General features: G+C 40.0%; 1 protein-coding gene across 1 annotated transcript; it reads left to right on the plus strand.

Annotated features, from left to right (window-relative positions):
* The first annotated feature begins 26,750 nt into the window (after positions 1–26,750).
* On the plus strand, positions 26,751–45,800 carry LOC128545503 (uncharacterized). The gene is made up of 9 exons (XM_053515815.1): positions 26,751–26,874; positions 27,023–27,074; positions 29,307–29,410; positions 29,914–29,962; positions 30,085–30,234; positions 37,400–37,573; positions 38,310–38,444; positions 42,675–42,839; positions 45,610–45,800. Exons 2-9 carry the CDS (start codon positions 27,053–27,055, stop codon positions 45,798–45,800), a joined length of 990 nt encoding a protein of 329 aa, XP_053371790.1. The 5' UTR covers positions 26,751–26,874; positions 27,023–27,052.
* Positions 45,801–72,089: the final 26,289 nt, after the last annotated feature.

Genomic DNA, 72,089 nt, shown 5'->3' on the forward strand with positions numbered 1-72,089 from the left:
CACCAGAGACAACAATATATAACCAAAATGCATTTACATTTAATATCGTGCTATACAAAAACACCATCCAATCTCACCTCTCTCGCACCACACACTCACTCAGTCCGTGTTTGCAAATCGCATAGAGTCCTTTCTTCTTGTCAACAAAGTCCATATACATATATAAAGAGAAATAGTATAACCAGGAAACGTCCTGCTCCAAGTCTGATGACCTCAGCAAGAGCGACGTCCCTTTGATGGCGGCGCAGGAGTAGCCGAGCCCTCGGCACCGCGCGTGTACCGCCGCTGACATGTCCGATCCCAAGGGACAGCTGACATGTCCCGGAGAACTCACAGACACAAAACAACAGCAAAGACGAAGACATGAACAAAAAACCCTCCTGCATATCCACAGCAGGAGGGATGCCATCAATACACAGTAAGCAGACATGAATTCGTTCCAATTGCCTCGGCGGGCTACAAATAAATGCCCAAAAAAATATTTTAACCTTTGTACTTACATGCGCACACGGACAAGAATATCTCGGATTCCGGTTAATGCAAACATAGAGCTTTTTAGCATTAGCATCGTTTTTAGCTTTTAGCATCAATATTAGCCTTCAGCATCAGTATTAGCTTCGGGCTGTGGTATGGTTGCCATTACCTAGCCAAACCTCTCTTTCTCTTTTATTTAAAACACATAATTGGCGGCTGCAGCGCTGGCCGGGAGCCCGTATTCAGGAACCGCCTGTTACACCCCCTTCCCCTCGGAAAAAGGCATGACTTCGCCATAAAAAGACAAGGTTGGCTACGTGGACCGTAAACGATCCTGCTTGATCGACCAGTTCCACCTGGTAGTTGACCCTGGTAAGGACCTTTATAATTTTGGCAGGTCCCTTCCATTTTGGGGTTAGCTTAGCCATGTGGGAGTCCTCTGCCCGAGACTGAGGATAAGTACGAACCCACGCAAGGTCGCCGTCATTATATGTGACGGCTCGTCGTCTGAGGTTGTAGTACTTTGCTTGGCGCTCCTGGGCCTGGGCTACGTTGCTCCGGACGATGCGGAACAGGGCTTCCTGACGCTCTACTGTGAAATAGGCAAGATGATCAGGTGGAATGGCTTGATGCAGCATTCGCTCCAGTGGTCCTTTCAGCTTGCGTCCCAGTGCTATCTTCGCTGGGGTATAACCGGTGCTTTCCTGCCAGGCTGTATTGATAGCAAACCGGAACTCTGGAAGCCATTGGTCCCACTGCTTGTGGTTTTCTTTGACGAACGCTGCGATCATAAATTTTAGCGTCCGGTTAGTCATTTCGGTGATATTGGTTTGGGGATGATATGCGGTGGTAAGCTTCCCAGTGTCGACAGATGGTGTTAAGGAGTAGAGATGTGAACTGCGGGCCCCTGTCAGAGACTAGGTAAGCTGGCGTGCCCCAGCGAATAAAAAACTCTCTATGTTGAGAGCCTTAGCCTTAATGGGAACATTTCGACCCACTTGCAGCAATAAACCACGACCACCAGCAGATGTTCGCTGAGCCGGGATGACCGTGGAAACGGTCCCATAAGGTCCCACATGTGACCAGATTCCACTACGGGCGTGCTTTGTAGTAGACCTGCCAGCTTACTTATGCAGGGTTTGTATTTCTGACAGATCAATCCAAGATGGTGCCGGTGAGGTCGGCTGCTGTCATTGCTCCGACCACCTTTTCTTTGTTTTTGTTCGTGTAAAGTTAGTTTACAGCGTTTTAAAACCAGTTAAATTACCACCATGGAGTACATTAGTTATGATAGAGACACTCTTGTTTCTATTGGTATACAATGTACTCACAATTCGACGTTTTTAACTCCGGATCCGAGCTGGCCGAGTGAGATCCTGAGGGACAACAAAGGACGTGACGCGAAGCAGCGGCCTCGAGGGAAACGAGCCGGCGTCAGGAACAGGCTGAGAGCCCGTGCACACTGCACACCTCTGCCTAGCATCCTGCTCGCCAACGTCCAGTCACTGGAAAACAAGCTCGATGACCTCAGGGCCAGGATAAAGTTCCAGAGAGACATTCAGGACTGCAATCTCCTCTGCTTCACCGAGACATGGCTAAACCCAGCGGTACCAGACCACGCCATCCAGCCGGCCAAGTTCTTCTCGGTTCACCGCATGGACAGGACACAGGACTCGGGGAAGTCAAGGGGAGGCGGCGTGTGCTTAATGGTGAACAGCAGCTGGTGCAACAGCGCGAGCGTTGTTCCTCTCACACGCTTCTGCACACCAAATCTGGAACTACTGTCCATCATGTGTCGTCCTTTTTATTTACCTCCGAAGTTCACATCGGTCATAATCAGTGCTGTTTATATTCCACCACAAGCGAACACGGACACTGCCTTATGCGAGCTGCATGAGGCACTCACACAGCACCAAACACAAAACCGGGACGCGGCGCTTATTGTGGCGAGGGACTTTAATAGTGCCAACCTCAAACGCGCAGCGCCGAACTTTTATCAGCACATCACCTGTCCCACCAGGGGCGAAAGGACACTGGATCATTGTTATACAACTGTCAAGAAGGGTTACAAGGCACAATCTTTTCCACCGTTTGGTAAATCCAACCACGCCGCCATCTTCCTCATGCCAAAATACAAACAAAGGATGAAACAGGCTACCTCATCCTGCTTTCCTCAATGACTATCGCCCTGTAGCCCTCACCTTAGTAGTGATGAAGTGCTTTAAACGCCTGGTCAGAGACTTCATCATTTCTTCACTACCAGACACACTGGACCCACAGTTCACTTATCGTCCAAACCGTTCCACGGACGATGCAATCTCTTATTTCCTCCATACATCTCTCACTCACCTGGACACTCGGAGGGGGAATTATGTGAAAATGCTCTTCATCGACTACAGCTCTGCATTTAATACCATAATTCCCTTCACACTTACCACCAAGCTGGAGCACCTGGGACTCAGCTCATCCATGTGTCAGTGGATCTCTAATTTTCTGACTGGCAGACCATAGGCAGTAAAGATGGGCAGACATGTCTCAGCCTCCCTCACTCTTAGCACTGGAGCCCCCCAGGGTTGTGTTCTGAGCCCCCTGCTGTACTCTCTGTACACCTATGACTGCGTGGCCACTACCAACTCCACCACCGTCATCAAGTTTGCTCACGACACTGTTGTCGTGGGCCTGATCACGAACAACGATGAGACAGCCTACCTGGAGGAGGTTGGAAATCTGGAGAACTGGTGCCAGAGGAACAATCTCCTCCTGAACGTCAGTAAGACAAAGAAGCTGATAGTGGACTTCAGTACAAAGCAGGTGAGGAAATACCAGACCCCTGTCATCAACAGGAGCCCAGTAGGGAGAGTGGACAGCTTCAGATACCTCGGTGTTCACATCACGCAGGACCTGGCATGGTCCTGTCACATCAACACCGTGGTAAAAAAGGCCCGGCAGCATTTCTACCACCTCAGACGCTTGAGAGACTTTAGACTGCCCTCCAAGGTGCTCAGGAATTTCTACTCCTGCACCATAGAGAGCATCCTGATGGGAAACATCACGACCTGGTTCGGGAACAGCACCATGCAGGACAGACGAGCTCTAAAAAGGGTGGTGCGATCAGCTGAGCGCATCATCCGCACCGAGCTCCCTGACCTGCACCCGATCTACAGCAAGCAGTGCTTGACCAAGGCCAGGAAGATCGTGAAGGACCTCAGCCACCCCAACAACGGACTGTTTACTCTGTTGCGGTCTGGGAAGCGATTCTGCTCCCTGAAGGCCAACACAGAGAGACTGAGGAGGAGCTTCTTCCCGCAGGCGATAAGGTCTCTCAACTACACCACTATGCAGAACTAACACAATCTTTTCACAATTGATCAATCAATTAATCTTTTTACATCCATGGACACTATGGACAATTCCACGCACACCTACCTTCATATCTACACTACATGTTTACGTTTACATCCTGGACCATTGCACAAAGACACTTTAATAACTTTGCACACCGACCTTGACATCTACATTACATGGTTACGTTTACATCCTGGACCAGTGCACAAAGACACTTTAATAACCTTTGCACAAAGTCACTTTGTTCTATGCATATTTGCACACCATCTTTCTTACAAAATATCAATATTTCTAAATTCCTTAAATGCTCTTGTACAGTACAGTATATTTCAATTTGTACAGTATATTTCTATTTTTCATGTAAAGCATATTTCTATTTTTATTTTTAGTTCTATTTTTTCTAGTTTAATTTAATTTTTCTATCTTATTTCTTTTATTCATATTTTTTTCTTATTATAAGCTTTAATTCTCTTTTAGGGTCACTGGCAGTCGTATAAGCATTTCACTACATGTCGTACTGTGTATGACTGTGTATGTGACAAATAAAATTTGAATTTGAATTTGAGATCACACAGTTTCTGCAATACTCCCAGACATCACGGCGTATCTCCGGCCAGTAGGCGACCTCCAGCAGCCTCCGCAGGGTCTTCATCCGCCCCAGATGACCACTGAAAGGGTTGTCGTGGGCGTACTGCAGATATTGAGGCCGGAGTGTAATTGGAATGACCATCTAAAGGATACTACACCCATCTTGCTTAGGAATCTGACAATACAGGAACTGGTTTATTATGCAATAGTGTATTTTCTTCACATCAGGATCTAACTTTGCCTCTCTCCACAGTGCGTGAAGTGCCTCATCCTCCTTCTGAGCCTTCTGCAACTCCCCCCAATCGTATTGCAGACCCCACTGCAGATCATTACCTTGGTGTACCGCCAGATAGGCGTCCGTGGTCTCTTCCTGCCAGCATCCTGATAGAGAATCAGGAACGGTGTTGCACTGCCCCTTGCGGTACTGGACTACAAAGTCAAGAGCCTGCAGTCTAAGCACCCATCGAGTTACGCGTGAGGAAGGGTTCGGTTGATTAAAATCCGAAGTCAAGGCGGCATGATCGGTAATGATAGTAAAAGCTTTTCCTTCCAAGTACTGACGCCACCTCTTTACTGCCCATACTACTGCCAGACATTCTTTCTCTGACGCTGAATAGCTGGTTTCAGCTCTGTGCAGCAGTCGGGAGGCGTAAGCAATCACGTGTTTTCCATCCTCGTGATCCTGGGTGAGTACCGCACCTAGACCAACGTTGCTGGCGTCTGTCTGTACCTTAAAGGGGCGGTTGAAGTCTGGAGCTGTTAAAACCGGAGTGTTTTTCAGAGCAGCTCTCAGATCTTCCAAGGCTGACTGGCATTTGGATGTCCACACCCACTTGGCTCCTTTCTTCTTCAGGGCGTGCGAAGAAGCAGCACGCTCTGAGAAGTGGGGGATGAATCGATGTACCAACCAGCAGGGAACGGGGTAAGTTTTGATTGCCGCAACTTTGGCCTTTTCTGTCTTTATGCCTTCTGCTGATATTATGTGTACCAGAAAGGAGAGAGATGACTGACAGAATTTGCATTTTTTTAGATTGAGTGTAAGACCAGCAGCTTTGAGGAGAGAGAATATCTGTCGGAGATGGTCAAGGTGAGAAATAGCATCCTTTGCATTTCCACCTGCCATTAGCTGCGCAGATCCAGAGAGCTGAATATAGTGGCCTCATAGAGCGCTTCCAGGATTTGGACCTGGGGCATAGGGAAGCCGTCCAGCGGTGTTTTGCTGTTGGGGGCCCTAAAGTCCACACAGAAACGGGTCCCACTGCCCTTTTTACCCACCAGCACGACCGGAGCGGCCCATGGCGAGGTGGATGGCCTGATGATTCCAGCCTCCAGCATCTTGGCAACCTCTTCCTCCACGATCTGCTGTTTGTGGATGGGTACCAGGTAAGCCCTTTTCCTGACTGGTCTCTCATCGGTGGTGTATATATGATGAGTTAAAACCTTGGTATGGCCAATTTTGTCGGTACATACAGTTGGCCATTCTAATAATAATTCCTGTACCGGATGTTTATGCTCTCCTGACAGGGCGGCGTTGCTGACCAGGTCTGAGATGATGGCCTTGGAGGTCTCCGACAATTGAGGCAATGGATTAGCTACATACAGTGAGACTTGGCCGTGAGTGGGTGCATAAAGCGGGAAGTATTCCCCGTCTCTACCCAAGATAGTGTAGGAGCGTTGGCTAAAATAGTTTAGTTTGGGAGCTAAAATGGGATTTTGCCTCTGTCTAAAAGCTTTAGCGGCGTTAAAATTTCTCTCCACCAGCATTCCGATTCGTACCAGCTCACTGATGGTAATGACTGTGCTCCACAGCAGCCTGGCGATGCGAGGGTTGCAATTCCTTAGCGTCGCTTGCACAATTTCTCTCTCCGTCATCCCCGGTTTCCACCTCAGGCAGAGAGCTCAATATTGTCAGGCGAAGTCCCTTATGCTCTCGTCGGGGCGCTGGATTTGCTCTCTCAGACGCTTCTCAGCCTCGACCTCATGATCCTCGGTGAGGAACGCCTTCAGCAACGCAGCTTTGAATGACCTCCAGCTCTTGATACCGTGTCTTTCTGCGGTCCACCAGTCTTTAGCAGTGTGATTGAGTATAGAGGGGAGTGTAGCTAATACGTCACTATCAGAAATTGGATGTCAAGCTAAGTACTCCTTACACCTTACCAAAAAACTAATGGAATCTTCCCCTTCAGTACCGCCAAACCTAGGGAACTCCAGTTTTATAGTGCCTTGAAAGTAGAAGCATGCGTGCAGCTACTGGGAAAGGGAGGATGAGAACTGGACTCTGGTTGAGGGAACGGAGTGGAGGTAGCGACTGGCTGCGCTTCCATCATGGCCTTTAGTTGTGAGTCCCGCCTCTTCATGCATTCCATCATGGAACGGCCTACGTCGTTCAAATAACTTTCGCATTGTTTTTTCTGGCGCATTCGTTGCATCTCTTCCTGTACACTCTCCAGCTTGTGCTGGCTTACCAGAATATCTGTGTCACGATTGCGTTGCAGTTCTGCCCCAGAAACTCCTTAATCCTCATTGTCTAGGTAAAGATCGCTAAGAGTAGTAATTAACTCCTGGATGGGCTCACGACACATCACGTAAGGGCCTGCAGTGAAGTCGTGGGCTACTAATCCTTCTTTAGCTTGTGCTTCAAATTCGGCCATGGTTTGTCCCTATTTGCCTCTAATTAACAAAATGGTTATCCAAACCCTTGAGTGAGAGTATTGCAAGGTGTAAAACGGTATGAGAAAGGGCTGGCTAGGTAACCGCTAACATGCAACAGCTCACGGAGAACTCACAGACACAAAACAACAGCAAAGACGAGGACATGAACAAAAAACCCTCCTGCATAGCCACAGCAGGAGGAATGCCATCAATACACAGTAAGCACACATAAATTCATTCTAATTGTCTCGGCGGGCTACAAATAAATGCCCAAACAAATATTTTAACTTTTGTACTTACATGCGCACACGGACAAGAATATCCCGCATTTGGGTTTATGCAAACATAGAGCTATTTAGCATTAGCATCGGTTTTTAGCTTTTAGCATCAATATTAGCCTTTAGCATCAGTATTAGCTTCGGGCTGTGGAATGGTTGCCATTACCTAGCCAAACCTCTCTTCCTTTTTTATTTAAAAAACATAATTAGCGGCCGCAGCGCCCCCTGCTGCCCGGGAGCCCGTAACCAGGAACCGCCTGTTACAACTAGGGTACTACTTTTTTGCGCAGTACTAGGGTACTACTTTTTTTGTGGGCAGGTCTGCGCCGGGCGCACAATCACACAGACAGGGAGCAGTGCAGACAGGGATCAGTGCAGACAGGGATCAGAGCAGAGAGCGGAGCAGTATAGCAGGGAAAATTAAAATTTCCCACATCCCGTCCCGGTCGGGACAAGTGGGAGGCGGAGTGCACCGTGTGCAAAGCCGGTACATATGTCTCGGTATCCAATAAAGTTGCTGGGGATCTGAAAGCCCACATGGACACAGAGAAACATAACAAAGCTGTCGAGGTGAGAGTTTTTCTGCAAAGTTGGCAGCGTTTTTTGTCAGATCAGGACAATCAGAGAATGATGTAAATGCAGCAGAAGGTCATAACGTCATTTTCCCTTAAATGCACAAGGAGGATGAACCGTCATCAGCACTCAAAAGAGAAGACCCGAAGCTGACACAGCCGCTGAATCCAACAGTGAACTTTGGGAAAGGGGCCAACCAAACTTCAACCCAGCAGCTGGGTTACACAAAAACTACTCAATTCTCTGTAAATAACCCAGAAAAATGACCCAACAGAGGCAACCCAGCATTTGGGTAAAAAAAACAACAGTATTTTTTTGTGTGTAGGTCTGTTATCTGACAATGGCACCGTTTTTTCATAAATGCTTAATTGTCCCTGATTGATTTCACGACAGAGTATTAGGGCCAAGATGGGATAAAAAAAATTTTTTATCCCAGAGGGAGGGGCAGTAAATTTCCGAATTTAAAATTCCAAAGTTTCGAGACTAAAACTCGAAAGTTTCGAGATGAAAATATTTTAAAATTTTTAGAAAAATATCTTAAAATTTTTAAGAACAAAACTCGAAACTTTTAAGAAAAAAAACTTTAAATTTTCAAGAAAGAAAAAAACAAAAAAAATGTCAGAAGAAAAAAAAATTAACTTTATCAAGGAAGGATACCCATCTCTACACAAGGGTAAAAGAGCACACACCAGAGTGCAAGGGAAAGGCGGCTACATCAGTTAAGTTTGCATGGTAAAATGAATAAAATTGATAGGTAACCTCGGAAGTGGAGCGCTAGTTAGATAACCTCATGGCAAAGCATACTGCTCACCGGCAAGGTAAAGCTAGTGAAAAGCTTGAATGTTAACAACCCTGCAAACTTACTCGAGTGTCAGTAGCTTTCAGTCTCAGTGAGTATGACTGATATAGTGGTATATTGGTTCCGTAACCCATGCTAAAGAACAGGTGACTTTTGGATTCACTTTTAAGTGTGTATTTGTGCATGTGTTGTGCACGTATTCTGCTTGGTAGTTGCAATGCTTGTGTGTTTGTAACCCTTGGTTAAGTTTTATGTGGCCTGTTTGTATAAGCATGGCTAATACGAAAAAAATAATAAAAAAAAATAAAAAACTGATGAGCTGAGATGTGTTTGATCAACTTTTGTTTTAGAACCATAGACAGCGCGCACGGATGCATGCACGCACACACAGAAATGCATGCCGTAAACAGTATTTTTTACTTGCCTTCTCTATTGATGTAGATGATAATTCGATTATCTTAATTTATTATCTGATTATCTTTGTTTTTTACATTGTTTAAGCATTGTCCAGCGTGCTTCAGGTACGTAGTTTTTACATAGTCCCTAATTTTTTCGTCTCACGCTGACCCACTTGATCAGTTCCCATTCTGTGCTTTGGGACTTCCTTGGACTTAATGTGACATGCCAATAGTGCACCACAAGTGATTTTCCAAATCAGGTATCCCACTGTAGTGGGGAAGTCGTTGCAAACTGTACATAGTATTAAATATCAAGGGGATTTATAGAGTTGTGTTATTTTAATGTAAGCAGAACTGGTTTATGAAACTAATTAAAACCTATGATTTGATGAACGCTTTGTAAAGATTTCTTCATAGAAGAGGATGAAAGCAGATCTGTTTTATACAATTTACTGAAAGCTTTTTGTTTTTTTCTAAAAGGATATTCATCAGCAATGTATTGCAGTGCAAAGCTTCTCAATAATAAAAGCCATGGCGTCTAGTAGCTCTCCATATCCTGCCAGATGATGTTTACATAGGACTAGTAATAGTGAATGATTTTATAAGAAAAAAACCAAGCCATATTTAATCATTAGCATATATTATATTGTGCTAACTTTACAAACGCAACTCTTTCAGATGTTGGATATTGATAACTGTATTTGTTCACAGCACTGCCAATGTATAGAGTCATCACAGTCTCTGATTTTTTACGTCAACGCAATTTCACTGAAGATGTAATCAGCCGTCTGGAGGAGGAAAAGGTACTAATATTTTAAATAAATGTTTGGTTTAACAGGATAGACTGAATAGATAGATTGAATATTAAATATTACATAATTGCCCAGGTCCGTATTTAAATTAAATTCAATTAATTTATTTATTTTTGTGATTAATTGTGCAGCACTAGTTATTCTGAGTATATTGTGCATATGTTAATCATACACAAGGTAAAATATCAACCCACCAAATTTTTCTCTTTACTTTTACACATAAAAACTAAACTAGTAAGATGAGAAATGAGATATCCCTTGTCCCACAGCGGGAAAATTTCTTACAGGTTTTTTTTAGGAGAAATTAAGGGTTTAGATAAAGTTTTGATCTATGCCACACATTTTCCATTTTTACCCCTTGTTTCAGTGAGTTATTCATGTTAAATTTTAAGGAACAAAAACTATTTCTTAAAATTGTTTTATTTATTTAACAGATTGACAAAGATGTCATCCCTCTTTTGAAAGACAGGGATCTGGCTAAATACATTTACTCATATGGAGATCGGCTGGCATCGATAAACTTCTGCAAAAATCAAACACCACTTCAGAAAAAAAGATTGGTCTTTCCAAACAGCTCAGGACAAAGCTCCAGAAGAGAAAGGAAGTTGATGCAAATAAAACTAATGATCAAGTTCAAAACATTGAATCTTCAGGTCCTGCAATAAAGAAAGGGAAAGCTACCCATCGCAAAATTGAAATAGGGTGGTTGCACAGTGAGAGTGGACAATTAAAGCAAATGAAAGTAAAACAAAGTTCAAAACCAGTTCCCCAGACCATGAAGCCAAACATCTCTCTCCATAATTGACTAGGAGAGAGTAAAAGACTTCAAGTCTGACTAATCTACCTGTACATCAGATGTAACATGTGCCAATCATAACTTAATACAATCTATAATGTGTGTAAAATTCTGCCATGTGTGTTTTCAGACTATTAGTACACACAGTAGTGTGTACTGTATGTGTATGAGGTAAGGTGAGGAAAATCAGTGTCCAAAACATCCAAGTCATCTTCCAAGCTGATCTCTTCTTCGACCCAGATACTTTACGTATAGTAGAGAGTCAGTTGGAGCCCAGAAGAGAGGTAACTAGCACTTCATTATGCTTCAATCCTTCAATCTTTACTACAGAAGATATGCATCAGCATACTGTATGAATCAGGAAAATCTCAGATTAGAGTTACATATGGATGATTTAGGAATATCTCTGATTCCACCTTGTCTGATGTTGCTATGAGAAAGCCTTTGGTTAGACATAAACAACATTCATAAATTTTATTGGACGCAATAAAATCAACCATCAGCTGATCTAATGAAATTTCTGTACATTGTCACAATTTGTTATGCGGCCTGCTTCCTTCCAGTGTTCTGTTGAGGAAATTAGGATTAAATCATGCTGCTTTTTTTGTAAAAGCAATATAGTTGTGTGAACAGGAGTATAGTCACATACAACATGGAAGACATCAATCTTTGTCACATAGAATCTGTACAAATGTTTGTCATGTTAGGTGTGTTAGTTTGAATATTAGTTGAAGTCAGTCAGTTAGTTCTTTGTCTGTGTCAGGAGTGCATGCCGCTCTGTCATGAGCTCCCAAGCCGAGCTATGTGCTTAATTTCGAGCAGCGGAGCTCAACGCTGCATAATTTGGTTTCCAACTTGTGCCAATAGTTGGTTATTTCTCAATCATGAATTAATCTATTTACTTACTTATTTTTGTTACTGCAGTCAGTATATCGTGTGCACAAATGTAATAATTTTATAAGCATGCTTTGATTGTTGGTGAATTGTAGTGTATCAAAGTTAGGTGGACACCTCGAGGTGGTCAGTTTAATTACGGACACTTTAAGTTCGTTTCATTGACTTATTCCAGAATACAGTATATATATATCCAAAACTAATATTGCAGTTTAGAATGCAACTACCGTGAATTAACGAGGCATTCGGCAGTCCCTAACCATTCTGCCTTGTTCCTAAGAACACCCGCTCAGTGAAATGAGCCTTGGTTGCGCCTGGCCGATCCCGCACGTAACTACGACAAGGAGAGCAATACCCAAAAAAAGCTAAATTATGCACATTGTAGGTGTATAACTGCAACTGCACCCCGCTCCCTGTTCCAAAGTCCGCACTCTAAGGAATATGGATATTTTAATCAATTAATTAATTTTATTTGTTACCCACGCGCCGCTACGCCAGGGCCAGCTTATACACTAATGCACATCACAAATGCCTCACTAAATTACAGAAATTTTTCCCAAAATTACAAATTGCTTTGAACGGTATGAATACATTCGCCACATATGCCCCCTTAAATTATAAATGCAACTTCTTAAATTTCAGGTATAGCAGGTGAACAAAAACAGTTATCTATTATTATTAGTAAGTTATTATTATTATTATTATTATTATCATTATTTTTATTAATGTATTTATTCATTTTTTAGGATCAGAATCTATTGAACCTAAAAACAAATTGAAATGTCATGTGGCTAGACTTTGTGTCTAGTGGTGTCCAATTTAGATGGAGAACTTTTTTAAAAACTGTTGAAATGTACACAAAACTGTTCAAAATCTTCTTTCTGCCCATGCTCCATCTCTAACAGTCACTTCTGTAAATCCCTTCTATGCACATGTCCACAGCATCTTAATCTGGCCTCTCTAACTTTGTTTCCAAACTGCCCTACTTGCACTGTTCCTCCAATATACACATGCCAAATTCTGTCCATTCTTGTCACTCTCAAAGCAAATTGCACCATCTTTAGCTCCGCCCCTACAGCCCTGTTTCCTTTCTTTTTATCAGCAGTGATGTCTACAAACCATACAAGACCGCTGGTTTCACAACAATTCTACAAACTTTTCTTTTCATATTTGCATATACCTAGTTGTTTCTTGTTGTGTCCGCCGTACCTTGATACACTTACCGGTCCGGGCCCGATCGACCGGGAGAGACAAACACACACACACACACGCAGGCATGATGTCTAAAGATCTTTGTTTATTCTCAGCAAAGAATGCACATTTAAACAGTGCTACGTCCCCAACATCAAAAGAACCAGTCATTAACATGTCAGTCATAGAGGGACCTGGAGACAGACAGGTGAGAGGAGATACATTTGCATTCTCCTGATTAAACAAAAGGATTCTAGCAGACAGGAGCCATTTGGATGTATCCTCGTCTGGATACAGGATATAGAAGGTATTACCACAAAAGGCATGAGAAAGCACAGTGAGGGGTCTGTTCTCAGAGCACAGGAATCTTCTTATTAGATTACATTGTCTTACTATATTATAAAACCTTACAGATACTGTCCTACAAAAAGGAAAGAATCTCTTCTTCCCAAATGGAATGTCAACCAAAGGGCATTGTAGGATTACAAATTTATAAAATGTTAAATTTAGCTTCCAACATAATAGTATATAAACTAAACAAGTTATGTACATTGGGTTTTACATTTTAGGGTAAAGATGGTGACATTCTAAGAAGATCAAGTCTGGTACCCCAGGTGTCAGAGACATTAACCTTTTGTCTCTATGTACTTCCTGACCACTGGCTAGGGTCCCAAAGTCAATGTGAATGCTTGTCTCAATGAGATGTAAAGGTTTGGGTGATACTGTCAGGCTGATTAGATTAGCACCTATGCATTTGAAAGTCACTGTTATGCTGATGAGATCAGGGCTGAGGAATTTCCGTTACCAGGCTGATTCCTGTACTACACTATGCTTTGTTTAGATTGTCTCCACCTCTTTGTATCCCTCCCTCTTGTAAAATATAAACTCTCCAGAGCTAAGTTTTCAGTCAGACTTGGATGACTACAGCGACGCTCAGCGAGTTCTCAATAAAGAGTAACTTCTGCTTGAATGATATCCCAACGTCTCCTGGTCTCTGAAAAACTTCCCAACAGCATGAAACAGATTTCAACTTCAAAGTGTGGGATTATAAACAAAATCGAGTCACTGAGGATGTAACCATTGGATTAATTTATAATACTCTCTGCATGGCCAGGCTACGTTTCTATATTGCTACTTTTCCCAAGGAGCATGTAAGGGCCATATTTTATTCTTGTGATTTGTTGTTGTGTTTATTTTATTTCAGTCTATTAGTTAAGCATTAAGCATAAGTATCATACTCATAATTTGTATTGTGACATCATTTCATGAGTTGTTCTGTGACATCATCTCACAGTTATGTAGCTGCATGTCTATCACGCACGTTAGTTGTTCAGTTGTTGTTAAGACACGGAAGGATACAGAAAGGTGTGGAGAACACAAGCTTTTGACCGTGAGACCGTAAGCTAAAAGATACAGTAAAATGAGTTGTTGTAACTGTAATCTATCGAAGCTACAGAACACAGCAAATGACTTGTCGTGACTACAGTGGATTTATGCAAGAAACTGTAACAACTGTTTTACTTTGATGTTGAAAATAAAACAAGAGACAAAGAAATCAACGAAACGTCTGGAGTCGTGAGTGACACTGTGTAACAAAAGACACGTGTCAAACCTTGTGAATAACATGCACGTACAGAGCAGTTACAAAGTGATAGTGACAGAGATGAAACAGAAGTCAATGATGAGGTAGATGGATGCTGATGATATGGAGAAAGAGGATGATGTTGGTCAACAAACTGGTGATGATTTTCAGGAACAGCATAACCTCCTGCTATATAAGCAAAATGATGTATCCCCAAATATTGTCATGGAAGGTGGTAAACTGGACAGCCCCTTATTATTAGTCACTGATTCTCATGGTATCACAGGTCCTCAATACAGATGTTGCCATTAAGACTGCGCGTGTTTTCCCGCGAGATGCCGCAATTTAATGCGCGCATGCCGCGACTTGCTGCAAGCAACATTCGGGAATTTAAATAAATGTTTTGTGCTTCACTGAATATCCGCCAGATGGTGCATGGAAGGACTTTATCTAAAGGCCGGACCAAGTACAACAATGAATTGTGCATAAAGTTAGCCTAAAACAATATTGTTTCCAATGCAGAAGCAAACATGAATTTTATTTTACAACAGAAATTTCATAATGAACATGTGTATATGTGCTTCATATTATTTTCATAATGATGAAATGAGATGCCCAAATTCGTGCTTTAAAAGTTTCTTATATAGTTTTTGTAATGTCTTAACAGGGACAAAACAATGAAAGACATGGCAATGCCTCGATTTAAATGGTATTGAAATTAATTTAATTTCCTGATAGTACGCTATCTGATAGTGTTAACTATGCAAATGTCCTGATTCGTGAATATGCCAACATATCTTATTTAAAACGTAAAAATGTGTCGCAATCATCAGAAGACATGAATGAACTATATATATATATATATATATATATATATATATATATATATATATATTTATTAAGTAAATATTATTTTATGAACACAAAAGTGCTTATGTTGATATACAGGTTGATATACAGGTCAATCTGCATTTGAAAATTTAACCAGAATCTCTCTCTATATATATATATCGGCCCTATATCAAGAGAGAGAGAGAGAGAGAGAGAGGTGTTTTGCTGGTGAAAAACATTTTAGGCAGAGACGTCTGCTCTGTCTTTGTTTTAAAACCCCCAATTCTGCGAATTCCCCCATCAGCAAAACCGGTTTGATAACTTTACACCTCTCATGAATGAAAGGTGAGAGGAGGCATAACTGGGGGTTCTGTGGGTGCGCTTCACCTCGGAGTGTGCTGTCGCGTTGTATTCAAAGAATAGACTAAAACAAAATCATGTTTTTGTTCAGCATTGGAAACAATATTGTATTAGGCTAACTTTATTAAAGATTATACACTTTTGTATTCTTTGTAAAATGTCTATTTGCCCACAAACGCGCCATCTTTAAATTTGAACAGAAAATAATAGTGGGCTGGTAGGAATGTTATTTTTCCTATAACTTAAACGGCTGAATAAGGTTAAATATACACAATAAATTAATAATTGCGTTTGCTTTACATTTGAGCACTCATGTGTAAATAGCTTTTTCATTGCATATATACTACCAGATCATATATTTGTGTCTAATACTGTTTAATTCATATTTTACAACATTACATGCTGTTTGTAATTTACTTGCGATTGTACTTTTAAACTGTAACCTACGTATCTACAATATAAGCATATTTAACTACTTCAGCATTGAATGAGAAATTTGGTCGGTCTGGCTTTAAGATAACGTCCTTTTTGATATAATTTTATTATTTAATTGATTATCTTATTATAAACATGATTCTTATTCTCTATATTCTTTTCGAGTATAGTCCTATATGTCTGCATTTTTCCACACACGTTTATCATCCCTTTGATCAAAACGCTGCCTTTTGTTAAGGCTGCGGGTTTATACACGCTGATGAATGAATTTTAAATGAATTTTAAAGCATCTTTTTAGGCCTAAATATTTATTTTTATTTATGGCCAGGTGTGTGTGTGTTTGTGTGTGTGCACGTAGAGTTTGTGTGTGTGTTTGTGACGTTATCCTCTCCTTCGAACGTGCTTGCAATCAACCAACCCAGGCCTCCAAACTCAGAAGGCTACGTGTCATAGTCGATAACTGCTCCTTTGATCTGCTGGTTACAGCGGGGTGCCGACTGCTGATCAGCATATAGTAAACTGTACAAGCCAAGCTCTTCCCCAAAAAATAGTGTGACTCTTACTACGCTGAAGTACCATTTAAAGCTATTTATTCATTTATCTTTTATTTGCTTACTTACTTACTAATTAGGGAATGCTTTTTTAGGGTTTTAAAACTACGGCAGTATGAATGACAATGGAATATCGCAGAAAGTGCGAGTTGACGCCCTTGCACCAGTCACTAACCATAAAAATGTTGGATTTGAATTACAATGGCACTTATATTCGTGTTTATTTAAATTCTTAAATCATTATGTTTACCCATGGGTTTACTGCATAAACACCAGAACAAAAGGTCCAGGGACAAAATGGAGATGTTTCTTTTTCGTTTTTTTTTTTTTTCATTCGCGCAAAGCCGCGGCAAGTCGCGGGATCCCTTTACTCGAAACGTGCGTTTTTAATGCATCTGTACATCACCGATCACTTCTACAGTGTAACAGATAAAATGCAGCCTATTATTCCAAACATTGACCTCACATCTGATCTGTCTGATCAGGAAGTTACATTCGGCCCACATGATACTGGAAAGAAAAGTGACAACAATGACCCCATATGATTTGAGCCATATGATTTTGATGTCATGCATGTCACATGTGTCTGGTGAGAGACTTCCACAACATGTGCTTCACTTGTCACTCGTTTCCAGTGAAGCACTTCCACAACAGCCACTCTCCACCACTAGACTGCCGAAGATAGTAACCATATATCATGGAAACTGCCTAACTCAAATGATAAAGAAATTCTTTGATCTAGCAGTGCTTAAACAACCCTTGATTATAAAAAGATTACTTCCTGACAATACAGAGGAAAATGATGCTGGTTTAGGTGCTGTTAGAGATGTGTATTGTTCTTTTTGGCAGGAATTTTATGATCGGTGTACAGAAGGCACAACAGTAATAGTCCCTTTCATTAGGGGACCAGAGAATCCTGGTGAAAGGTTACCAACATGTCAATACCTACCAATCAAGTTAGCTCTTCCCCTTATGGAAGCAATCTTGTATGGATCAGTGTTCAGTAACTTACTTGAAACCTTCATGCATTTCGTAAATTGCCAAGATCATGATATCCTTTGGAGGGCTCTCAAAGATTTTTGCACTGTTGATACTGATGAGCTACTATAGGTCTTAGACAACTATAAATGCCGAAAAAGAATTGCAGCTAAAACACTCAAAGACATCCTGATGGAGATTGCACACAACGAGCTTGTGCAAAAGCCAATGTATGTGATAGACTGCTGGAAGGGGGTAATGCAGCCAAATATCACCATTACCCACTATGAGCTTTTAAAGATGTATGACAACCTTAAACCATCTCCTAAGAAAGTACTGGGACTCCTTCAGTTTCCTGTGATTTCGCCAAAGCAAAGAGAGGTTCAGAACCACCTTAAAAGGTACATCAGGAAGTCAGATGAGGAGAAACTTGGCAAGTTTCTAAGGTTTACCACAGGAAGTGATGTGGTCACTTCTGACAGAATTGAGATCATGATTACAAACATGTCTGAATTCACAAGAAGGCCTGTTGGACACACATGTGGAAGGGTTCTAGAGATGGCTGACTGCTATGAGAGCTTCCCAGACTTCCGGTCTGAATTCAATTCAGTGTTGGAAAGCAACATATGTATTATGGACATTGTGTAGCTCATGTTTAGCTCTTGTGCGCTCTCATTTGCCCTTGTTTGTTTTAGAGATAATTTTATAGGCAATTACATTTAGTTTGAACTTTTAATCTGTGTAATTTTTTTGGTGGTGTTTATAAACAGCACATATTTTTCTTTCAAACAAACCAAAAGTTGAAACTGCCACAACAAAAAAAGTTTTGTTATACTGTGAAAATAATTGACCAATTTAGTTTTAAGTTTTACTTCTTTAAATATTTAGTTTTTCTAGCGTCTGAATGTACTTATGTACTGCACTGTTTTCTCTTGCAGAACTGTATTCATGGAAATAGGTTTATGTATTGTTTATAGTACATTTACTTTTCAGCCCGAACAATTATTACTTACCCAGACTGCTGTATATATGCTTTTATTAGCATAAAAAAGGCACACTTTTCATTAGGTTCAATAAATGCTTATTGGAAATTAGCTGCAGTAAAATATGTTTTGTTAAATGAAAACTATTTTGTATAATGCAGGTCACTTAAAACAACACTATACATAAACTTATAGTTATACCTGATCTGTCGTGAAGGGTAGGTGTGTTACATTTTGTGACAAGGCTGGGCAATACCTCACTTATACTTGCGGGTGTGTTTTAATAACAGTTTTTGAGGTGGAATTAGACCAAACTACATGAGATTTGAATAATGTCTCTGCTATATAATCAGAATTTTGCAATAATTTCATAACCATTGTTAGGTCTACTTTATTATTTATAAATGTATTAGGCTAAAGAAACCAGTTTGAATTATTATTATACATTAAGACACCAGTAACACCATGTACTAATGAGTACACAGCAGAGCAACTGATAAATGTGGACAACTACAGCCTATCTTTAGATATTTTCAAGTATCAGTGTTCTTAGTGAGGTGTATAGCTCTGCAGCTTCAAAAGCATCTGTCGGATCATCCCATCCATTCTCCTGCATTAGTAAGACACAGACATCGACAGTCTCATCACAAGGTTGCTGACTCTTGGGTGTACACTCTCCCTTGCACACATCCACTTCCTCAAGGTCCACTGTTTTGAGCTTGTCCTCTGCATCATATAATGGGGGACTGTATATATGAGGACTGGACGACCTCTGTGCACATGTTGGCCTGGTCTAGGTCGGATCTTGTGGGTATTTCATGTCCGCACCATTTCATCCAGTTCCTCCTGCAAAAATGTACATTACAGGACAAACATTATTTAACTTTAAGTAAGTTAGAAAGCTAGCCCATAAAGAATTGATATTTTATGTCACTTTTTTATTCTATCACATGACTCAAACTAGAGCGGAGCCAATGAGCATTCAGTCCGGTCCGAAAACGGACATCTTCTTCCTGTCTGTGAAGCACTGTGTGCCTATCGCGAAACGCACACAGCACAGACGACACAAGAAACGTGGGCACTCAATCCAGCTTTCTCTGTTGACCCTGTTAATTTAAAACTACTAGAATATAATAGAGGTAACACTACCTGACCCTGGTGATGCATTATAGTATGTTTTTAAACATTTAGAAGAAAATTTGCAGAAAAAAGTACAAACTAAATACATAAAAGTTTAATGATTTCTGTGGCTTCCAAATAAAAAGCAGGTACTCTGTTATCTGCGCAAAATTATTTACAGTGGTGTGAAAAACTATTTGCCCCTTCCTGATTTCTTATTCTTTTGCATGTTTGTCACACAAAATGTTTTTGATCATCAAACACATTTAACTATTATTTAAAGATAACACAAGTAAACACATAATGCAGTTTTTAAATGATGTTTTTTATTATTTAGGGAAAAAAACAAAAACAAACCTACATGGCCCTGTGTAAAAAAGTAATTGCCCCCTGAACCTAATAACTGGTTGGGCCCCCCTTAGCAGCAATAACTGCAATCAAGCGTTTGCGATAACTTGCAAGTCTTTTACAGCGCTCTGGAGGAATTTTGGCCCACTCATCTTTGCAGAATTGTTGTAATTCAGCTTTATTTGAGGGTTTTCTAGCATGAACACAACATCTCAATAGGATTCAGGTCAGGACTTTGACTAGGCCACTCCAAAGTCTTCATTTTGTTTTTCTTCAGCCATTCAGAGGTGGATTTGCTGGTGTGTTTTGGGTCATTGTCCTGCTGCAGCACCCAAGATCGCTTCAGCTTGAGTTGACGAACAGATGGCCGGACATTCTCCTTCAGGATTTTTTTGGTAGACAGTAGAATTCATGGTTCCATCTATCACAGCAAGCCTTCCAGGTCCTGAAGCAGCAAAACAACCCCAGACCATCACACTACCACCACCATATTTTACTGTTGGTATGATGTTCTTTTTCTGAAATGCTGTGTTACTTTTACGCCAGATGTAACGGGCCACGCACCTTCCAAAAAGTTCAACTTTTGTCTCGTCGGTCCACAAGGTATTTTCCCAAAAGTCTTGGCAATCATTAAGATGTTTTTTAGCAAAATTGAGACGACCCTTAATGTTCTTCTTGCTTAAAAGTGGTTTGCGCCTTGGAAATCTGCCATGCAGGCCGTTTTTGCCAAGGCACTTTCTTATGGTGGAGTCGTGAACACTGATCTTAATTGAGGCAAGTGAGGCCTGCAGTTCTTTAGATGTTGTCCTGGCGTCTTTTGTGGCCTCTCGAGTGAGTTGTCTCTGCGCTCTTGGGGTAATTTTGGTCGGCCGGCCACTCCTGGGAAGGTTCATCACTGTTCCATGTTTTTGCCATTTGTGAATAATGGCTCTCACTGTGGTTTGCTGGAGTCCCAATTCTTTAGAAATGGCTTTATAACCTTTACCAGACTGATAGATCTCAATTACTTTTGTTCTCATTTGTTCCTGAATTTCTTTGGATCTTGGCATGATGTCTAGCTTTTGAGGTGCTTTTGGTCTACTTCTCTGTGTCAGGTAGCTCCTATTTAAGTGATTTCTTAATTGAAACAGGTGTGGCAGTAATCAGGCCAGGGGGTGACTACAGAAATTGAACTCAGGTGTGATAAACCCCAGTTAAGTTATTTTTTAACAAGGGGGGCAATCACTTTTTTACACAGGGCCATGTAGATTTTGAGTTTTTTTTCTCTCTTAATAACGTAAACCTTCATTTAAAAACTGCATTTTGTGTTCAATTATGTTATCTTTGACTAATAGTTAACGGTTTTTGATGAGCAGAAACATTTAAGTGTGACAAACATGCAAAAGAATAAGAAATCAGGAAAGGGGCAAATAGTTTTTCACACCACTGTATATATATATATATATATATATATATATATATATATATATATATATATATATACCCAAATATAATATATATATATCTTTTGTTTGGTGTTACATACTGGTGCCCTGTTTGAGGATCTTGCTTTGTGTGTTTTTTGTGTATTGCAGCTAAATGAGTAGGATGGATTCGGATAGTGCTAATATACGGAATGGTAATATGGCCGACCCAGATGTGTTTAGGCAAGTACATGCTGAGGGCGATGTGGATTATTCACTAGGCTCGTTTGATTAGTTTGTTGAATATATCTGATGAACATGATGAAGATAATAATGTTGATGCTAAAATGAGTGGTGTGAAAATGTTGCAGGCAGAGGTGTCTCAGCTCAGGGTGGCTTTATTGGCTCTTACAGAAAAGGTTAATACTGTAGAGCGTGATTTTAAAGATTCAACTAATAGTCCCTTGAATAGGGAAACCAGTTTTCTGCAGTCCATAGACGCTAGCTTGATGGGGATAAAAGGTTACTTTAAAAAGGCCCTGGAAAAACTGCTGGTTTACCCCAAGATGTAATCGTCAGCACCTAATATCTATAAACATTTCACCACAGCAAGAAACATCAGAGTCAGCTCCTGAGCAGGCTCCTATGCCAACTCCTATGGTACTGACAGTGTAGGCAGAATAATCCTCTAAGGTCTGGTGAAACAAAAGTAGTCTACCCTTTGTTCTCTAGAAACTGAAGGATAATGAGGGATGGGAGATTTGTATGGGCTACGATGGACTGTTAAAGTAAATAAAAGTTTGTGTGAGTTATCAAAGAGTGTCATCCTTCTGTTTACCTGTTAAAGGAACATGACAGCTAAAAAACACAAGGTAAAGCAGGGTCTTTTATGAGGAGCCCTAGTAGTAACTTGCATACTTAGAGTATAGGGCTGTCTGCTCTGAACATCCTCCTGTTTCTTTTGTTTTTTTTGGCAAATCCTGACTGTCTAATAGGTAGATTTAAACAGTATGCTGTAAGTACGCAGTTCCTAATAATGCATACACCCAGGCAACATTATGCAAGCATAATTCAGACTCAAAAAGCAGAACGCAAACTGGAAGTGCAAGAACGGGGAAACAAGAAAGATGACTATAGTAAGAAAAGGCAGATGTTGAGACAAACACCAAAACAAAACAATGTTACCCATGACTACGTAAACAAAACATGACAGGAATTAAGAGTAAGCATATAAAGATGTGCTAATTATATACAGATACTATGGCACCATATTACATGGCTTAGTTGTAAGTGTGTGTCTAGTTAACAGTGGATCCTGGGTTCAAATCCAAGCATCACCTTAAAAGCGGTAGTGGTGCCACCACCACCACCGCTTCTAAGGTGATGCTCCAGTGTGGTGCTGTATCCTGGCTGACCCCCGCCCACTGACAAAAAGATGGGATATGCTAAGAATAAAGAATTTTACTGGTCATTTATGTATATGTGGTAAATAAAGGCAGAACTTAAATACTATGGGCACCATTATTGGCAGTGTGCAATAGCTTACGTGACATGAAATCATCATGTTACTACATGCAACAATATTGTGTGCCTTTAACTGTATGGCAACAATATATGGATATGACAGTCATTTCCATTGCATTTACAGCATTTTGCAGACACCCTTCTGGAATTACATTTTATCTTATTGTACATCTGAGAGTTAAGGGCCTTGCTCAAGGGCCTAATAGTGGGGGTTAGAACCTGTGACCTTTTGATCAGTAGTCAAATGACTTAACGACTGAGTAACCCCTGCCTCAGTGTAGTCTAGTGTTCACATAGTTTTGGTTATATACAGTAGTCTATGAAATAAACGCTTTCCATGCTAACCATCATATGACTTGTATAGGAAAAATGAAACAAAGGTTTAAAAAAAAAAAAGACATTGAAAATCTGTTACCAGTCTGGCAAGTTAAAAAATATCTTCAATGCAAAGGCATGTGGATTTTCAGGTGTCAGGAACAAATAAGTGAAGTTTAAAGCTGAGTCCATTTAGGCTACTAGCTTATATTCAGTGAGATACACCTCTGCTGGCTGGAAATAAGGTAAGCTGTAAAACTGAGATTTCATAATATTGTGATTTGATTTGTATTAGCAGTTGTAATAAATGATTAATCAACATTATTTAGAGAGGGTAGAAAGTATTTGCACTTCTAATTTTTGCTGAATTTGTATTATATTATAAATATATTATTATATTAGTTTTATTTATTACTAAAGTATAAATAAAGGCATTAATTCTGAATTAAAGAAATCGTTAACTGTGAAATGTAATATTGTGCAATCTAAAATAGTAAGGTGATATGAACAACAAACGACTAAAAGACAAACAATATAAACATTTAATTTATAAAATTTCTAATAAAAACATGCCAGTTAAATCCAGTGCCATTTAGCATAAGTAATTATAATACAAAATATAACAAATCTTAAATCTGTGTATCTTAAATCTGTGCCTTAGATTATTTGACATATGAATTAATACTTTGATATTAATTCCATCTTAATTACAGCCCAAATCCTGAAGGTGTGCAGACACCTAGTGTGTTGATCTTGTAGTTTTGGAAAGCGACATACCTCAACAGTCATAAAAACTGAATTTTCACTGTAAATAGTAACAGTTGTGGGCTTCATATCTGACATATATTCATATCTGCATGTCTAATAATAATAATAATAATAATAATAATAATAATAATTAGTAATAATAGTAATTATAAAGTAATAATAATAATTAAAAATAAGTCTTAATAAAAAATATTAATTTTAGTTAATTTAGAACCTAAGACATAGTGTGTGCACTATATAACAGCAGCTTTCTGTATGACAGAGATACAAACTTACAGTGGTGAGAAAACATGCTCTTTCATTCCCTTATTTCTACCATCAGTATAACTGTACTGACTAGTAATAAGCTGTTAAAGAAAAGTGCTTTGTGTGTGATTATAATGTCCGTATACTGTCTTTTGTGCGTTTGTGGATGAGAAGAGAGTGAGGTGGGTGGTGGGTGTCCCCTGAGGATATCCTAAGGATATGCTTATTTCCCGCAGCGTTGTGTGTGTATAAAGTGTTTATGGAGAGGAGATAGGTAGGCCTGGATGAGGCCTTTTCACTGTAGCAACTGTGATTTTGGTTCAGCCTAGGTTTTTTATCACACAGAGGCCCAGAAATCATGGACTTCTTTCTGAAGTCCATGATTATTTCTTTGGTCTTGACTATGTTAAGGATGAGTTTTGTTTTCTTCTTCATAGAAATGGATGTTTTTGACCAGTTTCCTGTAACCGGACTCATTCCCATGCTTGATAAGGCCCTGAATAGTTGTATAATCTTCTTATTTAATGATAAGTGTTGTCCTGGGTGATGACTCAGTCATAGTGCCAGTGTCCAGGGTGCCGAGTTTTGGGCTCAGGCATCAGCCCTGTGGTGTTCATGTGCTCACAATCATAAGCTTGGATCTCGTCTCCCAATCTCATATTTTCTCTTTGCTTATGAGAAAGTTCAGAATCCAATTACAGTGGTAAATCGGCATACGACACTGACCAATGCTACACAATGCCTGGCATGTATTTAAAGAAAAAGTTCTTGACAGATCATATCAGGTTATGACTTATTTGACCATAACAGGTTTTTTCACATAGCTTTTAAGGTATTTGTTTTGGAATAATAGTTCTTTGTTTGTCAGATTGCCTGGAGGCTTCAAATGTCAATTTATGTAAAAATGTTAATCCATGCCAATTCATGTAAAAATGTTAATCCATGACAAATGATGTAAAAATGTTAATAGGATTCATGCACCAATTGGATTTTTTTTTAAAGACACTTATTAAATTAATTACGGCCATTACTTTATTTTTTCCCCATTGCTTACCACGTTTGTTTTAGATCATGTGTATGAACACTGATATGATTCAGAACTATTTTTATACATAAACACTGCTCTTGCAAAAAAAAAAAAATGCACATAACTAAGATAACAATACAAGTGTACAGAAGTAAGATTACAAGTAAGATAACAAGAAAACCCACATTTATTTATGTTTAAACCATGTTTATATTCAAGACATAGTTTCATAAGCAAAAAGGCGTTAATCTGGTAATTTTATAGGATCATGTGTTACAATTACTGAATGTTCTCAGGACTAACTGCAGTGGGCTCTCAGCCTTTATTCACAAAAGATTTATCACGTCCTGGTTTGACTTGGAAGCCCCGCATATAATAATAAAATTAGCACCTAAAAGTGCTAATATCTTATCAACTGCTTAATCTAAAATCTTAATATATTTGCCATTTAATTCTTTGGAAACTTGATTTGAAGTCATGTATGTGTATTCTTCTATATAAATTGGCAACCATTGACAATAAAGAAAAAAGCCAAAAATTATGTAAAGTTATATTATTGTATAGTGCTACTTTGTATTACCACAAATTAAACACAATAGTTTAATCTAATTATCTGCCACTATTTAGTGACCCCTCAGTAGCTGTTATCTGTATTAGTAAATTTAATTTGCGGATCCGGACAAGCTGCTTTCAACTACTCATTTGAACACGAGTCTATATATTTAATATTTTAATATATATTTAATATTTTAAATATGTAAATTTCCCAATACTACAGTAGATGTCTTGCCATGTCAGTGCATGTGTAACGGGTGTGCTGTGTGGGTTTTGAGGAAGGCATATATGCAGAGGTGATCATTGGTGAATAGTCTTTTAATAGTGAAAACTGAACATAGACATCTACAGAAGGGAACTCACAGAACAGGAACACAGGGCATAAGGGACAACAGAGGCTAACCAGGCTGAACAGGAACTAAACACTACCGGCTGGACAGACACTAAACACTACAGGCTAGACGGGAACTACACTAATAATAATAATAATAATAATAATAATAATACTTTTACCATTTATTATACTGTAAGTCATTAAATTCTTGAATCTGTTTAATTTTCTTAAATTGTAGCTCTGACAGTATTTCTAACCAAGGTCACATGTTAATTAAGCAATATCACACAAGAGGGAGTACTGTACTCCTGGATATAGCATGTTTCTTAAACATCCCAGTGATGTCATCATCTATTATCACCACACATGGAATGGCTTAGGGCAGCTCCGCGTTCGGCCGGAGAAAATGGCATGACGAGCGCCTGCAAACCCCAGCATAACCATGAAGCTGGGCACCATAACTGACATCTCGTCTGGAATTTACAAGGAGACATTCATATGTTTGTTTTTTTCTCACTGCACCCATTTTTACTTTTGCTTTTGGTTTAGCCGAGACAAAGAAAAAATAAATAAACGCCTCACTAACTGTAGTGGCACTGCAGTTTCTGTCTCCTGGTTTTTGCTTGGCCCAGGTCACTGTCCTACTACAGTCTATGATAACAATTTATAGTTACCATATGGATGTCATTCTGTAAAGTCACAAGGAAAAAAAAAAGTATTAGCCAAAATCTAAATTTATTTATCCAAAATTTAAAAGTTTCCTAATACTCAACCTTTTTTTTTAATAGAAACTATTCTACTATGCTATTTTACTGCTTTTGATATATTTTAACATAACTAATAACTCTGTATTTTATACACAGAGACACTAGCTGAAGTCCAGAATCTTCAGAATGAGCATCGTGGCTAATAAAGGTAACTTATAATTTAACTTACCTCAATAATAAACAAAAACATATTGCACTCCATATGTCTTTTTGATCTAAAGACTCATCATGAATGCCAGTGTTAAACAGTGTTAAATATCATCAGGCAGATGCAAGTGCAGGTTTATATATTATGTAATATATGTTAAAAGAAATAAAAATGAAAGCAAGGGCAAGCATAGCTGGTACAATACATACACGCTAAGCAAGACCAAGATTAAAATGATAAAAAATTAAGCCTGTAAACATAGCCAACACAGGAAATGTGTCCATATTTGGCACATATAATTTGTGGGGCTGCTGGGAACTGCTGAAGCTTTAGGCATTGGAGCAAAATAAGGGCCTTTTTAGACCTTGTCTTGTTTTCATGACAGCTGTTCTCCTAAACTATAATATAGTATGTAATATCTAATGTACAGAATAACTGGTCAATGATTAATTAATGATAAAGATTAATTAATCTATTCTAATGAAAGTCTATTCCAATGAACTTCTAGTACCTTCTATATAAATCTCTAACTGTTAAGATCATTTAAAGTGCTTAGTTAACATATCAGACTCTTGAATTTAATTTATTCCTTTTAGTTTGTGTGTGTGTGTCTGTTTGATAATGATGAGTATACAGAGGCCAGCATGTGTCAGCTGCTAAATATAGATAGAAATTTAGATAATGCTGATGTTCTTCTGCTTTGCCCTCTTGATCAGGTATTTTGCCAAGCAGGTTTAACACATTCTTCATAATCTTTTTGTGCTGATAATCCGTATTGTTGGACAGTGGTGGCCAAGTGTGTTAAGTCTCTAAGAGTAACTATTTAAAAGGTTGGCGGTTTGAGCCCCAGCTCTGCCAGGTTGCTGCTGTTGGGCCCTTGAGTAAGACCCTTAACACTATCTACTTCAGGATATAATGGCTGACCCTGAGCTCTGACCTTAGCCTACTTAAAAAAAAGAAAGAAAAAAAAGAAACGCAAAACTTAAAACTGCCTTTGTACTGCCTGTGATTTCTGGGATAATCCACAGGCACTCAGGTTGAAGAGAGGTTGCTGATTCATCTCTGCTGAATGTGGACAGTGTATTAACAGATTTTCATTACTTTCATCTATTTTACAATTGGTTTCAGCATATGTTTTAGTGGTAATGTACAGTTGCAAGAAAAAGTATGTGAACCCCCTGGAATTAACTGTTTTTTTGCATTAATTTCCCATAACATGTGATCTGATCTTCATCACAATAATCGGAAAACACAATGTGCTTGATCTGATAGCATACACAATAAACAATTATAATTCATTGTGTATTTATTGAACAGACCCATTAAACATTTGCATTTTTCTGGAGAAAAAAAGAAAGTAAACACCTTGCAGTTAATAGCTTGTCAAACCTCGTTTAGCAGCAACGACTTCTAGCAAGCACATCTGGGATTTCTGGATCAGACCTGCACAACATTCTGGAGGATTTTTTGAAAAAAATTTTTGTCATTTTGCAGCTGCCTGCCAAGATCAGTTCTCATGTTTTATTCTTGAATGAAGGAAAAGAGCCACAGTGTTTATCCTAAACTGGTGGTCTTTCCCCTGCTTTCCATGACAAAAATTGAGAGCATTCCACTTCTTTTTACTGCATCTTAATTCTTAGAAACGGGGTTTAGCACTGCGGCCTTGCACCTCCAGGGTCGAGGCTCTGATTACCCCCTCCAGTCTGTGTGTGGGGAGTTTGCATGTCCTTCATGTGTTTGGGTTTCCAACATGTAAATTAAGTTAGTTGGCATTCCCAAATTACCTTTAGTGTGTGCCGTGATAGATTGGCACCCTGTCCCGTGCCAGAATTCTCCCAGGATAGGCTCCAGTCCCCATGACTCTGTATAGGATAAGTGGTAAATAAGATGAATAAATGTTGTTACAGTAAATACAACATACACTGTCTTAAAATACTATTTAATGTCACGGTTGGATGGATGCAAAGGATGAACAATTGCAGAAGTTAAGACTCTTTAGTACCAAGATAAACAAAATAAGCCAAATTACTGCAAGAGTCTTAACATAGACAGTCTATTAAAAAACAACCTTATTTACAAACTGATTTACAGCAGAAGTGAACAGATGCAAGATGCAAGAACCCGGTTAATTGTAAAACAACATGCACTCTGGAAATTTTAGTTTCTCCTAAAACTTATAGTGCGTTCTAGGGTTTAATCCTGACATTTGATAAGCCTTTTTTTTTTTAATAGGTAAAAGATCAGAATGTTTCCTGAGATTTGTCGCCCTCCTGCTCATTCATATGCAAGTGGTGAACTCACAAGGACTTCCTGAAATTTCAGACATGTTTGTTGAGGTAACATTTTAAAAAAAAATGTATTAACTAAATGTTAACTAAATGTTAACTAGACAAGTGTGTCTTTATTCCCTGTAGATCTGGAAAGGGACTTCTTTAAGAGTCCTATACTGTACAAACAAATATCTACCGTCTGGAAGTAATCTGAATACTAATAATAATGATTAAAATATCAAAATATAATCCACATACAGTAAAACAGAAAAACAACAAAAAGAAGAAGATGTAAATGTTTATAAACAAAAAAACATGTTAAAAGATCGTATATGATATTGTAGTTTGCATGTTTGGTATGGCTTATTGTGTAGAAGTAAAGGCTTTGTAACAAATAGAACAAAGATATAACAAATAAACAGATTCTGGATAAGTAAAGTAATGGTAAACTTCAGATTTTCACAATAATTTAAACTGATTTGTCTATGTATTATACATAAGCATTATTATTACAATAACACTTATTATGCACTTTTACCTAATTAATAATTTTTCCCCTCAAAATCCAGTTTAGCTACATAGATGGACAAACGAACAATTTAAGGGAAAAAAGAGATGGTAAATGAAAATTATGTTTTAAAATCTGCTATATGATTTTAATGTAAATATTGTATTTATACCTATTACTATTATTTTTATATTTGTCATCCAAATAATCCAAATCACCTTATTATTTCCAGTGAACGCAGACATACTACAATATATTATAATTATAGAGGTGAATGTGTCACAAGCAATTTTCTTTGATCAAATCAAATCATCACTGGAGTCCTTCAGTCCTTTCCAAGTAGACAACACCACAGAAATTGATAGCCTAAACATTACAACAGGTGAGCTCTGTTTTAAAAAAAAAAAATAATAATTGTTTTTTTTAATAATAATTACTTGTGCATATAAAAAAATTACATATTATTGTATTGTATTTACATGTAAAAAAGTACAATAATTATTCAGTTATAAACAACTTGTTGTTAAAGAGCAAAATTACTTTGGTACTGTACACATCCATAACCTGTGATAAATGTTTTTTTATAAGAAAATATTTTGTATATACTGTATCTATATTCTCTTCAGAGAGAGAAGAGGAAAGGCAAGAGTTTAGGAGTGATAGTAGGGACTTTGAATGTTGGGACGATGACAGGGAAGGGAAGAGAGTTAGTTGATATGATGCAGAGAAGAAAGGTAGATGTACTGTGTGTCCAGGAGACCAGGTGGAAAGGTAGCAAGGCTAGAAGCTTAGGATCAGGGTTCAAATTGTTTTACCATGGTGTGGATAGGAAAAGAAATGGAGTAGGAGTTATTCTAAAAGAGGAGTTTGTAAGGAATGTTCTAGAGGTGAAGAGAGTATCAGATAGGGTGATGAGTCTGAAGCTGGAAATTAAAGGGATAATGTTCAATGTTGTTAGTGGTTATGCCCCACAGGTAGGATGTGAGTTAAAAGAGAAGGAGAAATTCTGGAGTGAGTTAGATGAAGTGATGCAGAGCATCCCCAGAGGTGAAAGAGTGGTGATTGGTGCAGACTTTAATGGACATGTTGGGGAAGGGAACAGAGGTGATGAAAATGTGATGGGCAGGTTTGGTCTTCAGGACAGGAATGTAGAAGGGCAGATGGTGGTGGACTTTGCAAAGAGGATGGAAATGGCAGTAGTAAATACTTTCTTCCAGAAGAGGCAGGAACATAGGGTGACATATAAGAGTGGAGGCAGAAGCACTCAGGTCGACTACATCTTGTGTCGACGTTGTAACCTGAAAGAGATCAGTGACTGCAAAGTGTTGGTAGGGGAGAGTGTAGGCAGACAACACAGAATGGTGGTGTGTAAAATAACCCTGGTGGTGAGGAAGGCGAAGAGGACAAAGGCAGAGCAGAGGACAAAGTGGTGGAAGCTGAGAAAGGAAGAATGTTGTGAAGTCTTTAGGGAGGAGTTGAGACAGGCTATGGGTGGTCAGGAGGTGCTTTCAGTTGACTGGACAACTACAGCCAATGTGATCAGGGAGACAGGTGGGAGGGTACTTGGTGTATCATCAGGTAAGGGAAAAGTGGACAAGGAGACTTGGTGGTGGAATGAGGAAGTCCAGGAGTGTATACAGGGAAAGAGGCTAGCTAAGAAGAAGTGGGACACTGAGAGGACTGAAGAGAGTAGACAGGAGTACAGGGAGATGCAGAGTAAGGTGAAGGTAGAGGTGGCAAAGGCCAAACAAAGAGCATATAAGGACTTGTATGCTAGGCTAGACAGTAAGGAGGGAGAGGGGGATCTGTACAGGTTGGCAAGGCAGAGAGATAGAAATGGGAAGGATGTGCAGCAGGTTAGAGTGATTAAAGATAGAGATAGAAATGTACTGACAGACGCCAGGAGGGTGATGAGAAGATGGAAGGAGTACTTTAAGGAGTTGATGAATGAGGAAAACGAAAGAGAACAAAGAGTAGAAGAGGTGACTGTTGTGGAACAGGAAGTAGCAAATATTGGTAGAAGTAAGGTGAGAAGGGCGTTAAAGAGGATGAAGAGTGGAAAGGCTGTTGGTCCTGATGACATACCTGTGGAGGTATGGAAGTGCTTAGTAGAGTTTTTGACAAGTTTGTTTAACAAGATTTTGGAGAGTGAGAGGATTCCAGAGGAATGGAGGAGAAGTGTATTGGTGCCAATTTTTAAGAACAAGGGAGATCTGCAAAGCTGTGGCAATTATAGAGGTATAAAGCTCATGAGCCAGACAATGAAGCTGTGGGAAAGAGTAGTGGAAGCTAGGTTAAGGGCAGAGGTGAGCATTTGTGAGCAGCAATATGGTTTTATGCCTAGAAAGAGTACATCAGATGCAGTATTTGCTTTGAGGATGCTGGCAGAGAAGTATAGAGAAGGTAACAGGGAGTTGCATTGTGTCTTTTTAGATTTAGAGAAAGCGTATGACAGGGTGCCAAGAGAGGAGCTGTGGTATTGTATGAGGAAGTCTGGAGTGGCAGAGAAGTATGTTAGAGTGGTGCAGGACATGTATGAGAGCTGTAAGACAGTGGTAAGATGTGCTGTAGGTGTGACAGAAGAGTTCAAGGTGGAGGTGGGTCTGCATCAAAGATCGGCTCTAAGCCCCTTTTTGTTTGCTTTGGTGATGGACAGGATGACAGATGAGGTAAGACAGGAGTCCCCATGGACTATGATGTTGGCAGATGACATCGTGCTCTGTAGCGAGAGCAGGGAACAGGTGGAGGAAAATTTGGAGAGGTGGAGGTATGCTCTGGAAAGCAGAGGAATGAAGGTTAGCCGCAGCAAGACAGAATACATGTGTGTAAATGAGAGGGACCCAGGAGGATCGGTGAGGCTACAGGGAGCAGAGGTAAAGAAGGTGCAGGATTTTAAGTACTTAGGGTCAACGGTCCAGAGCAACGGAGAGTGTTCAAAGGAGGTGAAGAGGCGGGTACAGGCAGGTTGAAATGGGTGGAGAAAAGTGTCAGGTGTGTTGTGCGATAAAAGAGTATCAGCGAGAATGAAAGGAAAGGTGTACAGGACAGTGGTGAGACCAGCGATGCTCTACGGCTTAGAGACAGTGGCGCTGAAGAAAAGACAGGAGGCAGAGTTGGAGGTAGCAGAGCCGAAGATGTTGAGGTTCTCTTTGGGAGTGACAAGGATGGATAGGATTAAGAATGAGTTTATCAGAGGGACAACCCACGTTAGATGCTTTGGAGATAAAGTCAGAGAGGCCAGATTGAGGTGGTTTGGACATGTTCAGAGGAGAGATTGTGAATATATCGGTAGAAGGATGCTGAGGTTGGAACTGCCAGGCAGGAGGTCTAGGGGAAGACCAAAGAGGAGATTTATGGATGCAGTGAAAGAGGACATGAAGTTAGTTGGTGTGAGAGAAGAGGATGCAGAGGATAGGGTTAGATGGAGGCAAATGATTCGCTGTGGCGACCCCTGAAAGGGAACAGCCGAAAGACAAAGAAGAAGAAGTATCTATATGTTCTGTAAATAATAATATTGTGTTTACACATAATACACAGTACAGTATGTTTTAAAGTAACTAATTACATTACAAAATTACTGTTTTTAAAAAGTAATCAGTTACATTACAGCTTTACTTCCTGATAAAAGCAACTAGTTAGAGTACTTTTCCATTAAAAAAATGAAAACTCCTTTGTGATTTCTCATGCATTTTGTTTTGGTCAAGACCTTTATAATTATTCTACCATCATCACTCTGCGAAATTTGGCCTATAATCTGTTAACTACTAATACCCCTATCTCATCTAAGCGGTTTCGCGCAGTGGCCGAAAGTATGTTTTTTTCCACCGCAAGTTTTGGCGCTGTGATGAGGTTTCCATCTTTTCGCGTGTCGGTCCTCTCATAGTCAAATCGCATAGTTGAGATAGGGGTATAACAGCAGGAAAAACGTTTTGGGTTACTTTGCTGTAACCCTGTTCCCTGAAAAGGCGGTAACGAGATGCTGCGTGAAAACGCTATGGGAACATCTTGTCATGTTGCCGGTTGTGAAGCATGTGTGTACCAAACACGCCAAATTTTTGGCTTTTATAACCTCGGTCAGGTGACGTCATCTGATAGGACGCACCTGCAGGTTATAAATTAGAGTGAACCGGAAACATTCCTCAGATTGATTTGTCAGTGCGGCATTGGGACGCAGCATCTCGTTCCCGCCTTTTCAGGGAACAGGTTTACAGCAAAGTAACCCGAGACGTTCCCTTTCAAAGGCTACACTCGATGCTGCGTGAAAACGCTATGGGAACGAGAATGCCAACGCCGCCGTACTGCAAGTGTCTGGACTCCAAGGTTGTGTAGCGTGTGCGCACAAGGCCAAGAGGGTCTCAGAACTATGTCTGGGTAGCTGACTCGAGGACCCGTGGGCCCGGAGTAGCATGAACATCCAAACTATAAATGTAATAAATGTGTGCGGAGAGGACAACCCTCCGTGTCACACACTTGCTGCAGGAGAATACCTCTTGCTAGTGCAATAGATGAGGCGATCCCCCTGGTTGAATGAGCCCTAGTTCCGATTCCTAGAGGCGAAGTGAGCCCACGCGCCTCATAGGAGAGGGCAATAGCCCAGTGTAGTGGGGGCCACCCCCCGTTGCGGCCCCAGACCATGTAAAAGCTGCTTTGACTTACGCCACTAGCTGATGCGGTGGATGTAAATCTGAAGAGCATGTACTGGACACAGTAAGTGAAGTCTCTCCTGCTCCGAAGCTGTAAAGGCGGAGGACAGAAGGCTTCAAAACAATAGGATGCATATTGGCAAATGTGTGCGGAGAGGACCAACCCTCCGCATCACAGACTTGCTGCAAAGGAATACCTCTTGCTAGTGCAATTGATGAGGCGATTCCCCTGGTTGAATGAACCCTGATTCCTAGAGGCGAAGTGAACCCGTGCGCCTCATAGGAGAGGGCAATAGCATCTCTCACGCAGCTGCGGCTTCAAAACATGTAAAAGCTGCTCTGACTTACGCCACTGGCTAATGCGGTGGACGTAAATCTAAAGAGCACATACTGGACACAGTAAGTGAAGTCTCTCCTGCTCCGAAGCTGTAAAGGCGGAGGACAGAAGACTTCAAAACAATAGGCTGCATGTTGGCAAATGTGTGCGGAGAGGACCAACCCTCCGCGTCACATACTTGCTGCAAGGGAATACCTCTTGCTAGTGCAATTGATAAGGCGATTCCCCTGGTTGAATGAGCCCTGATTCCTAGAGGCGAAGTGAGCCCCACGCGCCTCATAGGAGAGGGCAATAGCTGTCCGATCCTCTTAGAGAGGTAACACCATTTAGAAAAACCATCTTAGAATAGTCTTAATCACGCTGGCTGGAAGACCAGCTTGACTTAGAGTCAGAGAGTAGTAAAGGGGACATTTGCTGATCTTGAGAGGCAAAGAGGTCCACCTACGCTACATGAAATTTTCCCAGAATGTAAATCGCCCTGAGGGACAGGAATCTGGTGCGCTAGCTATTTAGCGGCGCGAGCACAGTCCGCCCTGGCGATTAATATATGAGACTGCCATAGTGTTGTCCACCCGCACTAGGACATGGTAGTCTCAACTGCTGGAGGAAGTGCTTTAGGGCCTGAAATAGAGCCATGATTTTGAGGCAATTTATGTGCCGCGCAAAAAGATGGCCTCTTCAGCTCCCTTGGGCTGGACGGTCATTTAAGACAGCACCCCAGCCCATGAGGGAAGCGTCTGTCGTTAGCATCTGCGACGACAAGACGAACTTAGAGTGGGACCCAGAGTCAGAAACCGGGGTCTGAACCACATAGGAAGGGTACAAAGCACCTGGCGCGTAGCCCTTATTGGGGATTGGCCCTAGAGTAAAATCCCCTGGTTCTTAGCCACAACTGAAATGCTCTCATGTGCAGAAGGTCCAAAGGTGTCACCGTGGATACAGCTGCCATGAGAGCTAAGATCTCTGAAAGTGATGGTCACTTTCTGGTCTAGCTTGATTTCCTTGACGGTGTTGAGAATGGATTCGACACGAGCTGGAGACAGCTGTGCCCGCTTACGCTCAAATTCCATGTGACACCCAAAAATGTTGTCCTCTAAACAGGAAAGAGCATGCTTTCATGGCATTGGATCTCAATCCTAGGAAACAAAGATTAGCTAAAACGACATGCTGATGTCAAGCGCTAGCTACTAAGACTGGGCCAGCCAGTCATGTAATTCAATACAGATGCTCTGGAGTCGTAAGAGCCAGAACTACATCCATGTATTTTGTGTATGTGCGGGTGAAAAAGCTAGACCAAATGGAAGGACCCGATACTGGTAAGCTTCGCCCCAGAAAGCGAACCTCAGGAACCTCCTGTGTTGTGGCAATATTTCCATTGATTTATTTTTAGATAGCGGTAAAGCCCGCAAAATCTAAAAAATTGGACGCAGCCCCCCGTTCCTCTTGCACTTTCCGGTTTCATGGAAGTGGAGACCACGCCATTGAAACCCGGAGGGTGATGTGAGAACTGAATCCTGTAGTTTCTCTGTACAGTGCTTAGTACCCAAGGAGATATACTCGGCAGTAGCTTCCACGCTGCCAGTTTCTCAGAAAGGGGCAAAGCTCAGCGGCTTGGTTAAACGGGGGGGGATGTTAGATGTTCGGTTCCTGAAACACGGCAGGAAAAACCCGAAGAACTAACATTTTATTGGAGACTGGAGTTGCCCGAAACACCAGTGGTGGCGGAGCAAGAAAACCAACCTCCTGGGGGTGCCAGGGAGAACACTTCATTCTTTAAAAGGAATTCTGCGTGCCTCTCCCCATTGGGGGGCCACCCCCCACGGTCCTGGGCACATGAACCTCAGGGCTTCTTTGTGAAGACAATATGCCAGTCTGACCTCTTTTGAGGCGTCTTACAGTGCGGACATATAGCCACATCAGCAGTCCTCATGCCTCCCTGCAGCATTTACATTTAAGCATTTGGCAGATGCTCTTATCCAGAGCGACTTACATTTTTATCTCATTATACATCTAAGCAGTTGAGGGCCTTGCTCAAGGGCCCAACAGTGGCAACTTGGTGGTTGTGGGGTTTGAACCTGGGATCTTCCGAACCGTAGTCCAATGCCTTAACCACTGAGCTACCCCTGGCAGCATGCTTAATGCACGTTCACGCAGATGAGCAGGGACCCTGGGCATCTTTCTTTGGGTGTTTTCCACAGTCAGTAGACAAGTCTCTTTAGTGTCTTGCGTTTTTAGAACTGTGACCTTAAATGCCTACTTTCTGTAAGCTGTTAAGGTCTTAACGACCATTCCACAGGTGCATGTTAATTAATTGATTACGGTTAATTAAACATGCATGGAAAACATTGTTTAAACCCTTTACAATGGAGATCTGTAAAGTTATTTGGATTTTTACATTATTGTTGAAATACACAGTCCTGAAAAAGGGGCGTTTCTTTTTTTGCTGAGTATATATATATATATATATATACACACACACACAAACACATCAGACTATTTTTCTTTTCCTGAAGTTTGTAAACATTTTTTGGCCTAACTCTGCATGTATATCTATTTTTATTCAACAGTGTGCAGTTTGAATGGTACTGAATATCAGTGCAGTTGTGAAGATCAGTATTTTTGGCCGAGTGAAAAGTGCACACTGTTTGTTTCTTGTGGTAACATCACCAATTCCTCATGTGGCTGCATCAACACTCTTCCAAACGATGGACAATTCTGCCAACCATTCAATGATCTGCTGAGTATGTATAATAAAATAAATAATGCTCATTTTTTACTTTATTGGTATACAATTATAATTAAACTCCAATTGCATTGTACTTATGAAGGTTTTGTTTGATGAAAGAGGTAGACCAATCTCTGCAAACATGTTTAAAGCCAAATAATAAAAATTTTAAAGTAAACAGTTGGTTAAACTTTTTATAATTACTTATTATTTATGGTATGCTGTACTTCATAACTCTTCATCTGTAACAGAAATCCTTAATCCTTTCCAATATCTATCAAAAGATGTTCAAAATTTGACAAATGTCACCTAAAAATATTCATAATAATATTCATTGTCATCATCATAAATGGCAACGCGTGGCTTAGTGGTTAGCACTGTTGCTACCTCCAAGGTCGAGGTTCGATTCCCGCCTCGGGTCTGAGTGCAATGGGTTTTCATGTTCTTCAATTGCTTGGTGGGTTTCCTCCGGGTATCCGGTTTCTTCCCACAGTCCATGCAAGACATGAAGATTAGGCTAATTGGCGGTCCCAAATTGACTGTGGTGTGTGAATGAGCCTGTGAGTGTATTTGTGTGTGCCCTGCGATGGATTGGCACCCCAACTAGGGGGTACCCCACCTAGTGCACCCCTATGTCTCCTGGGATAGGCTCCAGGCCCCCCATGACCCTGCACTCTGAATAAAGCTGCATAGACGAAGAATGAGAGTGAATAATAATAATAAACTCTGTGTTTTTCTCCACATTTGTATAGCTGAATATCTGATTTTCTTTGAGATTGATGCAGTAAATGTGACAGTCGTAAATGAACTAAGGAACATTCTGGAGACACACAGTTTACCCTTTATAAACACTAACATCAATATCACTGAAATCAACGTTACTACAGGTACTGTAACACCTTTTTTAGTTTATGCAAATTCCTCTGGACAGAATTTATTGTAAAAACTAGATCAACAATTTGTTTTGGTGCTGTGATAAGCTTATTGTGTTAAATGATATAGTTATTATTCACATTAAATTGTACAGACTGTCAACCAATTCTAACCATAAACCATAAATCAAAACCATCATCAGAAATGCAGCTTTAGAAAATCTATCCACACATTCTTATTTGACAATTCGCCATCCTTGAGGCCTCTCCTTCAGCCACCGACAGAAACCTGTCGTCTAAGCTTAAGTGTTTGGGGGATTTTATTATTTTTATGGCGAATCGAGGTGTATGTGTACGACCGCGCGTGATAGTTTAAATCTCAGCGGAAGCGAGAGAGAAAGTTTATTTTAAACTTTCTCGCCCCTTCATAAGAAGCGCCGGGGCGCTTGAGAAGTTGACGGTAAAAAGGCTTATGATCCGGCGAGAGAGCAAGGGAAAAGGGAGATTCCGTCTTGTAAGCTTCCGCCAGATTTGCATGTAAAAATTGGCCGCGGCTCGCGATTTCGTTTTAAAGACGGCGAGCCGAGCGTGATGGGCTTTAATAGGGAAAAAATCACAATATTTTCCTGCTCCCTGCGTGCTCTTCCCCTAAACACTGAAAACAGGAAGCGTGGAGATCGCCCTCAGCGAGATATTCTTTTACACGGAGGTACGGACTCGTGTCATCTCGGATGTTTCCGGTTCATGCCTATTTATGCCTACCTCCAGGTGCACCTAATTAAATGACGTTACCTGACTGAGGTTATATATGTTAAAATTTTTGGCGTGTTTGACACACATGCTTCAACAACCGGTCTCGCGGAGAGCGTTCCCATAGTGTTTTTACACAGCATCGAGTGTAGCTTTTCAAAGGGAATCCTAATTTCTTCAATTCCACGGATAAAAAACAGTAACAATGTCAATTTTAGAATCTAGAATTCAGAACATTTAAGAAGAGGCCTTATCAAGAGGGCATTAAAGTGGTAAGGGGTGCATTTTAGTTTCTCTGAATGTATAGGTGTATAGTTGTGAACGGTCTGAATGCACCAAAAGTGCTGGGTTTTACTATTTAACCTAGAATCCTGGGTTGTTCATTTGGCCCAATCAGTGGGTAAAATAAACACTTTTGCTGGGTTGACACATTTCATTTGATTTAGTAGAACCATTTTGTTTTAAAAAAAAAGTCCCAAAATGTACATACCTTCACATAATGTAAATAGATTGTCACAGAATGAGAATATGAATAACTCAATTTTGACAAAAATGTCAGACTGAACCATATAATGCCACGATACGACAGTCAAGGACGGTTACAAGGCACAATCTCGTCCACTGTTTGGGAAATCCGACCATGCTGCCATCTTCCTCATGCCAAAATACAAACATAGGCTGAAACATCGGGGACCAATCGGTGGCCGCGTTTCAGGACGCACTCGATGATGCAGACTGGGACATGTTCAGGAACAGCTCCGATGATGACGTCAGCGTGTTTACGGAAGTGGTTGTGAGATTCATCGGGAAACTAGTGGATGATATCGTGGAGAAAAAGACTATCAGAATGTTTCCCAACCAGAAGCCGTGGGTGGATAAAACCATTCGCCATGTTTTGAGATGTCGCACCGCTGCCTACAATATGGGAATTGCGTCGGGGGACATGGAACCACACAAGGCTGAATCATATAACGTCCGGAAGGAGATGAAAGAGGCGAAGCAGCGCTACGGGAGGAAACTAGAGTCACAACTCCAACAGAGTGACTCTAGGAGCCTGTGGCAGGGACTAAGAACAATAACGGACTATAAAGCACCAACATTTGGTATGACTAATACGGACGTAACTGAGCGTGTTTGAGCGGCTGGTCAAGGACTTCATCATTTCTTCATTACCAGACACACTGGACCCACTACAGTTCGCTTACCATCCAAATCGTTCTACTGATGATGCCATGTCTCATCTCCTCCACACATCACTTACTTGCTTGGACACTAGAAGGGGGAATTATGTTAAAATGCTCTTCATCAACTACAGCTCTGCATTCAATACCATAATTCCCTCCACACTTACCACCAAGCTGGAGCACCTGGGACTCAGCTCATCTCTGTGTCAGTGGATCTCCAACGTCTTAACTGGCAGACCACAGGCAGTAAGGATGGGCGGACATGTCTCAGCCTCCATCACTCTTAGCACTGGAGCCCCCCAGGGGTGTGTTCTGAGCCCCCTGCTGTACTTTTTGTACACATATGACTGTGTGGCCACTACCAGCTCCACCAACATCATTAAGTTTGCTGACGACACCATCGTGGTGGGCCTGATCTCTGATAACAACGAGACAGCCTACCTGAAGGAGATTAGGAATCTGGAGAACTGGTGCCAGAGGAACAACCTCCTTCTAAATGTCAGTAAGACAAAGGAGTTGATAGTGGACTTTAGCACTAAGCAGGAGAGGAACTACCAGACCCCCGTCATCAATGACAGCCCAGTGAAGAGAGTGGACAGCTTCAAATACCTCGGTGTTCACATCACGCAGGACCTGTCATGGTCCTGTCAAATCAACACCGTGGTAAAAAAGGCCCGGCAGTGTCTCTACCACCTCAGACGCTTGAGAGACTTCAGACTCCCCCAAAAGGTGCTTAGGAACTTTTATTTCTGCACCATAAAGAGCATCCTGATGGGAAACACCACAACGAGCTCTACAGAGGGTGGTGCGATCAGCAGAGTGTACCATCCTTACCGAGCTCCCTGACCTGCACTCGATCTACAGCAGGCAGTGCTGGACCAAGGCCAGGAAGATCGTGAAGGACCTCAGCCATCCCAACAATGGACTGTTCTCTCTCTTGAGGTCAGGAAAGCGATTTCGCTCCCTGAAGGCCAACATAGAGAGACTGAAGAGGAGCTTCTTCCCGCAGGCGATACGATCTCTTAATCAGTACACCACACTTGTCTATAAAAATTTTATACATAAATTTGTTAATTTATGTTGTAATTTATGTTAGGTCTCTCTGTCCTGTCTCTGCTAGCCAGCTAACTGGGCCTCTTGGTTAGCTAGTTTAGTGTCTATGTTAATTTATGTTGTAAATTTATGTTGCATGTAGCACCTTGGTCCTGGAGGAACGTTGTTTCGTTTCACTGTGTACTAACTGTATATGGTTGTAATGACAATAAAGCCTACTTGAACTTGAACACAGTACTGACAATCACTCTGGACATTCATTTACACTAGTGGCCACTGCACAACTACACTCCGTGGTCATAAGTTAAATTACTCTATCACAAGTCACTTTAAATAAATCACTTTTAAGCATATTTGCACTGCACAAGACACTTTAAATATGTAGACTGCACAACCCTGAACATTACCATTTTTTTTATTACCATTTATTTTATTTGAATTTGTGTTGTACAGTTATTTTATTTTAACTTTAATTTTATATTTTATTTTATTCTTTCCTAGTTAAATTTACCTTTTAATTTATAATTATATTTATTTCCTATTCATAGTCTTTTATTTTAAGGTCATGAGCAGTTGTCTAAGCATTTCACTGCATATCGTACTGTGTATGACTGTGTATGACTGTGTATGTGACAATTTTTTTTTATTTAAATAAATCTGATTTGAATTGCATTTATTGTTTTGTATTTAATACAATGTCTGAACATTTATGTAAACACCTAACCCAAAGCCTAACCATTCCCTATTAAACTACAGTATTTATTTTGTTATTTTTTAAATATTACTATTTCATTTACTTTAAAATAACATTAATAAAAAGAGCAATATATCTTTTTAAAATATTATACAGTAGATTAAATGTGGGCTAAAAAAACTGTACAGTGGTTCTCAAAAATGTGACAGATGAGTACTTATGTCTATCAATCTGATATACAGTGTGCTGGGGAAACTCCCAGGTGGGAAGACACTGTTTTGTGTAGTTAACATCAAAGACAAAAAAAATCCTTTAAAACAAACATCAACAACCTCCACCAAAAATTCTGGAACGCAGTATACAGGATGTGTCCCACAGCCGTGATACATTATACTATAACCATGTTATACTAAACAATGCCAGTCATCACTGAAGTATTTCTTCAATACAACATATTATGACTTTATGTTTTGCTACGGCGGCGAGCATGGCGGTAATAGTCATTTTTGTTGACTACCTAATGTAGTTTTAATAATTTTTTTACAATATTTCTCTATTCCTCAGTGTGTTATCTACGTGTTTTTGAATACCAGTGTTTATGTCAGGATCATTATCTCTGGACACTTGAAAAGTGTATTACATATGGCTCGTGTTACTACCAATATGAAGGAGCATGTACCTGTCTCAATGCCCTTCCCAGTGATGGACAGATGTGTGTTCCAAAGAGTGGTAAGATAAAATGTATATAATGACCTAATATGAAGACCTAAAAAGGATTTGTTGTATTTACATGTCGATTGTCTTTATTTCTTTCTTTACAGAACTGCAAATTTTTCACCATCTGGTTGAATTTGAAATTAATATTGCAAGCACATCAATTAATGAAGTGATCAATTACGTTAGATACAACCTTGGAGGAAAAAATTTGCTATTTTTTTCCGGTCATGTGGCAGAAATTATAGAAGTGGACATGACAACAGGTAAGAGTTAGGCTGTGTATAAAAATATACTCAATTAAATATACTGTGCATTACTTTTGGGGTAACCTAATTTAATAGTCATGTAAAGACAGTGGTTAGCACTGTCACCTTACACCTCCAGGGTTCAAGTTTGAGTTCCAGCCAGGCTTGATTCTCGTCTCTGTGTGCATACTGTGGGAGTTTGCATGTTCTCCCTGTGCTTGGTGGGTTTCCTCTGGGTACTCTGGTTTCCTCCCACAGTCCAAAGATATGCAGGTTAGGCTAATTGGTATTCCCAAATTGCCCGTAGTGTGTGAATGGCTGTGTGAGTATATGTATGTGTGTGCCCTGCGATGAATTGGCACCCTGTCCAGGGTGTACCCTGCCTCATGCCCGAAGTCTCCTGGGATAGGCTCCAGGGGCCTCATGTATCAACGCTTTGCTTACGCCAGTTTTCATGCTCACGGTCAGATTTACTAACAGTGAAATTAACATGAGAATGTGCGTTCTGCCACGTATTTGCGTTCTTCCACGTATTGCGTATTTCTGTTGGCGACTCCTAGAGGCAATTATGTTAAATTGCACACTACAAAGTATCGCACCAACACATGTGAAAAACATTGCTATTAATTTATAATTTATAAAATAGGTTAATTTACAATATTTTTCTACCAATTATGTGATTTAGAACATATAAAAGCATGTGCAAATGTATACAACATTTAGTCTATGGCAATCGCATTGTTGGCCTTATTAGAGGACATTGTCAATGGCCGAATCCGAAGGGAACGCGTTTTAAGGGATCACAGTAATTTTCTGGCCCACGATGATGACTGGCTTATTAGCCGTTTCGGATTTTCAAGAGCTATCCTCTGGGAGCTCTGTGCTGAATTGGGTCCAAATTTGGAAAGAGAGACAGCGAGGAACCACGCATTACCCGTTCCCTTACAGGTGCTGACAACGCTTGGTTTCCTGGCAACTGGTTCTTTCCAAAGGGAACTGGCAGACCGCTCGGGGCTAAGCCAGTCGTCTTTGAGCCGTGCAATGCCAGCTGTATGGGACGGGATCATCGGCATGTCTAGCAGGCGTATAAGGTTTTCATACCATGCAGTTGACCAGCCAAACATTAAAGCGCAATTTGCAGCGATCGCCGGTTTTCCTAATGTAATCGGAGCGATCGACTGCACGCACATTGCTATAAAGGCGCCATCTGAAGACGAATTTGCATACGTGAATCGAAAACATTTCCATTCAATAAATGTGCAAATAATATGTGATGCTTAAATGCACCTAACAAATATTGTGGCAAGGTGGCCTAGGTCAACCCATGATTCATTCATCCTCACAAACAGCGTGGGATTCTGTGTACGCAGTGTTTCATACATCAGATTTTTTTACTGTGTACGCACATTTACAGCTTTGTCCGTACGCAATGTTTTAGTATGAATTCAACGCAAGTCTTTCTACATGAGGCCCCAGGTCCCTGCAACCCTGAATACAGGATAAAGAGGTTTAGAAGATGAGTGAGTGAGTAAAGACAGTGAAAACTATACTAACCCTTTACAAAGCAATTATTATTATTATTCTGTATAAATAAGTTTTTGTCTGTACATGAGTCAGAACTTACACTTTTAATGATATGTTTAGGTTTCATACATTGGAGGGCCAGAAACAGTCTTTTCTGTGTAAATATCGTCTGTATGTCTGTCTGTTCAATTTTGTCACAGCATTACACTAACCTGGCCGAACAGTATTAAATCAAACTATGCCAGTCCTTCAGTACCTGAAGCTAAACCTGTGCCCTAAATTAAATAAAAATGTTGAGTAGAAGGAACCTTATAAGCAGTTTCGTGCCAGCATTTTTGGACAAATATATTGCTTTTCCCCCTTAAGGTGGGCACGGTTATATGTGTCACTCAACAGAGCCAATGACAATAGTTTACAGTAAATACACAGAGAATGCAGAAGACACAGAAACGACTGTAATGCATCTAAAAAGCACCCTCATAAAATACCAACAAACGCGTGACACAGCATGGCTTACTTAAGATCCCAAGAGCAGACACAACAAAAAAAAAATGCAGCAAACCAAACAGAGAACATAACAGTAAATCAGATACAAGACAGTGACCCAACTTATACATGGACTACAGACCTGTTGCATCTGACGTCGCAACACAAGAGACATTACTTTCCGGATGCCAGTAGGGAAACGCACATTCAAAACCAATCAAGGAGGGTCTTTCAGCAAGAAAACACATCTGATAATGTTACATCATCTAAAGCAAAACTTTCTTTCCTTTCCTCCTGAATTGCCTCTGAACCATCCATGTTGTATTTTACAGTTACCATAAGCTACAAAGCTAACTAGAATCTAACACAAGGCTGTAACCACTGATCAAAGTAACAAAGCTGATGCACAAGTTTCAATATATGAATTTTATAGAACACAAAAGTAAAAAAATATATAATAATGAATAAAAATAAAAAGTCTGCAAATATCATGACAATAAGAAGATTAATCTACTTTAATTCCACAGTGTGCAGTCTGAATGGTGCTGAATATCACTGCTGGTGTCAGGGTCAGTATTTCTGGCCATGTGAAAAGTGCACACTGTATGGACCTTGTGATAACGTCACCAACACTTCATGTGGCTGCATCAACGCTCTTCCAAATGATGGACACTTCTGCCAGCCAGCCAATGAGCTGACCTGTATGTATGAAAAGTAAAACAAAAAATATTCATGCCAGATAGAAGCTTTTTGCTCTTTTTAACATAAAATTACCATGTGATAATTAACTTGTTCATGAAAAAAGAAAAGGTCAAGGCAAGTCAAGTTAAGGCATGTTAAATAGTCTTTTATTGTCATTTTAACAATACAGTTCAGTGCACAGTAAAACGAAACTAAGTTCCTTCGGGACCAAGGTGCTACATACAACGTGGATTAACTGCATAAATTAATAAAAATGTCTAAGACAAAACTTAATTAGCTACGTAACTAGCCAAGACAACAAACTAACAAGAAATTAACAAAACTATCGAAGAACAAAATACAAAATAACAAAATAAAGTGCACTTTTGAAAATGTGCAAACAAAAGTAACAACACAACTCAATGCAAGTAGTTTAATTCAGAGTATAGAAAGGAATAAAAGACATGCTTTAGAGCTTCATCTTAACATACAGTGTCTATGTTACAGGCCTCAGGCCGCCGTGACCTGTTGACAAAGTAGGTGTCCTGTTTCAGACAGGAAAAAGTAGAGACAAGAGACGTTAGTGGCTTGCGTCCAGTCAGGCTGTTCTCTGTCTTTATTAAACAGGAATATTTTCTCATATATTATATATTTTCTTTTGTTTCTTCCAGTTTGTTTTCTCGTACACCATTTTCTCATAACTTCATTTAACATTTTTTTATTAACTTGTGATTTCAATCTCTCAGATTTATATACTGCACATAACAGACACAGGTTAATTCTGTTTAATGACAAAGTAGGTTTCCAAGGGTAACAGAACAATATGACAGTGTATATTATATTAGCTTTTACAAACTACTGCATCAGTAATCCTGTTACTGTTTAGTTTCAGCCTTTTGATTACTTTTCTTTGTTTTATACACAGTAAATATCAACAACATTTACAAAATAACATACTGGATACTCCTAAAATTTTACAAATAAATAATTATATCAATTACCTTCACAAGTACCCAAAACAGAAACAAAATCGGTTACACTACCAATTTTCCTTTATGAGATTTAACTTAACAGAAATTTCTATTTTAAATATTTAACATAATTTTTTACAAATGTCCAGAAGCCATTAAATAAAAAATAACTACATAAAAATTAAAGCAACTATTACCTTGTGTTCAACCACGGGAGCTAGCAAAAAATCTCTTTAAAAGGCAACTAACTTTTTTGTTTAAACTGCACAACTTAATTTGTATATTTTACAACTTAGCTAAAATTATATCACAGGTTTTAAACATACTATGGAGTACATTGTAATAAAATTAAACATGCTACTAACCTGTTTCATACAGGAAAAAGTAGAGACAAGAGACGTTAGTGCCCCCCCCCCCCCCTCCCCCCGAGTAGTGGACCTTGACAATTCCAGTATAAAATCTGGCAGTTCAACCCATAGTCAAATACACACAAAAAAATGGTATTTCTTTACACACACAGAAAAACACAAAGTAAATCTTAACACACACAATTGTTACAAACTATTGATGGGTGTCACATCTATCAGCATCTGTGAAACTAAATCTCTCATTTGAAGTTGTCTAAATTATAGAGGATAAAACGAACTATATTAGTTAGTCTTCTTTAAAATCAACATTTCTTTCTTTTTAGATAATTCTACATGTCCACCCAATCCAGTCCCAGGTAAAATTATAATAAAATCTACCATAAAATGTGCACAATTTCACTGGTGTTCCTGTATTTTGAATGTTGCCTATACTGCTATTTTAGATTGTATCATATGGATTTTTTTTTTTTTTCAATTTTCTCACAGCTGAATATCTGATTGAGGTTAAGATTGATGTAACTCATATACTATACTTGGATTATGTGGTTAACTCTTTGAAGACACCCATTTTCCCCTTCATAAAGATTTCTGAAGCTAACATCACTACAGGTAACTAACAAGTTTTCCCATTTCCTCTACACAAAGTCAAGAAAATTATATCGATTTTTACTGCATATTCTTTTTGAACTCTGTCCTGGGATAGGCTTTGAGTTTTAAATGATCTGTTTATTATTGGAATTAAATTATGTGTGTGCGCCATAAACTTTACTGTAAAATAAATCTTATTGTAGTAAACACAAAATATCAGAACAGGTTATCTATTAATTTATGTTCCAGTCAGGTCAATTTTTAGAGCTCCTGGTTCAGACAATTAATCCATTAAACACAGAATTTGTCAGATAGTTCACCCATTTGAACAAATACACTATTTTTTTTTAAACACAGTTTAAAATGCAATGTTGAAATAGTTATGGGTAAAAACAGGAAGGCATGAATATCCGAATAAAGGCTAAGCCTATTGAGTAATCAAAAGCTAAGGCAAGGGTCAAAACACAGTAAACACTAAACACATCTAAACTAACATGGGTGTTGAGCCTGATAACACTTCACACTAAGTCCAAGCCCTTTAAGGAGACATAAGGAATTACTAGATCACAACTCAGGAGAGGGAGATCTCTGCTGACAGACAATTATACATGAATGTAGAAATCCACATTCAGGTTTAGTTCTAATCATTTTCATACAATATTTCTTTCTTCCTCAGTGTGTTACTTACATGGCTTTGAATACCAGTGTGTATGAGAATCAGTATTTCTGGTCACCTGATAATTCTCTTATATATGGCTCCTATATAAATATATCACAATTTTATTATGTAGAGGGTTGAGGCGGAATGTACATACAGAATACTGTTGCATATTAAAGTGGAGGTTTAACATGATAAAAGCAAATGCTAAATGCAATCCAGATTATAAAAACAGCTTTGGCTATAACTATGGCTGAGACTTATTCTAATGCTTATGCCAAGAAAAAACAACAGCAGACACAACAGTGAACAAAACATAAGAAAAATGCAGCAAATCAAACATGTGCAAAATGCTCTAAACCCTAATCAAAATCATTACTTATCATTTTAACATCTCATACAGTGATAACATTTCAAACTGTTGCAAATTAACATTCATATAACCTTCTTCGTCCATTTTCACACACTTGTTTCTCTTTTAAATAGGTTTTTAATTCCACTACAACATACTGCATATGAAAACAATTAACAGAACAGAAATTATTAATTGCTATTTTACTCTTTAATCTGTGTCAAAATAACAAGTAATCAATTAAGTAATCAGGTAATTTTTTAAGATTTATGTTTTTAGTTGCACTCAAAATTATTTAAATTATTTAAGTATTAGTATTTATTCAGTTAGGTTTTTTGCCCAAAATTACTAACTTGCAGCTGTTTGTAATAAATCAATGAAACAAGAACCATTTGAATAGCTCAACACAACTACTGTAAAATAACGTGATTTCTCCAAAGTCAAAACAAAATGATACTTTTAATGATTACTGCAGTATCCGAATTATTTAACCCCATAACAAGAATCATCAAGCAGAGCCCACTTTAGCTATTATGACCTGTTGCAAACATGATGTATAGACAGACACTAGCTTCTGGCAATGTTTCTAAGGGATCTTAGCCCATTCCTTACAGGCAATGACCTCTAGTTCAGTAAGATTCTTGGGTTTGTGTGCTTGAAATAAAACCAATGAAAAAAAAAAAAAAAAAATTAACAGTGATGGCCACCTTATAACCTTCCGGTACTTTATCTAAAACCAAGCATTGGTTTACTTTGAAGTATACTCGGGATCATTGTCCTGAAGTTTCAGCTTTCTGTCACGATTGGGTGTTACAGGCTGTTGTTATTGCCGTGGGTTAAGAAGGGCAGACATAGGCGCAGAGGGTTTAACAGATAACCAGAGTTTTTTATTGAAAACAAAACAAACAGTACTTCCCCAAAACTAAATAAACAAAACACCGGCTACTGAGGCTGAACATACACATAGGCTCTTTACATATAATACACTCAGGTTCTTTAAACTTAGCACACACTCACACAGGTTCTTCACGTACTGTATAACACTCACAGGTTCTTTAGACATCACCCTCACACCGGAACTACTAACATACACACAGGGTCTTCTAAGCCTGGCACACAACCTCGCGCTCCTACGAGCGACACACACACACACACACCTGCGCTCCTACGAGCGACACACACCTGCGCTCCTACGAGCGACACACACCTGCGCTCCTACGAGCGACACACACACACACACCTGCGCTCCTACGAGCGACACACACACACACCTGCGCTCCTACGAGCGACACACACACACACACACACACACCTGCGCTCCTACGAGCGACACACACACACACACCTGCGCTCCTACGAGCGACACACACACACACACCTGCGCTCCTACGAGCGACACACACACACACACACCTGCGCTCCTACGAGCGACACACACACACACACACACCTGCGCTCCTACGAGCGACACACACACACACACACACCTGCGCTCCTACGAGCGAGACACACACACACACCTGCGCTCCTACGAGCGACACACACCTGCGCTCCTACGAGCGACACACACACACACCTGCGCTCCTACGAGCGACACACACACACACCTGCGCTCCTACGAGCGACACACACACACACCTGCGCTCCTACGAGCGACACACACACACACACCTGCGCTCCTACGAGTGACACACACACACACACACACCTGCGCTCCTACGAGCGACACACACACACACACACACCTGCACTCCTACGAGCGACACACACACACACACACACACACCTGCACTCCTACGAGCGACACACACAAACACACACGCATTCACGCTCCTAAGAGCGACACACACACCTCTCGAGCACACCCAGGCTTAGTACATACACAAACTTAGAGCCTAAACTTAAGACAGAAAAAAAAACTAGAGACACTAAACACAAAGGGAAAACCTAGAAACAAGGGGACTAAAGACACAATAAACAGTACTCACATCATAGACAAGTTAAACTAAATCCACTTATCTACACATAACAGAGCACAAGCCTTCAGAGCCAGTTAAACACAAAACCCTTTTTAAACAAAACAAATGCCCACTAGACCATCTTAATGCTCGACTCAGTTTTCCAGAACTAACAGCTTTTTATACTATCTCTAATAAGCTAGCTCGGCTCAGGTGAGCTTCGTCCTCACCTGACCGAGGTGCCTTCTGGGAAACTGAGTCTACCAACAAAACTGCATGAACAAAAAATAATCATGGCCACAATGCCCTCTAGGGGCAGTCCCTTACACTTCCTCACAGATGCCATGACATTTTCTTTAAGGATAAATGATTGAATCCATATTGCTCAACTTCTAGGATATTTTTTATTTCCTTGTTTGTGTAGGGCAATAATCTCTTCTCATAACGTTATGGACAACTCTCTTGAATTAGCCATTACTGATGTGCAGTTAAACATCTCCATCAACCTTTTGAGACAACACCTGATTTACAAATTTGTGCACTATTGAGGGATTTTATTTAGGGAGTTGAATAATTTTGAAACTATAATAAACATTTAAAGAGTCCATTTGTGTCAAATTTGGAGAAATTACTTAGATGTTAGTTGTGTTGAGATGTTTAGATTAATCTTGTTTCAGTGATTTATTAAAAACTGCTGCAAGTTAATAATTTTGGCAAAAAAAAAGAAAAAAAAAGGGATGAAATAATTTTGAGTGCAACTGTACATCTCAAATGTAATTATCAAAAGGAAATACATAGTTTCCTAACATCCATTAATAGTGCTCCTGCCCTTCGCTGTTGTAATTGATGTCATGGTTCTCATGTTTCTGCAAAATGTTAATATCTAAACAGAGGCATTAGATAGGACTGCGGCAGGTGAATGTTATTATGACCATGTGTCTATTTAGGTGAAAGCTGGGGAATGAAGTCTGGAACAAATTACAATATAAAAATCTTATAGAACTCAAACATAAAACAAACTTTTTTTCGGCTGCTCAAGAAGACAATGATCATGATAATGAGAAGATTAATCTACTTTAATTCCACAGTGTGCAGTCTGAATGGTGCTGAATATCAATGCTGGTGTCAGGGTCAGTATTTATGGCCGTGTGAAAAGTGCACACTGTATGGACCTTGTGATAACGTCACCAACACTTCGTGTGGCTGCATCAACGCGCTTCCAAATGATGGACACTTCTGCCAGCCAGCCACTGAGCTGACCTGTATGTATGAAAAATAACATAAAAAATAATCATTTATTTAAATGCAATAATCAAGTGATAAATCACTTTTTTAGCCCAGAAAGATATAAGCTCAAATCAAGTTAAATCAAATCAAATCAAGTAGCCTTTTATTGTCATTTCAACCCTATATAGTTCAGTATACAGTAAAACAACACTTCGTTCCTCCGGAACCAAGGTGCTACATGCAACATAAATTAGCAGCATAAATTAATAAAACTACCTAAGGCTAAACCTAAAGTAATTAGCTAACTAGCCAAGACAACAAATTAACATAAGTAATTAACAAAACTACACCCTAAAAAATACTGGGTTAAAAAACAAACCAGTGTGGGTTGTTATTTAATGCAGCTGCTGGGTAAATATTGGACTAACTACATGCTGGGTTAATTTAACCCAGCAAAATGGGTTATTTGTTTAACCCAGCAAGATGGATTAAATATTCAACCCAAATGCTAGGTCATATTTAACTATAATGCTGGGTTAATTTAACACACACAAACAGGGCCGAAGCCACTAACCCAAACACCCTTCCCCAACATGGTGAACACACCGACATCCCCGCAAGGCATGCTGGTTGTCAGACGCTGCCCGCCCATGCCACACTGCCCCCACCCGAGCTGTGACCGTCCCGGGTCACCATGACGAACCTCGTTTTATAGGCGTGGAGGCGGTCGGCGCTGGCGTTGGGAACCCGCCCCGCCAACCGCACCCGGTAGATGACATTAGAGAGCCGAGCAATTACCGTACAGGGGCCCACCCAGTGGGACATAAGCTTGGCAGAGAGCCCCCTCTTCCTTCCGGAGAAACACACCCATACCTGCTCTCCAGCAGCAAAATCTCGCCCCTGGCCGTGAGTGTCCACGCCCATTCGCCCCATAGGTGCCCCCACCCGAAAGTCTTGCAGCGGTGCCCGCGAGCGCTGGGTGGGGCCCTTCTGCTTGGCGATGAGCGGATCACGGTCCAGCTGTGACACTGGCGAAGCGACTGCGGGTGACGCTCTGGGTGATGCAGTAACTCAACTGCACGCTGGCTCGGACGGCTGATCACCGCCGGAGAGCCTGGAGGACTGCACGCGGAGAATGTTCGGCGTCAAGGGTTCTTCGGCGTCAAGGGTTCTTCATCGCCACGGCGCTCCACTCGCTCGCCGTACCGACCATGCGCTTTGCTGCCCGGCTCGTTGGTTTGCCGCTCTGTCTGCTACCGGAATTTCCGCCCCCCCCCCCCCGGGTGTGTGCTACCTGTTCGGCTGTGGTATGGGTCCTAGCAACCTGGCTACCCCGAGGTTACCACGCAGAGTTCCATTAGCCAAATTCAGCACCGCACCCCATCTCTCCAAAATGTCCAACCCCAAAATGCAGTCCTCCTGCTCCGCACCGTGCGACACGCCCGTACCTTCACGTAGCCCCCAGTAACGGTGCGGACGTTAAAGGCAGGATCATGCAGTCTGCAGACGCGCTTGCTTTGCCCCAGTAATCCATAGCGCAACAGTGGAGCCGGTGGCAACGAGCACCCGCAGTAAGACGCCGTCCAGCACACAGTCGATGTAAATCCCAGCGCGGCTTCCCAAACGTCCCCTCAGCGCTAGTTTAGCGGCTGCTGGTGTACGCTGTCCCTCCGGCCTGAGGACGTTGCAGCGGTAGTCCCGAGGTCCCGTGCCTCGGCGTCGCCGCGAAGCCTCAGAGACTTGCTCATTGCCTAACCATGACGGATATCCCCGTCCCAGGCTAGGTTTACCTACCGAGCGCCACTAAGCTGCGGGCAGTCGCTAGGCTCTTTCTCCATGATCTGCTGCCATTATGGGTTTAGCGCACTCGGTCTCGTGCAGCGCCTTAGAAAGGAAAGCTGGTGCCGCTAACCTAATGTGCTCACGGAGCCACGGCGGTCAGAGTCCCCGGACAAATGAGCGACGGGCTAGCTCTTCCCGCTTTTCATGCCCAAATTCCAGATAGCCTCGCGGACCGCCAGCTCCTCGCACGCTGCCTTTTTTCGGTCACCCGCGCCGAACCGGAAGTGGAGCGACTCGCGTAGCTTTACCCAGTCCTTACGCTCATCGGTCCGGAGGTCATCCAGCGTCCGGAGCGCATCGCCCTCCAGCGAGAGAGCTACCCGGACTGCTGTTTCGAGTGAGCTTACTTGCTGCCCAATGCAATGCCCAATGCAATGGCTGGGAGTACTTTATTTTATACAAACAGTCACACAATAGCATGAACAGCACATTCACACGAAGCATACCTCCAATTCAGCCTAAGCATGAACTGGCGCAAATTCCACACATCACACACACACCACACACAAACAGGGCCGAAGCCACTCACCCAAACACCCTTCCCCAACATGGTGAACACACCAACATCCCCGCAAGGCATGCTGGTCGTCAGCCGCCGCCCCGCCCACGCCAGAATATAAAAACTGTCTATGACTTTTCAAGTAGGTTTTGCTATTTCATAGGAATATTACAAAAAGTCCTATACAGGAGCACACTGCTTTGGAAAGTAAATGTTAAAAATATAAAATGCCTTGAAACACACATCAACCACCCCAAGTAGTGTACACTGCTCCAGAACCTGTCCCACCAGAATGTCGAATGCCTGAGAGCAGCGCTGGTCATTATCTCCCAAAATAAAACAGCAAAATAAGCATGGCTTTTAGGATAAAGCTCTTTATGTCAGACTAGTTGATCTTGTGGTCTGCATTGATTCTAAGCTAATTACCGAAAAAATGTCATAGCTGGGGTCATACTGGCACATTACAATTACCAAAATATTAATACTTCCATCTAGTAGTTACCTGTACAGCTGAGGTACTTTTTTTCTGTAGTTGGCACGTTGACTGATAGTTAATTTAGCCTGAGTCACAAGCAACTTTGATTAAAGAGGGCTACCTGGTTAGCTTACAGGCAATTACTGGTGGTACATTTGCATACTTGCCAAAGGGGGAAAGGTGTAAAATATTGTTATAACTCGGGTGAAACGCAGGAGAAATCTGACCGCAGAGTAAATTACTAGCTAATGAACTCCTACCGTGTCCTCGGTGCACAGGATCTACTGCGATCTGCCCACCTGCATCACTGCTAACATCACTGGAACTGTTCTGTCACGTAGTCCTCCTTAAGCCACCCTGCTGTCTGAGTCTCTTGGAATATACCGTTAGCGTTGGTTAGCAAGCCAGGCTAACATTTACATTTACATTTAGGCATTTGGCAGACGCTCTTATCCAGAGCGACTTACATTTTTATCTTATTATACACCTGAGCAGTTGAGGGTTAAGGGCCTTGCTCAAGGGCCCAACAGTGGCAACTTGGTGGTTGTGGGGTTTGAACCTGAGATCTTCCGAACCGTAGTCCAATGCCTTAACCACTGAGCTACCCCTGGCGCTAACGCTAGCAGGCAAGCTAAGTGCTGTGATTACCGGGTGCTTCTCCTGTCACGATGCCGCCCATAAGATACACCGCAGATGAACTCCTAAAACTCAACACCGCGCTTCTCCCAAATTGCCTTGAAGTCATTAAATCGCTCCACCTCCTGAGACGGCCACCCTATGTGCATAGGGCTGTTCGTCACAAGTTTGTTTACACGGACAAAACTCCGGCTATTCCTGTGGTTACCGGTCATGCTTCCTTGCGAAGACGCCTCAAATGCAAACCACGCCCATCACCTGCCAATCTCCGGACCCTTTCCTGCGTGGACAGCTCTGCACCCACATACAGGATAGCCTCCTTCATGTTACAGAACATCAGATCCATAAACAATAAAGCGTTACTTATCCATGACATTATCACAGAGAAAGAAATAGACTTTCTATGTTTAACTGAAACATGGCAGAGCCAGCAGGACTTTGTCAGTCTCAATCAAGCTACCCCATCTGGCTACACATACATACAAAAGCCTCGTTGCCTGGGTCGTGGTGGTGGACTTGCTGTCATACACAATTCTGATATCTTGGTCAAAGAACATCCTGTCAATGCTTCATTCTTTGAGTGTCTCCATCTTGCTCTGACTGGGGTTGCACAGCTACAAGTGGTCCTTGTATATCGACCACCCAAAGCTTCCACCTGCTTCCTCCCTGAGCTCTCGGAGCTGCTTGCCACCGTCTGCCCCATGTCCCCATCGACCATTCTACTAGGTGACTTTAACATCCATGTGGACTCTGGCAGCTGCTCTTTTGCGGCCGATTTTCTGTCACTCTTGGATTGCTTTAACATCACCTAACATGTGCCTGGTCCCACCTACATCAAAGGACATACCCTGGACCTGGTGTGCACCACTGGCACACCACCATTACATCTCCAGTGCACGGACCTGGCCATATCAGACCACCATGCTGTTATGTTCTCTGTTCCTCTGCCCCTACTTAGGCAACGCAACGTACAGACCATCAACTTCAGGAAGACCAAAGAGGTGTGCCTGCCCCTGCTCTCCAGTATCTTAGAAACTCACCTTGCTGCTCCCGCCTCTGGCCTCTCAGTGGCCACCTTGGTGGATCACTACAACACTGCTCTCTCCACAAGTCTGGACTCTGTGGCCCCTCTTGTTACGCGTTCAGTCTCTTTTTCCCGACCTGCTCCCTGGTTCACTCCTGAGCTCCGCCTCATGAAGTCAACTGGTCGTCGGCTGGAGCGACTCCATAAAAAATCCGGCCTCACTGTCCATCTCGAGGCGTACAAGGACCATGTCAGGAACTATAAGAAGGCTCTCTCCAAGGCTAAAACCCACTACTACTCCATGCTCATCAATAACCAACAACATAATCCTAGAAAGCTTTTTTCTACTATCAACCGCCTTCTCCGTCCTCCTGACACCCCCCAGCCGTCTGATGCTGCTGATCTGTGCTCTAGGTTCCAGGATTTTTTTAAAAACAAGGTTGACGCCATCCATCAACAGCTCCTGTCTCCAACTCTATCTCCCACTCCACAACGGCAGGGAGTTCAATCTCCTGGTGCCCACCAGTTAGTGCAGGACATCTCCATCCCTGCTGCCTGCCCACCACAGCACAACCTCTCTTCCTTCAGCTCACTGGACATTGACCAGGTCACCAACCTGGTGTCCAAAGCCAAATCATCTACCTGTAAGTTAGACCCCATGCCTACCTCGCTGGTTAAATCATGTCTACCTGTTCTCAGCCACACTATGATGACAATCATCAACATGTCCCTGGAATCTGGTGAGGTGCCGACAAGCCTCAAGACTGCTGCTGTCATCCCCACTCTGAAAAAGCCTGGTCTGGACCCTGATGACCCAAATAACTATCGTCCCATATCCAACCTTCCCTTTCTGAGTAAAATCTTGGAAAGAGCAGTGGCCGCCCAACTCCAACAGCATATGTCCCACCATGAGCTTTTTGAACCTCTACAATCTGGTTTCAGAGCCCACCACAGTACAGAGACTGCCCTTGTCAAAATCACAACCGACCTCCTGACTGCTGCTGACAATGGCCTCATTACCATCCTCATCTTACTGGACCTCTCAGCAGCTTTTGACACAGTCTCACACACCATCCTCTTAACACGGCTCTCAGAGTTCACTGGACTATCAGATACAGCACTTTCTTGGTTTCAGTCATATTTATCAAACCGGCAACAATACGTCACCCTGAAAGATTCACACTCCACAACAACAACAATCAACCATGGGGTCCCTCAGGGATCTGTGCTTGGCCCCCTTCTCTTCACCATATACATGCTCCCTCTAGGACAAATTATCCGCTCTCATGGACTCAGTTTTCATTGTTACGCTGACGACATACAACTGTACATCAGCACTAAACCCTCTGCTCAACTCCCCCCAATGCCTCTGTTCCACTGCTTGCAAAATATTAAAACCTGGATGACCACCAATCTTCTCAAACTAAACAGCAGCAAAACGGAGCTCATGGTGGTGGCACAGGCACCACTGCTTAGGAAGGTTGCGGACCTCCACCTGTATGTGGATGGCTGTTCCATCACTCCATCCCCTGAAGTCTGCAATCTGGGCATCATCCTGGATCCTACCCTATCATTTCAGTCCCACATTAAAAGAATTACCAAATCTGCCTTCTATCACCTAAGGAATATCTCCAGACTCAGGCCCTCACTCTCTGTTTCAGTAACAGAGACCCTCATCCACTCTTTCATCTCCTCCCGTCTGGACTATTGCAATGCCATCTTGTCAGGTCTGCCAAACAAAGTCCTGGATAGACTGCAATACGTCCAGAATGCTGCTGCAAGGGTTCTAACAGGCACTAGGCCCTGGCACCACGTCACTCCCATTCTCAAACAGCTTCACTGGCTCCCCATCAAATCCCGCATTAGTTACAAAGTCCTCCTCCTCACCTACAAATCTCTCCATGGACTGGCTCCCCACTACCTTACTGACCTCCTCCACCCCTACACCCCTCTGAGGTCCCTGCGGTCCTCTTCTAAGGGCCAGCTGATCGTCCCCCGCAGCAGACTCAAGACCTTTGGTGACAGAGCCTTTAATGTAGCTGCCCCCACTCTCTGGAACAAGCTACCCCTTCATGTCCAATGTGCCCCTTCACTACCCCTGTTTAAAAAGTACCTCAAAACACATCTCTTCACAGAGGCCTTTGGCCTCTAGTCCCCCCCACCATACATGCTTACATTACACACGCCTTATACTGTAAAGCGACCTTGGGTATTTTGAAAGGCGCTATATAAACCTGAGATATTATTATTATTATTATTATTAATGAAAAACGGGAGGGTTAGCAGGTCTGCATATTTGTGAGAAGATCAGTGTTTTGTAACACGCCAGCATTTTATTGTCCCAAGCAGTGAGATTAATAACAATGTTAATGTGGTTGCTAACACTAGCAACCTAACTAAATGCCTGTGTCATGCTAGCACTACAATTACCAGTTTAGCGTTCATTCATCACTTCACCATCTTCGTCACCCTGCAAACATTCTACAAAGAAAACTAAAAAGTTCAGACATCTTAGCCGTTTCTTTCATACACAGGTGGGGTTCTTTGGCTAACTAGCAGCTATTCTCAGCTAAATTATCATACCTCAGACCAGCCTAAAAGTTTGTGTGTAACCTTAAAACGGTAATAGTAATAAATGTTACATATAGTAATCATTTTTCAGTCATATGTGACTTAGGTGAGTGAACATGTGTATACAGACCTTGTATTTAACGTCATTTTCCCTTTAATGAACCGTCATCAGCAGTGTGGGAGCTCAAGAGAGACACGAAGCTCTGACTGACAGCCGCTGAATCCACCAGTAAACTTTGGGGGGGAGCCAAGCAAACTTCAACCCAGCAGCTGGGTTACACAAAAACTACCCAACTCTCTGTAAATAACCCAGAAAAATGACCCACCAGCGGCAACCCAGCAGTTGGGTGGAAAAAACAACCCAGCATTTATTAGTGTGTATCTACGAACAATATAAAAAAGACAACAAAGTGCACTTTTGCAAATGTGTGACCAAGCGTAAAAACACAATTTATTGCAAATAGTCCAATACAGAGTAGGGACGGAAATAATAGACATGCTCTAGAGCTTCATCTAAATGTATCTTATATTTGTAGCTCCATTTCTAATTTCAAGTTGTTTAAGTTGGAGCAGGTTTAATTAATCCTCTTTAAAATTATCTTCTTTTCTTTATAGATAACTCTACATGTCCACTCAATCCAGTTCCAGGTAAAATTATAAAAATAACTGCCATGAGATTTATGAGAACCATTTTACTGGGTTCTAGTACTTTTAGTGTTGTCTAAAATGCTCTAGTGTATTTTATTATATGGATTTTCTGTTCACTTTTTTGCGCAGCTGAATATCTGATTGAGTTTGAGATTAGAGCACTACATTCATTTTATTCATCATACGTGTATTATCTGACATACCTTCTAAAGAGACTTAGTTTCCTCTACATGAATATCCGTGAAATGAACATCACTACAGGTAATTGACTTCAAGTTTTCCCATTTCCTCTACACAAAATCATGAAAATCACATCAATGGTCCTAGAATAGGCTTTGAATGGTAAAGTAGTATCTGTTTATTTTTAAATGATGTGGCCTTTCTGTTATTTGTCTACCATAAAATTTCCTGTAAAAGAGTTCTTATTGCAGTAGTCACAAAGTACAGTAGCCAAATATGTTATCAATTTATTAACTTATGTTCCAGTCAGGTCCATTTTCAGAGCCCCAGGTTTAGAAAATTAATCCATTAAAACACATAATTTGTCACATAGTTGATCAGCCATTTAAACAAAAATTTTGAAGAAATTCAAACACAGTTTAAAACGTAATGTTGTAGTAGTTATGGTCAAAAACAGAAAGGAATAAATATCTGAATACAGGCTATTCTACTAAAAAATCTAAAGCGAAAGCAAGAGTTAAAACACAGTGAACACAGAGGTCTAAATTAACATGGGTACTAAACTTTGTAGCACTTCACAATATTGCCAAGGATTCTAAAGAGACACTATTAATTACTAGCTTACAACACAGGGAAGAAAGGTCTCTGCTGACCGATAATTATACATTTGACATACAGTATGTATAACTCCATATTCAGGTTTAGTTCTAACCATTTTGTACAATATTTGTTTCTTCCTCAGTGTGTCAGCTATATGGCCGTGAATACCAGTGTGTATGTCAGTATCAGTATCTCTGGTCACATGATAAGTGTATTAAATATGGCACCTGTTATTATCAATATGATGGAGCATGTACCTGTCTCAACGCTCTTCCCAGTGATGGACAGATGTGTGTGCCAAAAAGAGGCGAGAAAAAAATTATACATAAATATATATACAATATAAAGTATATATATTTATTTATTTATTTTTTTATGGTGTCCTTGAGTGTCATGAAAGGCGCCTACAAATAAAATCTATTATTATTATTATTATATAAAGCCCTAAAAGGATTTGTTTTATTTACATGTCTATTGTCTTTCTTTCTTTCTTTCTTTCTTTCTTTCTTTATTTTTTACAGAACTGCAAATCTTTGACTATCTGGTTGAGTTTGAGATCAATAGTGCATCAATCAATAAAGTAGGAAACTTACTTGGAGGAAACTATTTGCCATTTTCATTTGATCAGGTTGCAGACATTATAGAAGTGGACTTAACAACAGGTAAGTGTTAGGCTGTGTATAAAATATGCATACTTAATTACACAGTGTATTACTTTTGGGGTCACCCAATTAAAAAGTCATGTAAAAACAAAAAAGATTATCAAGTGCATTCTTCCAAGCCAAAAAAAAACACCTATTGTTTGTAGGTAGTATTTAAAGAAGGTAGCAGGATATTATGAAACAAAAAGCAATTATTATTACTATTAATAATATTATTAATATTATTATTATTATCTATAGAAAGATAAAGATAAAGGTTTTTCTCTCTAAATTGGTCAGAACTAACTCTTTTAATGATATATTAACGTTACATACCTTGGATGACCAGTAACAAGTTCTTTCTGACTGTATGTTTGTATGTATGTCTGTCCAGTCAATTTTGTCACAGCATCACACAAAACTGGCTGAACAGTATTGAATGAAACTATGCCAATCCTTTAGTACCTGAAGCTATACCTGTGCTCTAAATTTAAATACAAATGTTGAGTAGAAGGAACCTTAAGAACAGTTTTGTGCCAGATTATGTCACAGCATCCAGTGTTTTTTTGGACGAATATATATATATATATATATATATATATATATATATATATATATATATATATATATATATCGCTTTTTTCCTCAAGTTGGGTGTGGTTATATGCATCATTTAACGGAGCTAATCAACATGATAGTTTACCTTAAATACACAGAGAATGCAAAAGACACATAAGCGACTATAATGCATATAAAAAGCCCCCTAATAAAACACAAACAAACGTGTGACACAGCATGGCTTACGCAAGAACCCAAGAGCAACAGAACAACACAAAATAGATGCAGCAAACAAAACAGAAAACACTAACAGTAAATCAGATTCAAGACAGTGACTCAACTGATACATGGACTATAGACTTGTTGCATCTGACATCACGGTCTGGCCACTTCCAGGTGAATAAAGGGACATTACTTAGATTAGTTTACTTATTAGATGCCAGTCAAGTAGGGTCTTTCAGCAAAAAAACACATCTGATAATGTAAAACAAATCTTTCTTACCTTTTATTCTGAATTGCCTCTGAATCGGCTGTGTTGTACAGTATTCCACAGTTAACATGAGCTACAAGGTAACTAGAATCTAACACAAGGCTGAATCCTGAAACCTGCTCTAACCCCTGATCAAAGGCACAAGCTGTGGGATCGAGTCTTGCACAAGTTTTAATATATGAGTCTTATAGAACACAAAAGTAAAAAAAAAAAAAAAAACAATCAAAAGTATGCGATTATCATGATAATGAGAAGGGACACAATGTTTAAACCATTGGATGCAAATGGTCCTCTAGAATGGTTTGGTAGTCCTTGGTAGTGACGTGCCCATCTAGCACAAGTATTGGGCCTAGGGAATGCCATAATATTGCAGCCCAAACTAGTTCTGATCCACCCCCATGCTTCACTCTGGGCATGCAACAGTCTGGGTGGTACGCTTTTTCAGGGCTCCTCCACAGCGTAACTCTCCCGGATGTGGGAGAGACAGTGAAGGTGGTCTCATCAAAGAACAATACATGTTTTACATTGTTCACAGCTCAAGACTTTCACTGTTGGCACCATTGAAACCAACGTTTGGCATTGGCACAAGTGACCAAAGGTTTGGCTATAGAAGCCCGGCCATTTACATTGACCCTGTGGAGCTCCAGACAAACAGTTTAGGTGCAAACAGGAGAGTTGAGGTGTACATTTAATTCTGCTGTGAGTTGGGCAGCTGTGGTTTTGTTTTAGGATACAATCTGGGTTAGTACCCGAACATTCCTTTCAGACAACTTCCTCTTGCACCACAGTTGCTTCTGTTGAATGTGGTTCGTCCTTCTTGGTGGTATGCTGACATTACCCTGGATACTGTGGCTCTTGATCAGTGTTGGATGTAATGCGTTACACAGTACTTGGATTACTGTAACGCGTTAGAGTACTTGGATTACTTTTTTGATGTAACGAGTAATCTAACACGTTTAAGTACTTAGTTATTTAGTTAGTTTTTCAAAAATGTAATCCATTATTCAGACAATTAATGTAATCCATGAGCCAGACAGCAGTCAATTCCAATCCATTAGTGTGTGTGTGAAAGTCGTTCTACAAGCCCTGCCCCCATAACCCACCCCTTTCTTTTATTCCTGCTGTTAGACCCCTATCTCACCTATGCGGTTTGACTATGCGAGGACCGATGCGTGGAAAGATGGAAACATAATTACAGTGGCAAAACTTGCGGTCAATCATGATGAACCATACTTACGGCCACTGAGCGAAACCGTGTAGGTGAGATAGGGGTAATAGTAGTTAACAGATTATGGGCCAAACTTCACTGAGTGATGATGGTAGAATATTTCTAAGGGTCTTGACTAAAAAAAACATGCATGAGTAATCACAAAGGAGTTTTCATTTTCTGTAATGGGAAAGTATTCGAATTAGTTACTTTTATCAGAAAGTAACACTGTAATGCAACTGATTACTTTTTAAAAACAGTAATTTTTGTAATGTAATTAGTTACTTTAAAAAGTAATGTCCCCCAACACTGCTCTTGATACATCACAAAGACTTGCTGCCTTGGTCACAGATGCGCCAGCGAGACACGCACCAAGATTTTGTCCTCTTTTGAACTTTGATATGTCACACATAATTTTGTGTGCATTGCAATATTTTAAGCAAAACTGTGCTATTACTCTAATAATTAAACCTTCACACTCTGCTCTTACTGGTGGAATGTGCAATTAATGAAGATTGTCCATCAGGCTGGTCAAATTTAGCCATGAAACCTCCTGCATTAAATTGCCCAGTGTATCAGGTTCAATGTCCAACCCCCTGTATATATATATATATATATATATATATATATATATATATATATATATATATTACTGTTTGTAAGTTGTTGAGGCAAAATACATATACAGAATACTGTTGTATATTAACATGATTACAGCAAATGTCAAATGTAATCCGTATTATGAAAACAGATTTTGCGGGTGATATGCTGATAAAAGTTTGGTCCCAGTGTTGTGTGTGGTGTTGTCCATCTTTCCTTCTATACACCACAGGTTTTTCTTCTGATATTCTAGGATATTTTTTATATCCTTGTCTTTGTTTATGTAGGGCAATGATTTCTTCTCATAACTTTATGGACAACTCTCTTGACTTAGATAAGATAAGATAAACCTTTATTAGTCCCACAAGTGGGAATTTTGTTTTGCCATGGCAGCAAGTGGACAGTACAAAGTTAAAAATCAAGAAACAAATTATATATACTAACTGTATAAATGTATACTATACAATCTGGCGATAAAATATGGACATCTGTGTAGTAAAAAATATTTACATAAATATATATTTAGACAATAAGTAAACACAGTTGACTAAGTAATATGTTTGTACTCAATCAATATATGTATAGATACAGAGAGTGAATGACAGGCATTTACAGTAATATTCTAAATGTTTTAAATGTTTTAAATTGCACTTTGCCCAGTTATGGTGGTTCCCCGAGACAGAATGAAAAATTGCACGTTTCACCATAATATTGCACATGACTGGAGATATTGCACATCACTATAAAGTTTAAAATGTTCCTTCATAATATTGCACATAACTACAATGGTGTATTTGATGTGTGTTGATGCCATTACTGACATACAGTCAACATCTCCATTAGCAAATCTTTAGAAAGTGTTATGTGTTTAAATGCAAGTACTGTATACCTGAGGCAACCAAGCCTGATTTACAAATTTTATTCAGGGAGTTGAATAATCCTGAAACTATAACAGTCATTAAAAGGGTCCATTTGTTTTGAATTTGGAGAAATTACTTTTTATATTTGTTGTGTTAAGCTGTTTAGATTGATCTTGTTTGACTGATTTATTACAATCTGTTGCAAGTTAGTAATTTGGGCAAAAAAAAAGACTAATTCTCAATTAGGATTAAATGATTTTGAGTGCAACTATGCATCTCAAATGTAATTATCAAGGAGAATACACAGTTCCCTAACATCCGTTAACAGTGTGTCTGCCCTTAGCTGTTGTGACTAATGTCATGGTTGTCATGTCTGCAAAAAACAGGACTAGGGGCAGGTGAATGTTATTATGACCATGTGTCTATTTAAGTGCAAGCTGAAAAAGGAGTCTGGAACAAGTTTCAGTATAAGAATCTTATAGAACTCAAACATAAAACAAACTTTTTTTCGGCTGCTCAAGTAGGCAATGATCATGATAATGAGAAGATTAATCTACTTTAATTCCACAGTGTGCAGTTTGAATGGTGCTGAATATCAATGCTGGTGTCAGGGTCAGTATTTATGGGCGTGTGAAAAGTGCACACTGTATGGACCTTGTGATAACGTCACCAACACTTCCTGTGGCTGCATCAACGCTCTTCCAAATAATGGACACTTCTGCCAGCCAGCCAATGAGCTGACCTGTATGTATGAAAAGTAACATGAACAATAATCATGCCGGATAGAAGCTTTTTGCTCTCTTTCTTTTTTTACATGAAATGATTAAGTGATAAATTACTTCTTCAGCACAGAAAGATAGAAGCTCAAGTCAAGTAGCTCTTTATTGTCATTTCAACCATATACATTTTAGTACACAGTAAAACGAAACTACGTTCCTCTAGGACCAAGGTGCTTTATACAACATAAATTAACAGCATAAATTAATAAAACTAGCTAGAACGCAACCTAATTAGCTAACTTACAAAAAAACAAATTATTATGAAAAATTAACAAAACTATCTAAGAACAATACAAAAAAGACAAAAAAAAACTAACTAAAATGCTCTTTTGCAAATGTGCAACAAAAGTAACAACACAACTCAATGCAGATAGTCCAATACAGAGTAAAGAAAGCAATAAAAGACATGCTCTAGAGCTTCATCTCAATGTATCTCATATTTGTAGATAAATTTCTCATTTTACGTTTTTTAAGTTGGAGGAGGATTAATTAGTCCTTGTTTAAATTATCCTCTTTTTTTTTTTTATAGATAACTCTACATGTCCACCCAATCCAGTTCCAGGTAAATTTGCAATAATAACTACCATAGAACTTTATGTTTAATGTTGCCTAAAATGCTATCTTATATTTTATTACATGGCTTTTCTGTGCACTTTTTATTACAGTTGAATATCTGATTGAGTTTGAGATTAGAGCACCATATTCATCATATTCATCATATGCGTATTATGTGATGAACCTTCTGCAGACCCGCAGTTTCCACTTTATGAATATAAATGAAATTAACATCACTACAGGTAGTTGACTTCAAGTTTTCCCATTTCCTCTACACAAAATCATAAAATTCATATCAATGGTTCTGGGGTAGGCTTTGAATGTTAAGTTATTATCTGTTTATTGGTAAATTATGAAGCCTTTTTGTTATTTTTCTGGCATTAAATTTCCTGTAAAAGAATTCTTATTGTAGTAACCACAAAATACAGTAGCCCATGCTTTATCTATTAATTTATGTTCCAGTCAGGAAATTAAACACAGTTTAAAGTCAATGTTGTAATAGTTATGATAAAAGACAGAAATGCATGAAAATCCAAATTAAGACTACTGAGTGATCTAAAGCTAAGGCAAGGGTCAAAACATGGTAAACACAGTGGTCTAAACTAACATGGGTACTAAGCCTAGTTACACTTCACAATGAAGCCAAGCGTTCTAGGGAGACACTATAAATTAATAGATTACAACTTATTAGAGGGAGATCTCTGCTGATGATTATACATCTGACATACAGTATGTATAACTTCATATTCAAATTTAGTTCTAATCTTTTTTGACAATATTTGTCTTTTCCTCAGTGTGTTACCTAAATGGCTTTGAATACCAGTGTGTATGTCAGTATCAGTATTTTTGGCCACATGATAAGTGTATTACATATGGCTCCTGTTACTACCAAAATATTGGAGCATGTACGTGTCTCAACGCTCTTCCCAGTGATGGACAGATGTGCATGCCAAAAAGTGGTAAGAGAAAATTTGTATATAAATATATACAATATAAAGTCCTTATATGAAGACCTAAAAATAATTTGTTTTATGTACATGTCTATTGTCTTTATATATATATATATATATATATATATATATATATATATATATATATATATATATATATTTTTTTTTTTTTTTTTTTTTTTTTTTGACAGAACTGCAAATCTTTGACTATCTGGTTGAATTTGAGATTAATAGTGCAAAAACATCAATTAATGAAGTGATCAATGAAGTAGGACACTTACTTGGAGGAAACTATTTGCCATTTTTCTTTGGTCAGGTTGCAAAAATTATAGAAGTGGACATGACAACAGGTAAGAGTTAGGCTGTGTATAAAATATACTCTATACTAATTATATATAAAATTATAATTAAATATACAGTGTTTTACTTTTGGGGTCACCTAATTAAATAGCCATGTAAAGACAGAATAGACTATCCAGTACAAGCACAAAATTCACCTAAATAGGTAGTATTTAAAGGAGGTAACAGGATATTATAAAACAAAAAGCAATAATAATAATAATAATAATTATTATTATTATTATTATTATTATTATTATTATTATTATTATTCAAGAGATAGAAGACAGAAATGTAATGCATATGAAAAGCATCCTCATGAAACACAAACGAGCGTGTGATATAGCATGGCTAACTCAAGAATACAAGAGCAGAGACAAAAACAGAAAATAGATGTAGCAAACCAAACGGAGAACTTAACAGTAAATCAGGTGCAAGACAGTGAACCAACAATAATTGTTGACCGTGGCGTCCCATGGCGACAGCATCTGGGTTTGTGCGTTTGCTGACTTTACCGCTGAGTGGTGCCACCTCAGGCCTTAGTTCATTTTTTTAAGGATTAATGAGCTGCAGCTCCTTTAAAGCTGCAAGTAGTAGCGGATAAAATCAGGTGAAACATTGTAGTTAAACAAATTCATAATTACAGCACTAAAATTACAGAAGGAATTTAGAATTTAAATTAAATCTTATTAGGATAGAATTTAAGAAAAGTAAATGTTAACACAGTGAGATTTTATTATAAGCTACATAGGCTTTATAAGACTCTACTTTAATTTAAGTGCACTCACAATGACGACAAAGCGCTATGATTTGTAAATTAATAAGAGCAAACACTGCACGCTAAAATGGCCAGAGTCAGTTTCCTTGCTGTTTTTCCCGATGCATTCATAATAATGGTTTATAGATTACATGGGAAATTAAAGAGAATCATGACGCCGGCTCAATACCCCTAGCCCAGACCTTATTAAATTAAATCGGCAAATATTGTAAGTAAACAACAATACACCACAATCAATAAAGCATTTTTATTAGGACTATAAAAATAATCCTGCATCTATTTTAGGCATGCCAGCTGCCACATGGTATTAAGAAGTTTTCAATACAAATCTTATAATGCTCACATGACATCAAACATTCCCCTTTTTATATATTTTAACTATTTATTTTAACTATTTAAACCATTAAACTATTTATTTTACTATTTTAGCTATTATTATTTAATTTACTTCAAAATAACATAAAAAAATTTTATTGATTAAATGTGGGCTGAAAAAACTGTTTTCCTCAAACATTTAACAGATGAGGACTCGTGTCCATCATTTTGATATACAGTATGCTGGAGAAACTCCCAGGTGGAAAGACACTGCTTTGTGTAGTTAACATCAAAGACAAAAAACCTTTAAAATAAACATCAACCAAGGAGTCTGGAATGCAGAGTACAGGATGTGCCACACAGCCGTGATATACTGGATTATACTATAACCATAGTATACCGAAGAATGCCAGTTAGAAATACCTAAAATAAAATACCTCTGCTGTAAATAGACGCCATCTTTAATAACCGATAGGGGTTTTGAGCTGTACACACATGTATTCCCGCTTGAACAAAACTTAAAACTACACTTTGTGACACAATAACATTAATATTTTGAACATTTTGCAGGCTGCCATATGGCGAAACCAGAAAATTCAAAATAACCCAACCAGGTGTTCATTTGTAAATAACTCACTACATCTCATTTGACCCAGCATGACCCAACCCAAAAATGTGTTTAAAGTACCTCGAAATACTTTGGGGCAGTGGTAGCTCAATGGGTTAAGGCACTGAGTTACTGATCAGAAGATCGACGGTTTGATCCCCAGCTCCACCAGGTTGCCACTGTTGGGCCCATGAGCAAGGTCCTTAACCCTATCATGGCTGACCCTGCGCTCTGACCCCAGTTATGCGAAGAAGCAATTTCCCTCTGGGATTAATAAAGTTCTATTTATTATTATTAAATAACTCAGAATTTTGACCCAGCATAAACAACCCAGCATTTACAGAAACAACACAGCATTTTTAAAGAGTCTTTTTTTAGTTATTCTAACATCCTATTCAGAAAGTCTATTTTTCCAGTTATTTCTATATTTAAAATGTTATGTCTTTAATATCTATTTATTTATTTTTTTAAATAACAATAAACCGTAACGACACGAGTTGCACAGGGGGCAGAGCCACGCATAAACTGTTAACAGATCCACAGGCTGCTACCATGCAGAATTCTGAATAGACTGCCAGAATTGCGGCTTGTTAAGGCAATCAGCCTAAACAAGCTGCACCTGGTGAAGTGTTAATTTAAGGGTCCTGATACCTCGGCACTTTGTGCAATCATTTAGGTAGCACCGGTAAGGTTTTGGGGCCAAAGTCAAAGACAAAGAGAAAAAAGAAAGAATGAAAAAGACAAGTGCACAGAGTACAAGACAGAGGCAAAGGCCCAGCCTCTGTCTTCCTAAAATGCTGACGTCTGAGAGAGAAAGAGAAAGTAAATCAGATACACAAAAGTAAAAAAAGAAAAAAACGAAAGCATGCGATTATCATGATAATGAAAAGATTAATCTACTTTAATTTCACAGTGTGCAGTCTGAATGGTGATGAATATCAATGCTGGTGTGAGGGTCAGTATTTCTGGCCGTGTGAAAAGTGCACACTGTATGGACCTTGTGCTAACGTCACCAACACTTCATGTGGCTGCATCAACGCTCTTCCAAATGACGGACACTTCTGCCAGCCAACCAATGAGCTGACCTGTATGTATAAAAAGTAACATAAAAAATAATTATGCTGGATAGAAGCTTTTTGCTCTTTATAACATAAAATGGCCATGTGATAATTTACTTGTTCAAGAAAAAAAAAGATACAACGTCAAGTTAATTCAAGTTAAGTAGTTTTTTATTGTCATTTCAACTACATACAGTTACAGTAAGTACACAGTGAAACAAAACTACAGCACGTTCCTCTAGGACCAAGGTGCTACATACAACATGAAATAACAGCATAAATTGATTTAAAAAATATCTAAGACAAAACTTAATTACTGTAGTTAACTAGCCAAGACAATAAACTAACACTATACATTTATAAAACCATCCAAGAACAACCCAAAAAGACCAAAAAGTGCACTTTTGCAAATGTGCAAACAAAAAGATTTGCAAATAGTCCAATTTAGATTGGAGAAAGAAATAAAAGGCCTGCTCTAGAACTTCATCTCAACATACAGTGTCTATTAGCATCTGTGAAGCTAAATTTCTCATTTCAAGTTGTTTAAATTATAGAGGATAAAATTAACTTTATTAATAAGTCATATTTTTATCATTCTTTCTTTTTAGATAACTCTACATGTCCACCCAATCCAGTCCCAGGTAAATTATAATAACATTTACCATAAGATGCACAATTTCACTGGTGTTCTGTACTTTTTATGTTGCCGATAATGCTATATTAGATTGTGTTATATGGATTATTTTTTTCATGTTTTCTCACAGCTGAATATCTAATTGAGTTTGAGATCGGCACAATCTCAACATATACACAATACTTGAATTATATAGTAAAATCTTTGAAGACACCCATTTTCCCCTTCATAAAGATTTCTGAAAGTAACATCACTACAGGTAACTAATGAGTTTTCTCATTTCCTCTACACAAAATCAAGAAAATAATATTAATAATAACTGAATATTCTCTTTGAATTCTGTTGTCCTGAGATAGGCTTTGAATGTTAAATGATCTGTTTATTATTAGAATTAAATTATATGTGTGCCATAAAATTTACTGTAAGAGTTCTTAATGTAGTAAAGACAAAATATCTATACATTTATTTTCCAGTCAGGGCCATTGTCAGAGCTCCAGGTTTAGAAAATGAATCTATTTAAGGATTTGTCAGATAGTTGATCATCCATTTGGACAAAAATTTCAAGACACAGTTTGAAACTTTAAAAACTTTCAAAAAGCTAAGGCAAGGCTCAAAACACAATAAACACAGAGGTCTAAACTAACATGGGTCTTGACCCTGGTAACACTTCACACTAAGTCCAAGAACTTTAGGGAGACATTAGGAATTACTAGATTACATCTCAGGGGAGGGAGATCTCTGCCAACAGAAAATTATAAATGTGACATACTGTATGTAGAAATCCTGTTACGTGCGCAGGTCGAGATGGATCCAAGTGCAGTGGAGCAACTTTAAGGAATTGATTATGTTGGATGTGGGATTTGGAACTGGCTTGGCAGTGGTTTTCTTTGAAAACGGGTTTGTAGCTGGAGCGCTTGCTGCGCTGTGTTGGGGAGCTGCGTGTGCAGAGAAAGGGAGAGAGAGGCGCGAGAATGCGGAAGCGCCGTGAGCCGGCGAGAGCGCTATGTGTGTCCTGCACAGGAATGCGGAAGTGCGGAGAGCCGGCGACAGGGCTTTGCGTGCAGCGTGACTCGTGCAGGGATGCGGAGGCGTGGAGAGCCGGCGAGTGAATGGAGACGTCGCACAGGTTGGTGGCTGATTTCGTTAAGCTTTCTCGTGGTCGGGGGCCGGCAGAGTTCGGTGCCAGAGAGACGAGGAAAAGTTCGTGATCCGAGTTCGTAGTCGTTGAAACAAATCCAGTGGTCAATAACAAAATCCGTGAGCGTGGGAATCAAAAACATGAGACAATGGCGAGGTCGAGAAAAAACAAAGCGTGGTCGGTAGCAAAGAGTCAAGGCATGAAATAAACGCTGGAGAAT

This window comes from Clarias gariepinus, chromosome 17, assembly GCF_024256425.1.
Source record: "Clarias gariepinus isolate MV-2021 ecotype Netherlands chromosome 17, CGAR_prim_01v2, whole genome shotgun sequence".
Lineage (NCBI taxonomy): Eukaryota > Metazoa > Chordata > Actinopteri > Siluriformes > Clariidae > Clarias > Clarias gariepinus.

Coding starts and splice junctions, on each gene's coding strand:
- LOC128545503 (XM_053515815.1), top strand. CDS start 27,053: ATGAGCATCGTGGCTAATAAAG. Junction 27,075..29,306: donor GAGCATCGTGGCTAATAAAG/GTAACTTATAAT, acceptor TTTTTTTAATAG/GTAAAAGATCAGAATGTTTC. Junction 38,445..42,674: donor TGAAATCAACGTTACTACAG/GTACTGTAACAC, acceptor TCTATTCCTCAG/TGTGTTATCTACGTGTTTTT.